General features: G+C 35.3%; 5 protein-coding genes across 6 annotated transcripts; 3 read left to right on the forward strand and 2 right to left on the reverse strand.

Moving 5' to 3' along the window:
* The first annotated feature begins 5666 nt into the window (after positions 1–5666).
* LOC110701975 (callose synthase 7-like) lies at positions 5667–29982 on the forward strand. The gene is made up of 42 exons (XM_021879600.1): positions 5667–6252; positions 7005–7105; positions 7437–7546; positions 7818–7905; positions 8006–8116; positions 8200–8355; positions 10232–10321; positions 10404–10495; positions 10625–10748; positions 11784–11918; positions 12002–12078; positions 12150–12270; positions 14209–14340; positions 14453–14570; positions 15521–15852; positions 15967–16019; positions 16190–16250; positions 17013–17094; positions 17187–17236; positions 17331–17417; positions 17997–18101; positions 18213–18310; positions 18415–18496; positions 18601–18764; positions 18884–19007; positions 19267–19376; positions 19722–19842; positions 19909–20060; positions 21300–21409; positions 22048–22167; positions 22250–22318; positions 22417–22603; positions 22685–22796; positions 23443–23565; positions 25109–25227; positions 25317–25400; positions 26865–26977; positions 27051–27280; positions 27763–28560; positions 28646–28696; positions 29005–29190; positions 29541–29982. The coding sequence occupies exons 1-42, from the start codon at positions 6048–6050 to the stop codon at positions 29805–29807; spliced, it is 5850 nt and encodes a 1949-aa protein (XP_021735292.1). The 5' UTR covers positions 5667–6047; the 3' UTR covers positions 29808–29982.
* A 1686-nt stretch (positions 29983–31668) lies between these two features.
* Positions 31669–34942, reverse strand: LOC110701978. Its single transcript, XM_021879602.1, has 4 exons — positions 33624–34942; positions 32758–33203; positions 32575–32653; positions 31669–32155 (listed from the first exon to the last, which is right to left on the reverse strand). Exons 1-3 carry the CDS (start codon positions 33690–33692, stop codon positions 32614–32616), a joined length of 555 nt encoding a protein of 184 aa, XP_021735294.1. The 5' UTR covers positions 33693–34942; the 3' UTR covers positions 31669–32155; positions 32575–32613.
* A 1495-nt stretch (positions 34943–36437) lies between these two features.
* Positions 36438–41494, reverse strand: LOC110701976 (peroxisome biogenesis protein 7-like). 2 transcript variants are annotated; one of them, XR_002507431.1, is made up of 3 exons: positions 40185–41494; positions 37214–37265; positions 36443–37062 (listed from the first exon to the last, which is right to left on the reverse strand). XR_002507431.1 is itself a non-coding variant. In XM_021879601.1 (2 exons), the coding sequence occupies exon 1, from the start codon at positions 41174–41176 to the stop codon at positions 40217–40219; it is 960 nt and encodes a 319-aa protein (XP_021735293.1). In that variant the 5' UTR covers positions 41177–41494; the 3' UTR covers positions 36438–37265; positions 40185–40216. The 2 variants fall into 2 exon arrangements, 1 of the variants encoding a protein (XP_021735293.1); XM_021879601.1 differs by having other exon boundaries at positions 36438–37265.
* A 1566-nt stretch (positions 41495–43060) lies between these two features.
* Positions 43061–44093, forward strand: LOC110701806. Its single transcript, XM_021879431.1, has 2 exons — positions 43061–43066; positions 43623–44093. The coding sequence occupies exons 1-2, from the start codon at positions 43061–43063 to the stop codon at positions 44091–44093; spliced, it is 477 nt and encodes a 158-aa protein (XP_021735123.1).
* Positions 44094–50263: 6170 nt separating this feature from the next.
* LOC110701846 (serine/threonine-protein phosphatase 7 long form homolog) lies at positions 50264–51415 on the forward strand. Its single transcript, XM_021879460.1, has 2 exons — positions 50264–50686; positions 50766–51415. The coding sequence occupies exons 1-2, from the start codon at positions 50387–50389 to the stop codon at positions 50853–50855; spliced, it is 390 nt and encodes a 129-aa protein (XP_021735152.1). The 5' UTR covers positions 50264–50386; the 3' UTR covers positions 50856–51415.
* Positions 51416–54806: the final 3391 nt, after the last annotated feature.

Consider the following 54806-nt stretch of genomic DNA (forward strand, 5'->3'; position numbering starts at 1 on the left):
GGGATGGGAAATCCCTATCTTTCTCCCACTCTCTCAAATTATTTAGCCCGCTAATCTGTATCAAGTTAACTTTTAAAGAGTTTCGACATGTTAAAACTCTTCTACTTACCTACCAATAACACATTTTTTTTTTTATTATTATTAGTAGGTACATTGAACTCAAAATTAAATTTCCTATATTCTATTGTTAATTTCCAAATGTAGCAATGTAGGGCTTGTTCTCATACGTTTATTTTCAGTTCAGTTCAGTTCAGCTCCTAATTTTCTTCTCTTATAAAATATTTATTCCAGTTCAGTTCAGCTGATTTCAGTCTATTAGAACAGGCCCGTATTATGTAGCATATACTCTAGTCATAGGACAAATAAAATTTTTTGAGGAAATATGATCAAATATCTACTGTAATGAAACTTATAAATTCACAAAACAAAATCAAGAACAAATGAGTATTAAACATTTCTTCTTCTTTTTTCTGACGAGAATATTAAACATTTCGTAATACATCAAATTACTTATTAATTGTTGAAAGGAAAAGAGCAATTTAATTTGTAATGTGTAAATGAGATACTACGTATAAAAAATATAGTGTTTGTTATCAATACCAAATAAAAGTGTGGTCCGTACTAGAAATCGCACATAGTCCAGTTATAATCATTTGTTCCCAAAACATTTTTGGTTGAACAAATTAAAATTAGTGAGAAATTCAAAGCCATTGCAGTTGTTTATTGGTGAATGGTCATGATTTAATGTCCAGCTTTTAGATTTGCAGTATTTAAAAAATTTAAAGGTTTGTTTTAGTAGGTTTAAATACAAAAATTTGTTAATTTGTCTCGTTTAAATATTATGTTAATTTGTTAATTATGAAAATTGTAGTATTATTATACAAATATACAATTTCTTTAATCACAAGGGATTACTTAAAAAAAATAAGTTTGGGTGACTCTGGCAATGGAGGTTACTTTATACTTGTATAATAAACTTCCCACCACACTGCAAAATGTGATAATAATTCTTTCTGAAAAGCATTTCATTTCACCAAGCTAGATCTATACATTTTATAATACGAGTTTTAATTTAAATTAATTTAATTTAATTTAATATTCCTGGCATTTATTATCATATAATTAAAGTATAATTCCTGACATTTAGTCATCCCAGTCAAAAAGCTATTTAAGTCATTCTAATATAGCCGTTGTATTCAATTAATTTCATGGTTTTGGTCAAACATTTAACATTAGCATTTGTTATTCGTATAACTTTTAAGCTATTGAATTCTCATTATCACCAATTATGTACGTAGTTTTTGTTAGTCTAAACAGATATATTTTTATTTTTTATTTAGGAAATATGCTTGATTAGTTGAAAAGGATGAATCAAGTGAATGATAAAAGAAAAAGATACGAAGTATATGCTATTTTATTTTTTGAAGGGAACGGTACGAAGTATATGCTATAAAAAGCTAAAAATGTAAGGAAAAGACAATAAATAAATATATATTATGCCGATTTACTCGTGAATTGTCGATAAATTTCCAACTTAGGCCCTATTCTTTTCACCTTATAAAAATAATATTAAGTAAAAATAATTTCAGTTCAGTAAAAATAAGTTCAGTTCAGTAAAAATCAGTAACTTCTAAGAAGAAATATAACATGAAATCAGTAAAATTAATTTCAGTTCAGTAAAATTAATTTCAGTTCAGTAAAAATAATTTAAGTTCAGCAAAAATAATTTCAGTTCAGTAAAAATAATTTCATTTCAGCAAAAATAAGGTGAAGATAACGGGGTCTTAATACTAAAAAAGGAAGTATATTAAATGTTTATATGCAGCCCTTATGATAAATATAGCCTAAGGATTATGCATAAGATGTCAAAAAAATATTTATAATTTTCATTACGGAAAGATTAATATTAATTACACCGATTTGTGCATAATTTTGTCACGGATTTTCAACTTATATTATTGTTGAAGTAGACTTCCCAAATATCACAAATAAGTGTCCCACATTTAAAAAATTAAAAAAAAGGGGGTTGCTTGGCTTGCTCCTCATAAGACTCCTATTGACATATGAGTTTGTACTTGTGAAGTGGACTCTCTCTCTCTCTTAATTGTAAATGTGACTCGTGCCTGCATTTAACAACTAAACATATCATTAACTACTATTTAGACTTCCTGTACGATGTTATAAAGGATAGATGATATATATAGGGTATAGCTTGCCAAAATAAATTTTAGTTATAAGCATATATATATTGTGCATATCATATTTGGAAATCTAAATATTGTTTTGGGGTTTTTCAGATGTCTCTCGAGAGGCTACTGACTAAGATGCAACACTTGTATGGATGACCACCTACAAAACAATAAAATAATAAATACTCTATCATCGAAATATTCGCATTCGAAGATAAAGTTAGTGATCGAAAGCGGAAGATTTAGAGGGAGAAGTTAGATGTTATGCCTATGTTTTTTGCGTAGTACAAGTATACGAATGAAGATGACCTTATAAGAGGTAATTAACTACGGCCCGATTTGTTAGCTCGGATCCGGCCCAAAAAAACACAGGTTTGGGCAAGCAAAAAAAAAAATTTATTTTACGTAGTAGATAAAATCCGAACCCAATTAAAAAAAAGCCTAAAAACCCACTTTGGCCCAACAAAGCCCCCCACTTTCTATGGGTTTGGCAAGAGATTTTGGGCGGGTTTTGGGCAACATTTTTCTGCCGAAATTGGGTTGAGCCCAGCCCAATGCTCGAGAATGGACAGATTTTTTATGCCTTGGCACATCCCAAACCCAGCCAGCCTGCCCATTTACCAGGTCTATAATATGTACAAGTTTAATTTTGCCTTTATTAATATTAATTGCTTTTTTTTATAAACTATTTAGAATAGTGCACAAACATTTGTACCCCTAAAATATTTGTTTACATAATTTCCCTACTAATGTAATCAACTATTGAAAAAGCTACAGCTAGCTATGTAATCTACAACTGAAATATTTGTTTACATTATTCTTTCAAAGAAAAGAAAAATATGTACAATCAATTACTGAAAAAGCTTCCTGAACATGGCTAGCTATGGCACGTGCATCATGCGCGTTAGCCACCCTAATATTATTATAATTTACGAATGAATGTACCGTCAATATGTATTGACCTTGGTGGTTGAACATTGGCTTCCATACCATTGTTTATTTTTAACATTATCTTTAGCACATCTCTACTTCATGGTGTTACTCTATATTGGGTGTTTCTGCATTAACTAACACCTTTGTGATTTTTTAGTCCGCTAAACCACATATTATCCAAATGCTCAAAGTAAAACATTGAATAATATAACGTGTTTATGTTAGGGGTGTACCACCTACTAGCTGATTAAACACCTGTTCAAGGATTTTAATCTTACTTAGGTAACTTACATTAGGGTGTTACCCAAACTAAGCATGGATGCTAAACAGGGCTGTCTTTGGACATGTTTTTTCTCACACACAGAACAGGGCCCCCAAAATTCAGGGCCCATAATTTAAAAAAATGATGACTCGTTAAAAAAAAATCATAACTTACCTATTCACCTTCTTTCTCGTAAAGGACCAACATTTTCAAAATAAAACCCAAAATTTCATCCTAAATCTTTGATTTTGCCTTTTAATTTCCAAACCAAAATTAAAATGATGAAGATATAACTAAGGATTTTGCTTCAAAGAATGTTAGAATTGAAGGATGACATTTTTTAAATAAAAAGTTTTTATTTGTTTTTTTTTATTGAATTATTATTTAACTTAGTAATATGAATATTTTCCTCTTTAATTTGTATTATTAATACTAAATAAAGTCATTTTAAAATAATTATATTTTTAACGTTTTAAAAATAGTTCAATAAAAGTTTAAGGGCCCAATATTTTAGTTAGAACAGGACCACCGAATTGCCGGAGACGACCCTGATGCTAAATCTCTAATGCCTGTCCATTCACCCATTCCCATTGATTATCTAAGGGTGCAGTGAATCATGATGTCTTTTCCTAACATGTCTATTCTCAAAGGTAGAACAATATATTCTTTCATGGAGTCATGGACCCATGCTTGTTGAGTCTGTGCTTCTTATGATGAATAATGCCTTGTTGTGTTAGTGCATTTTCACGACTTTGGTCATCTCTGAATTTAAATAATTTTGCATATAATCTGGGTTTTGTCCTTAAGATTCAACGTTTTCGAAATGCATGTTAATCTGATGGCGTGTTGTTGAAGTTGGGTTTTTTAAGTTCAGTGATTCGATGGTATGTCATTAAGATTAAAAATGTTTTTGAACCTATAATTGTTGCAAATCCCAAACCTGTTGATATATTTTTAGAGGTGGTGTTTTAAAGCTTTTTATAACCTTTATTTTATGATTATCAAATGGAGTAGTATTGTTCCATTGGTTTCTGTAGTGTAAATGGTGGGCGGCAACCAACAACCACGATGAGTTGCAGGGTGAGATATTCTTAGTCGATTCATTTATGTATATTCATGTACCTTTTTTTTTTTCCCACTTATCCATGTTTATTTTATTAAAAAAAAATAAAATTAAACTTCCTTGAAAGATGATAAAATATGATATGTATACTTTGTAAGTAAAAAAAGGAATATTTATTCACTTTAATTATTCCTATACATATATATAAAACAAGCATAACAATAAAAAGGGAACATAGGAAACATGATGATATTGCATGAATATCTATCCTAATTTATATAATTACACTATGTTATTTATAGCTAATAATGTCTGACACACTTCCTTAGTTGGAGAGTTCACAAACAAGGTGAAGATATCATTGTATTGAAAGATGATGGCATGTGGAAAAAACGAGTATGTCCTAGAACAACTTTTTCACAAACACATTGTATGTCCATTTTCACATGCTTAGCGTGTTGATGATGCACTGGATTATGAGACATATAAATTGCACTATTTACATAATTATGTCTAGCAGATGTAGACAAAATTTGATTGCAAGTTTAAGTGAATAAAGCCACATGTGGACAAACTTTGATTATAGATTATAGTGAATATAAAAATTGTAAATGAAATCAAAGACATGAAGATACACATTAGTGCGATGTTAAGTTGTTAACAACCAAACCATTCAAACGCGTTTCCTAACAATTGTTTTTTTTTTTTTACAATATCCTAACAATTGTTTTAGTGATCAAAGAATAATTGAATTGCTCATGAGCATATTTTATTTTGCTCATTGATGTAGTGACATTTTTACCATTTTTGCTCATCAATTTTGGATGAAAGCTGGGGCCCACGTATTTACTATTCACCTTCAATTTTGCTCATCCTATGAGGGAAAATTCTAACTTGCTCATGAGCATATTTTATTTTGCTCATTGACGTAGTAACCTTTCTACCATTTTTGCTCATCAATTTTGCTCATGAGCAAAAAAAAAAAATGCTCACTGATGTGAGTGCTCTTAAAAATAAGCTAATCAAAGCTATATTTTTTTGAGTAGATTTCAGCAGAGCAACTTTTAACAGCTAAATAGAGTAGATCATAGCAGCTCATAAAAAACGCTTAAGTGTAGGGGTGCGGCAAACATTGAGGGACGGAATAGGACTACAATATGGTCTACATCGCAAATCGCAATAGCTTACCAAGCTAAGAATACTAAAATAGGAGTAGAATAGTGGGATAGTCGTTAGTTGTAAACATCAAGACCCATATTTTCTTCTTTCCCGGCCCAACTTTATCAAGTTCCAAACCATTATAAATAACAAATAATTCAAAAAGAAACCCAGAAAACATCCCCCTTTTTTCCATTAAAGTTGATGGGAGCTCTTAACAATGACAAAAACCAGCAATTCTTTACTTGCTCAAAGAGAAAAGCGATAAAGAAAAAGCACTACTTTGGATTCATTGCCCCACTTCCTACACAAAGTATCTTCATCATCCTCTAAATCATTCATACAATGTTGTTTACCTCTTTATTCGCAATCTTGAACCGAAAGACCAAGAGACTGAAATTGTGGATACTACATACGGTAGCGGTGCCGGTGGTGCTGCGATATGGCGAGTTCCAGTGGGAGCAGAGCCGATTTAGGTTCACGGCCGCCGTCGAGGCGGATGACTCGAGCTCTTACTATGATTGATCCGACTAAAGATGAGATTCCGATTGATAGTGAACTTGTTCCTTCTTCTCTTGCTGTTATTGCTCCTATTCTTAGGGTTGCTAATGAAGTCGAAGTCGAAAACCCTAGGGTTGCTTATTTATGTAATCTCATCTCTTTTTCTCTCTTATTTTTTTGATCAATTTTGGAATTTATTGATTTTTTTTTTATTCATATTTAATTTAATTTAAACTTTGTGTTTCAATTGAATTTAAGGGTATAAGGTTATTTGTTTTTGGTTATTGATTGAGATTTGTGAATTTTATTTTATACATTAAGCTTTACATTTTCCTCCTATTTGATTTTATTTTATAGTAGAATGTTGACACTATGTGATAATGATTTTCGCGAAAATGCTACTTTTGGTAAGTTTTAAGTATATATGAGTAATTAGTATATCACATTATAGGATTGATTATGAATTATGATAGCTCAATACAATATCTGACAAATTTATGACCAAATTTAGTGAGTTTGAGCACCAAAATCAGGTGATATTTTGTTTAATGCCATTGGTATTATTTCGTCTTTTGGAGTTGTGGTATGTGGAGTAATACTGAATCATAAGGAACAGATAGTTTACTATATTGAACATAAAATGGGAATCTGTTCCTACAGTTGAAGCTAATCAGGCATAACCCGTTTGTCCAGTTGCTTATTTTACAGAATATTGCTGCATCAACAGTTTCACTTCTGCTTGTCTTGGTCTTTTTTTATGCAACAATGGTTGCTTTTATCATCAGATTTAGATTCAGAAGTTCTATTGTTGTTCTATTAATTGGAAAAGTGTATCGATATCAATAATTCTTCTCATTGTGGTGTTCCTTTTTCTCAATTGATGCTACTGATCAACTAGGTCGTTTTCATGCATTTGAGAAGGCTCATAAGATGGACCCAACATCAAGCGGGCGAGGTGTTCGTCAATTCAAAACGTATCTACTGCATAGACTTGAAAAGGTAGGATTCTCTCTTTACTATCTGTACTTTAAAACGTATCTATGTATTCTTAATTTTTTAATATTGATGTGGAAAGTGAGCATGAAAAGAAATAACAAAGAAAAGGAGAGTTGACTTGCTTGTCGTTGCTGTTTCATACATGGCACTGGTGCTGTATTCATTAAGCTAAAGCCTGTCGGTCATTTAAGTGGTTTAATGGGGTTATGGGAAGATATACTGTCACTGATTCTTATGTGATTCTCCTAATGATATATAGACAAATTATCACCCTTAATATGTTCAGTAGTGTGGAACGTTTTTGTTAAGAGTTTACTGTGTCCTCTTTTCACAGGAAGAGGTGGAAACTCACCCAAGGACTAAAAGTGATCCAAGAGAAATTCAGGAGTTCTACCAGGACTTTTGTGAGAAGAACATTAGGCAGGGTGCACATACAAAGACACTGTAAGACAACCCTCTTTCCCTCCTCTCTGGCCCTCTCATATCAATGATTGTTATAGTGGGTAACAATCCTCCTAAAACTTTATACAGTGTTTAAGTATTCAAACTAATGTGGGACAGAGGAAGTACTTATAATTGTTAGTTGACCCTATCTAAGGTGAAATAGAGAAGCGTACAAAATGTTATAGGGTGTTATTATGCCCCACTAGTACCCAAAATAAATTTTGTTGCTCATTAGGTTCTGAACTATAACTTTTTTTGTTGCTTTATGAAGGGAAGAAATGGCCAAGGTTTATCAGATAGCGACTGTTCTGTACGATGTTTTAAGGACAGTGGTACCCTATGCAAAAGTTGATGAAAAGGTTTGATTCATGCATTTTGTTTAATGTTTTATTTTAGTATTGATATAACCTTTCATATCAATAGTATCAGGTTAAATCTTGACATTCAAGTTTATTGCAGACAGAAAGTTATGCCAAGGAAGTGGAAAGGAACAGAGAGCAATATGAGCATTATAATATTCTTCCTCTCTTTGATATTGGAGTTAAGCCAGCAATTATGGAACTTCCCGAGGTTACTTACATTCTCCATCTATGCTTTTGCATTGTCCGTAACTGTGTAAATTTAATGACGACATGTTTGTCTGAAACATCCAGATAAAAGCTGCAATTCTGGCTATACGCAATACAGACAATCTTCCCATGCCTCGATTAGCATCTAGTACACAAGGGGATAACATTATTATGCCGGAGTACAAGGACAAGTCTATCAATGATATACTCGACTGGCTAGCATCCATCTTTGGGTTTCAGGTAAACATTGTCGATGAGGGTCTTTTCCATCTCTGCTATGGGCTCGAGGGAGGGTAGGCATATTAATTTAGTTGGTATACAGCTTTAGGCCTTTTTGAGTAGTTTAACCTATTCAATTTTAGCTCTAAAATGTTTTTTCCTCCAACCTTGCGAAGCAAGGCTTTTTCTGACGAGTCTTTGCAAGAGATTAGCTTGTATCTGATCAATTACATTCCTCGAAATCAGTAATCAACATAATATTTTTTTGATATACCCTCAGTCAATTTAGTTTCGTTTACTCAGTGGAAGTCTCAATTTATACTAAGATATCAAATTGGTATCCTGTTTTTTCCCTGAAATTCATCTTTTACTTTTTTATTGTTCCAAATGAAATCATTACTTGGCTGCTTAATTTTTGTGAATCATAAGGTAATTTTGAAACAAGAAACTATGTTTTCTGTATTAGTATCTTTTCCACTTTACCGTAGGTGACAGGATCAGCTTTTTTTTTTTTTTTTTTTCCCCCTCCTTTTCTGATAAAATCTAATAGTCTGAAAGGCAGGATTGATTGATTGAATTTCCAATATTTGTTTCCATTTTTTTGTTTGACAAGAAAAAAGTATAAAAGCTCAGAAAAAGGTATTCAAGCAAAAGAGGGAACACTGTCCTTTAAAATCAAAGCAGGGATTATACCAATTTCTTTGAATCTCACAGTCCTGTGATCCTTGAAATCCCCCATTGTCATAGCCCATAACAGCCCCAGTTTAGTGACTGCCCCATAACGATCTAGTCTAATATCCTGTCATTTGTATTATCCCATTGGTCCTGTTATGAAGAATTATATAGTATCACCATGGAAATGTAACTCTTTGTGTCATACCTTCCAATTCGAAAGAATTAGATTTGGTGACAAATGCGATAAATCAGGGATTGGTCTTGATGATATAAATGAACTAATTGCATCAGTCATACCGTGTGGCTAATCATCTGTCTATTTTAGAAAGGATAGTATTGAGTATATCCTTCATCCTCCTAGTGAAACACAATTTGGAATGTAAGAATTGGTTTGTGTATGTAGTTTTGTACACTGGTTCAGTTAAGAACTAGTTTGGCTACTTTACATTATACCATGTTTGTACTAGAAGATACTGTTGTTGAGGTAACACAGATGGCTTGCTTCTTTGGCCTAATAAGGAACTTCTATATATAGCAGTATCTTGGTTTCCAAAAAAAAAAAAAAAAAAAGAAAAAAAAAATCTTTTGGCTCTGGTAATTTCTGCTCAGTCAATTTTGCTAGGAAGGGTGTCTTTTTGCCTTAAATAGCCGAGATGATACTCCCTCCATTTTTTTTAGAAGTGACCCTTTAGAACTTTTTGCACTATCCACTTTGACCAATGTTTGTGATTTATACATAAGAAAAGAATACACTTGTGGGTACTTGTTGGAATCGTCTCAATGAATAGATTATTAATGTTCACTTGTTATTATTTTTACTAATTGATAATTAAAGATAATATTGATCAAAGTTCTTCATCGTCATATGTGCCACGTCACATGTGGTATTTAAAAAAACGGAGGGAGTAATGGAAAATCAGATTTAATCATGTGCCAGTGGTGTACCATTCATATAGAAAATTCTTTTAAATTTAGATAGCAAGGTGGTTTGATGACTTTGATCATCAGAATATGTGTTTTGTGGTTCTGTCTAAATGCAACCATGCATACATCATTTTTTTTTCTTTTTTCTGTTTATGTGTGTTGAATAACCTATATATTTCATTCAAATGCTTTTATTTATTGAGATTACACAATCTGATAGTTGTCAATATCTGATGTTTCATTTTTTCTTTCTTTCTTTCCTCTTTTTTTTTTTTTTTTCCTTTCTCTGTGGTAAAAGAAAGGAAATGTTGCAAATCAGAGGGAGCACCTAATATTGATACTTGCAAACATGGATGTAAGGGTCAGGAGGCCCGGGGACTATGAAGTGGTAGGTTAACATTTATTATTTTAACTATTTTTAAGGTTTGGATGCATATGATTAATTAGTACTTAATGATTGAGGGATGCAGCTTGATCCTCAAACTGTCCACCAGCTAAAGGATAAGATTTTTAAAAATTATGAAAGATGGTGTGATTATCTTCATTGCAAATCAAATCTCAAGTAAGTTCTCTTGTCCTGTAGAATGGAAGAAATATTGTTTATCTAATGTACAGCCAGAATGTACTACCCATTCTCAAGAATAAGGCATATAGGTCACTTGTTGACTTGGTTTTACGTGGAATTTTCAAGGTTTCCTCCTGATGCTGATCATCAGCAATCGGAACTTTTGTATATTGCACTTTATCTCCTTATCTGGGGTGAAGCTTCAAATGTTCGCTTCATGCCCGAGTGCCTATGCTACATCTTCCATAATGTGAGTAACTGGTGATCACACCTGAAAGTGTTTGGTTTAAATTTCTTTCTTCGGTTGAAATTCTCTATATAATAACAAAACTCCAATAGTGAATTTCCCAGAACCCACCCCCTCCCCCTAAAGCTTATTCATCCTCTATTTTTCATGAGTTCATGTTATTTTCATAAAATTCAAGTGTTCAACTGGTATGGAAGGGAGTATCTCTTGGTGCTTAACAAGTGATTTTCTATTTGTTTGCATGAAAGTACTAAGCAATAATAATGTTTTCAGGTCAATTGAACACTATGGTTTATCTCTAGTTCAGCAAAGATAAAATTATAATAACCTGAGAACACAATCTATATAAATCTTTCTTAAAAAGCTTCCTTAACAGATATTATAAACAGCCATAAACCATGGTCCCCAAAAATATCCCTATTCTCATTTTGTCTCTATGATTGTTTTTCTATATAAGGAAGGTCATGAAAAAGTATGGGAGGTCTTCTCAATTACACACACCACACATTTTCCATGAACATTAACGGAAATTATAACTCCAATATATGACGAAGGGGCATAGAGTGAAAATTCTCAATAATAAAATAGAAGGGTAATATGCATTCCAAAAAATTGTTGTCCACCAAATAGAATTGTCAAAAGTACTAGGGACCAACAAATAGAATTGAGTATGGGAATAACACCTAATAGAACTGTTAAAATATTTGCTGTTGAGGCTGTTTATTGCATATATACCCTGACATGACTTTTTAATCTATAAAGAAAATTCTCTTTAGAACCGTGTTCTGTCACTGGAAGCCCATATATATGATCAACAAAAATGCTATACTGTTGATGCTTGGTCTGGAGGAAAATGTTCCATGCTTGTGTGTTGTGAGATTATATGCTATGTAAACCTTGAAAAGAAATTGAGTGATTTGTGATAATCACATTTTCCATTGAAAATCTTATCAATCTGTGACGCAATTCACGATCAACATTTTTTGGTTACCTCACCTTCTCTAAATTATGTATGTTATGTATTTCTAATGCATGTAGATGGCTAGTGAAATTCATGGAGTTTTGTATAGCAACGTATATCCAATCACGGGAGAGCCTTATCAAACTATGGAGCATAGAGAAAATTTTTTTCTAAAGGAAACTATAACTCCAATATATGACGTTGTTCGTAAGGTATGTTTTTCTCACATGAATGTAATCTGTACTGTCCATATGCAAAATTCGCCCAAACGAATGACAGCCAATTGTTCAAAAAGGAAGCAAGAAGAAACAAAGGAGGCACAGCAAGCCACTCAGCTTGGAGAAATTATGATGATCTGAATGAATATTTTTGGTAAGATTAAAGGGCATATAGCGGTTTTTGTGCTGTATTTGATATTTCTTATAAACGGAGTTCTTTTATAGGTCTAAAAAATGTTTCAAGTTAGGGTGGCCAATGGATCGCACTGCTGACTTTTTTCCGAAAGAGAAAGAGACACATCCTCCAAGGACGGAAACACAGCCTTACAGAATGGAGAAACAGCTGGTAAAATAATGCTTACTAATATTGTTTCAACTCTGTGATTGTGATAATGAATTGCAATGTTATCATCCTGGAACTGTGTTCTTCCAAGTATTTGTCAATGTCCGAGATGGTTGTTATTACATTTATTGTAAGCAAGAGAACATGGTGTGCAACAAGAGTGACAAGCAGATTGTAACATAAGGATTGTTGATAAACAAATTTCCGAATCTCTTTTCTGTCATGTCTTATTTTCTGAATAGTGTTGCTAAAATGATATTAAGTGATAAAAATGAAGTCAGATAAAGCATGGCACTGAAGTCATAGTAAACAACTACTATTCCAAGATTCTAACTTGTAGATTTTGAAGCAACAATTATGTACACCGGTCTTGATGGAATTTTTCTGTTTTTTGTTGTCATGTTGATTTTTTAGTTCACTTCAGAGCATCTGCTATCCTGTTTCAATTGGAAATTTTCTTGTTTCGTTTTAGTTCCCTAGAGTGTGGCTGTGAAAATGAGAACATGATTGTGGAGTACTGGAATTAGCTTATATAAGTATTGGAAGCAATCGTTGGACAACTTCTCTAAGAGGAATCTTATTTTAGGCATTGACGCATTGTCCTTTTTAACAACATTTGATTGGAACATTAGGTTGATATATGAAGATTAAAATTGTTTTGTGGTGACCAAAAGCTTTATGTTGAACACACTGGTTTTTTATTGGTTAAAATTGTTTTATGCTCAAATGAAATTATTGTTCAGATTATTTTTTTGATCTAAGCTGAATTTTTGTTGGAACAACTTTTTGCTTATTTTATTAGTCTTACATAATGATAAATCGATGATAATAGAATTGTTATTGTTACAATTTTATTGTCGTTTTGCTTACAAATTTGAATCATCTTTAATTTTATTGCCAGTATAATCAGCATCATCTTATGGAATATCTGACATTTCTTCTTCTAAATGTTTGCATCTCAACTGTTGATACTACTTACAAATGTCTGTAAGTAAATTGATTTTTAGTGGCTGTTATGTTAACATTATCTATGATTCCGTAAATCCATCCTTTACTGGTCTTCCTACTTCCCTTATTAATTCGTCTTTTTTTTAAGGGTATTGCTATATGCAACCCTTTATATAAGCATTAAATACATTTCTAAAAACATGTGTATATCAATGTACATAAAAAAGTAAATATTTTGCAAAAATAAACATTGTTCACACTGATCTACACATGTTTTTGTCATGAATTTCTAAATTTTCAATATATAGGAAGTGTATTTTAAAAAAAATAATATATAGGAAGTATTTAATGCTTATATAGCACTACCCTTTTTTTAACCAATTTTTTCCAAACTTAAAACCCAATTTTGCATTGCAATATCCGTTTTCCCACTCAAAATCGACCACTTTTCCACTTGCATCCCCCACTCTATGGATGTCTATATTTTCTTTAAATAGTTTTTTTTTAATAAGTCCAAGAGAATAGGCCTTACTTGCCCAAGGAAGAAGGGATTCTTGGAGTTTTTTTTTGTTTGGTGTCTAAAAAGATTTCAGATTTCTCCACTGAAAGCTTCCAGTTTGGATGAAGGCATTTGTAATTTTGTATTGACTTTTATTTTGAGGAAGCTCAATACTTGTGAGGACATATAGGATACACATCATGGTTATGGGTTCATGACACAATAATTGGTTTCATGTAATATAACTTTTCCTGATCTAACTTGTAATTGAGATTTTTCTATGCCTATGTTTGGTATTATATATATATATATATATATATATATATAGGGAGGGGGGGGTGTTATATATTAATGTTACTTATAGGCAGAAATTCCAAATTTTCATGTCGAGACACAAACTATCATGTACAGAGTCTTCTGCTCATGCATTTAATCATGTATTTTATCATGTACAAGATGCAAATTTGTAATGAAATACATGTCTTCTTTTGCAGAGGCATGAGCATGACCATCAGGATGCTATTGGTAAGAGGAAGCCTAAGACAAATTTTGTCGAAATGCGTACTTTTTGGCACCTTTATAGAAGCTTTGACCGCATGTGGATATTCTTCTTACTTGCTTTTCAGGTAGCTTCTGAGTACAGACTTTGTAATTTTTAATATTGAACATTTTTAGTATCTAGTAATCATGTTGAAGATTCTGATAGTATAGTTTTCTATTATTCTAATTTGTTTGCAGACAATGGTTATTGTTGCATGGAGTTCTTCTGGTTCAATTACCTCAATATTTGATCCGGATGTATTCGACACTGTTTTAAGCATATTCATTACTGCTGCTTTCCTCAATTTCATGGGAGGTACTTTAAATGAGCAATTTGTTAATTGAGTCTATATTATCTAAATTGATGATTGATTAATGTGATTATGCTTCAACATCTCTACTCTTTAAATTCTACCTAGGTTCTGATTGGCTGGTCATGTGTTTCTTGCTGGAGATGTAAGTAGCTGTGGGTATGGGATATAAGTCCAAACTGGAAAATGACTTCTATTGTGAGGTTTGGATTATCATGGTAGTGTGTATGTGGATGCATTCTCCCTCGATTTATCTCAATAATCCCTTATACAAGCTTTCCTTCCCTATATATGGTCACAGAAGCTCCTTATAATTCTAACATATCTATGATTTCCTTAAATTTTCTTCCCTGATTTTCTGTATATTTTTTTTGTTAAGCTTTCTCCACTTAACCCTAAGCACTTTCCCTGTATCCATGAGCAGGGGAGTGCTCGAAGGCTGATAATGCTCATTCGCAGAGTCATTTCTAAGTCAATGATAGGATCATAGTGATGGTTATTATCTGCGTTCTTTGTTTAATTGGCATTTTTCTTGATGAATTCTCGATAAATGATGGAAAATTATTGTGCAGAAAGTCTTTCCTTTTCACATGCTGGAGGGTTTTCTTCTAGGATTATTGTATGTTTAATGTCACTCCCTCCGTCCTCGAAAGAACGACCCATTTGGCCTAATTTTAGTCCCAAAAAGAATGACCCATTAGCATTAAAATACCCACCAATTTGCAACAATATTTGTGCAAAATTAGCTTCCCCATATAAAATTTTGTTTTTCCATGTACTTTTATTACTATCTCTCTCTACTTTTTTTATAAACCCCATGTAAATTTATCTTTCCAATGTACTTTTACTTCTTTTTATTTAATTTTATTAATACCCGCGAAATCAACCCAAATGGGTCATTTTTTGAGGGACGGAGGGAGTAATAATTAATGTTCTTTTCACTTCTTATGTGCAGCAACGCTGGATATAGTTCTCAGTTGGAAGGCTTGGGGGAGCTTGAAGTTTTCTCAAATACTGCGATATCTCTTGAAATTTGTTGTTGCAGCTATGTGGGCTATAGTGTTGCCTATAGGCTATACCAGCTATGTGCAGAATCCAGCAGGGCTCGTACACTTCCTCACAAGCTGGGCAGGAGATCTTAGGAGTCCTTTATTTTTCAAAGTTGCCATTGCCTTATACATGGCTCCTAACATTTTGGCTGCTTTGTTATTTTTCTTTCCACCAGTACGAAAATTTGTGGAAAGATCGAATTCACGTATCATTATTCTCATTATGTGGTGGGCTCAGGTAAGCATATTCTGCATCTTTCATTCTTGCATTGTTTATATTTTTTCTGCTAACCTCTTGCAAGCCACTGCTATTTTGCAACATTGTTGAACTTCATTTTTTTTGTTGGTACAGCCAAAATTGTATATCGGAAGAGGCATGCATGAAGACACATTTTCCCTTCTAAAGTAAGGACACTTTGTATTGATGTATTTAGGAGAGATTAAATGACTTCAAATTTTGTTGTTGATCATATCATGCTCCATGATTTCTCTAGTTATTTGTACAATCTATGTTGTGTTGTTAATTATTATGCTCTTGCTTGTGGTACACCATGGAAAATATCAACAATTTTCAGGTATATGCTGTTCTGGATCTTGCTGTTAATGTGCAAGCTGGCATTTAGTTACTATGTGGAGGTAAGTTTGGCTCAGTATGAATGTGCTATTGCATTTTTGCCAATAAAGCATTCTTGGTTGTTTAATGCATGAGGATTCATTGAGCTGTATAGTATTATTTCTCGATTTTCTAAATATTCTCTGCTATTCTGATGTGGAACTTTGTCCCTGTACTAAACTGCATTCCCTTGAATAAGTTTCTTTATCATTGATTATTCAATATCTCTTTACTATAAATATTTATTAACTAGTCTTGTGATCCATGCAACACATAAGCTGTCTCAGTAGAAGAAAGGGACAAAGACAGTGATAACGAGAGAGGGATGGGTAAGGGGAGGAGAAAAATTAACTTTAGCTAAGGGGATGAAATAGGAGAAGGAAATTAATGATCCTCACTACTCATTATATATAAAAAAAAAATTCAAAAATAGTGGGAGAATTTAGTAGGAGATACACATATGACTTTGGGTTTGTGTTTTTATATAATAGGTCTGAGATCTTAATTAAAACTTCTAAATTACATAATATAAAATCTTGGAATCTACTTCAGTCATGTTGCTAATAAATAATGAGTACAAAGAAATCGTGTCTCCTCTACCCTTGAGCCTCCCTCAATCATCCCTTCCAAAAAATTATAAAAATTACTTTCTTGCTATGATAATGTTGTAGGAAGTTTAGATACCCTGGAATTTGTTGAAGGATCGGAAAAAATTATACTTTTATTATGCTCAAATTTTCAAGTAAAGTTCAATTGAGTTCTAATACTTCATAATTGGTGCATAGATCTTGCCATTAGTTGGGCCAACAAAGCTAATATGGGGTATGAGAGTTGATAACTACGAATGGCATGAGTTCTTTCCTAATGGTAAGCTTTTTCTCGATTTTCGTGAATACCATGATTTCTTGTTTAGATGGTTCACTATAAACTGATTTCAATTATGTTTGTTGTACATGCAGCGACACACAATTTTGGTATTATCATTGCTATATGGGCTCCAGTTGTTCTTGTAAGTGGTTCAGAAGTAGATGAAATGTTATACTTTGTTACATTTTGGTAGTTTCTGTGGTAACTTAATATTATACCCTTATTTTCATGTTTAGGTCTATCTTATGGATGCACAAATATGGTATGCTATATTTTCTACTATTGTTGGTGGCATCCTTGGAGCTTTCAGTCACTTGGGCGAGGTTTGTGCTTTTATTGTCAATATTGTAATGCAACATTAAATAGATGTTTTGTCCATGCTCTATATTGGTGAATTTATCTTATGAAAGAGATAAATTAAAGCAGAAATTGCTGTAGTGAAACCTTCGCTTACTAAACTGGTGCCTAGATTTGAACCCATGAGCCCTCAGTTGAAGTACTCCCACCATTTTTTTAAGTTCCCTGGTTTGACTTTTCGCACTATATACATACTCAACTTTGACCAATGTTGCATAAGAAAAAAAAGTAGTCATATGGTCGCTTGTTAGAATCGTCTCATTGTTTAATTTTAAAAAAATTTACTTTTTATAATTTATACTCATTGACAATATAAGATATAATCAGTCAAAGTTCCACATTAGCATAAGTGCCTAGTCAAATTGGGGCATTTAAAATCTAAAAAACAAAAGGAAGTACCTCCATCCTCTGATAAGACCAGCACATGTCAGTTGTTGAGTTGTGATTTGGGTTGTTCTATAGTTCTACTTATTCTATAAAAAATTTGAAGTGAAAACCAAAAAGATGAAATATTTGCTAATTTGACAGTTTGTTCTCCTATATAGATACGCACTCTTGGGATGTTGCGCTCCAGATTTGAATCCGTGCCTATAGCTTTCAGGAAACGCCTTGTACCAAGAATGAAAAGGGAAACTCATCATAGCCCAGAGGTAGTTTCATTTTATCAATGATATCTTAGTTGTTTACTGATGTATAATATAATCCATGTTTAATATCTTTCATCGTTAATATATTTAAGCTAAAATACATATAATGTGTAGGAAGAAGATAGGGAGGCTCGGAAAAATGTTGCAAAATTCTCTCAAGTGTGGAATGAATTTATACATTATTTGCGGCTAGAAGATTTGATCAGCCACAGGTTGGTCATCTTGCTTGAGACCAGATAATTAGCTTAATATGTCGAATCAGCCTAATTTCTTTTCATTTTATTTATTCTTCTACTTAACTTTCTTTTCTACATAGGGAGAGAGATTTGCTTCTTGTACCATACACATCAAGTCAGGTTTCAGTTGTTCAATGGCCTCCTTTCCTTCTTGCTAGCAAGGTGTGTCCTTTCACTAACTATTTGTGACCTTATTATCATATATGTATTTGTTTCGACTTTGATGGTTGTATTGCTATCTTCTCTGTGATTCAAATGTTTAACAGATTCCTATAGCACTAGATATGGCGAAAGATTTTAAGAAAAAGGACGATTCTGAGTTATTCAACAAGATCAAGGATGACGACTACATGTATTCAGCTGTGATTGAATGCTATGAAACCCTTAGAGAAATTCTCTTTGAGCTTTTGGATGACCGAGAGGATAAACTGTAAGCTAGTTGTTTCTATTCTACCATTGGCCTGTGTTTTAACAGAGAGCAGCTTCCTATAGAGTTTTAAAATGTTACAAGAAGTGAACTTGTTTACTAATTCTTTTCATTTGTTTCAGAGCAATTAGACAAATATGTGAAAAAGTAGAAACTAGCATACAGGAGCACAAATTTTTAGCTGATTTTCGTATGGCTGGACTGCCTTTTCTTCATGCCAAGTTGGAGAGGTTTCTGAAATTACTGGTGAGATATTTCATTAAGTTCATCTTCGCCTGACTCTCCCTCCCCTTAGCAGTATTTATTTTAGCATTTCTGTCAATATTTTCATGATGAGTGCCCTGTGTGGAATGGCCCGACAAAAAACTGCTCTCTGCAATTGCAGTTGCAGGAGTTTGGTTGTGAACATCTGAGTCCTTGAGTTTTGTGCATTGAGTTGATGGTGATTTTTGATGTTGGTGATGTATTCTTTATGCTCTTTCTCACAAGATTGCATATTTTACAGCTGAGTGACAGTGATTATACGGATGAAGACCTATACCAGTCTCATATAATAAACGTTCTCCAGGATATTGTGGAGATCATTACACATGATGTCATTTACAATGACCTTGGGTAAGCTCTATGAAGTCCAGTCTCATATAATAAATGTTCTCCAGGATATCGTGGAGATCATTACACATGATGTCATTTACACTTGCCAATGCATAATTTCAACCATTAATGACTGTAATCGTCAACAAGTAAGGTTTAAAAAAAGTTACTATTTTGAATATACATTGAGATGAAACTAACGAGATCTCACATGACTGTATATCTAAGTGTAAATTACCAAAGATTGTGCAAAATTCAAAACGTTGCAACTAAATAAATAAAGAACTACGTTATTAGATCTAGCAGTCAGAAAAACTTTGGATCAATTGGTTAACCGGATTACTTATGTTGTTCTTGATGTTCTAGTATCTTTAAGAAGACTCAAGGCACTCAACAAGACCATCAAATCAATGATGATGGCAAAAGAGAGCAGAGGTTTGAAAGGATAAACATCTCACTCTTACGTAATAAATCGTGGAGGGAAAAGGTATTCACATCTTACTTTTTTAGTACCAGATATATTCAGATATAACCCTTTCTTCCATCCCCCCAGGTTGTTCGGCTACATGTTCTCTTGAGTGAGAAGGAGTCTGCAATAAATGTTCCTACAAATCTGGAAGCACGCCGACGAATGACATTTTTTACTAATTCATTATTCATGACCATGCCATCAGCTCCATATGTTCGCAATATGGTTTCCTTTAGGTGAGACCTTCAAAATAAGCTTGTAGTTCTTTCTGTACTTTAGTTGTTTGATTTTCACTGTTGTTTTTCTTCTTAAAATTTTAAGGCATGAGGGAGAGAATACTATACACTTCTTTCATTTTTACTTGCAATGTTTGGAGTTTCACGCTTGTCAATGCACATTATATATATATATATATATATATATATGTATATTTTATTATATGCTAGTAAAATTTATAAAAGACTTTTTAAAGGAGAGTGTGTAAGTAGTGTCAAATTCCAAATGTTATAATTATATATTTGCAAGTAAGAGTGACTATGTAGAAATAATAAAAGTGTGGATGTACACTGGGAATAAGATTATACAAAGTAGAACAATAACATTACATATATAAATTTTATATTTTACTTTTAAGCCCGTTCAATGCATGGACTTGTGTAATAGACCAGATTTCCGACTCCAAGATTAACACAAAGAACAGTAATTTAAGGCTAAAAGCTTGAGTAATTAATTGCTAATGATTTTGGAATACAAACTAAGAAGGATATCTTTAGCTTTAGGCTATAAATCTCATGAAGAACTCACTGAACTCACTTAATTCTGGATAATTCAACTACTAAGCTTACTACTACATTTATACTCGAACTTCTAAGGAACAATTAACCTTCATGTGCCTACTTAACCAAAAAAGCTAAACCAACCTAAGACCTTGCTACTGCTTGTTGCTTTTTCCCTAACTTCTCTTTAATGAGTTTTGCACTTAGTTCTTGGTGCTTGTTGACTCAAGTCACCCTTTTCTTTGCTTCTGCTGTCCCCTTCTCATCGGTTGCCGCTTCTTGACTGTTGACCTTCGTATGGTGATCCATCACAGCTTGAAAGTTACAAATCCAATATAAGTGTGATGTTGACCTCGAGAAGAAACTGAATCTTTTCTTCCTTAGATTCTTCTTTGTATCTGGGCCTAATTTGCTAATACTTCACCATAAGGCTTGTTTTTGGGTCAGAGTTTTTCTTTTCATCTTTTTAATTTTTTTTTAATTTTTTTATTTATTTTTTTTGCTGGTTGGAGTGGGGTCCTGTGGATGGACTTGTTGGTCTGTTGGACCTCTTCCATATAGCTTAATTTATACAGCCTGTGATAATCAGGCGATGATCCTAAACTGATTTCGATTGTTTCCTTTGTTTTGAAAGTAACGATCCTTATCCATTTTTCTACAAATCAATTAATCATTACTATTTCTTTTCACATATTATAGTGTTTTGACCCCTTATTACAAAGAAGATGTTCTCTATTCATGGGATGAACTTCACGAAGAAAATGAGGATGGAATTTCAACCTTATTCTATCTGCAGAAGATATATCCAGGTTAGTCATAATATTGTCTCCTCTGTGTTTCGTTTTCTATTGGCCTCTCTAACCTTGCCTTGGTTGGTGGAGCTGAGCCTACATATATTTGTTTTGATCCTTCTAACTGTGCCAATGTTGGGAGATTTTGTGGTGAACTCAGATCAAAGTTAATAAATAAGATAATTAATCTGCAGAATTAACAAGCAATTAAGGAAAAGAATTGTTTTCTTTGGTTTAAGAGAATTGCAGTAAAAGGGGTTACAACTGAGCATTCGAGAGGTTCAACTCTCTCCCAAGCAACCAAATAACAACTTCCTGAATGAAATCCTTCTTCATCTTCTCTCTTATTCTTCTTCTTCTTCTTTTTTTTTTTTTTTCTTTTTTTCCCCTCACTATAATGATCTCAACACACATAATTATTTCCTCACACCACTGCCACCTCTTTCTTCTAACAGAATACAGGGTTCTCCCCTATTTGCCCTTATCCCTATTTTCTGCATGTCAGCCTCGCAGTTGCTGCATGCAAGTTCTTGTCTTATTTTATGGTTATTGTTTCTGTTGTTTTATTCTTATATGTTCATATTCGGTCTTCTGTTCCTTCACTAAGTTCTGGCTTATGATTGTATTTCTATGTTGGGAACTTGGGATCACTCCAGATGAATGGAATAACTTCAGGGAAAGAGTAAATGATCCAAAACTCGGATATGCTAGCAAAGACACCAGGGAGTTGGTTCGTCATTGGGTATCTTATAGAGGGCAAACACTAGCTAGAACAGGTGTGCATAACATGCTGATTTTTATTTTTCTCTTTGTATGGGTTGTAGCTGTCTCTCAAGCTTATCTGTTTGTGTGCTCTAGTTAGAGGAATGATGTATTATCGTCTGGCTTTGGAGCTTCAGTGCTTCTTGGAATATGCTGAAGATACGGGTATATTACTCTTTAATTTTTCAATTAATTTTTGGAATTATTAGCACCGAGTATAATGTATAAATTATGACTCAAATCTTTTTTTTTTTACCTGACAGCTATCTTTACTGGCTACCGAACCATTGAGAAAAGTGATACACATAAGAAGATTTTTGAATATTCTCAATCTCTCACTGATTTGAAGTTCACTTATGTTGTCTCTTGTCAAGTCTATGGTAATCAGAAAAAATCTAGTGATGCTCGGGAACGAAGCTGTGCAAATAACATACTAAATCTCATGATTACGTAAGTTTCTTTTACAAGTGAATTGTAGTTTAAATAGGGTATGAACTCCCCACATGTTTTAGTAATGTAGTGAGTTTGTAGGTACCCATCTTTGCGTGTTGCTTACATAGATGAGAGAGAGGAGAAAGTTGCTGAAAACAACGGGAAGGTCTATTACTCTGTTCTGGTCAAAGGCGGTTTCAAGTTGGATGAGGTATGGAGATTTCAAAGATGTTTCTTTGTGTACTAATCAATCTTTTTAGGTTATCTTAGCCCTGTTTCTGCATTTATTATGGCAGAAACAGATTTATGTCACCGGAAGCAAAAGATAAACCTGCACAATATTTCACAAGTTCTTTTTGCAAAGCCATAAATTTCATTTTTATTTTAAGAATTATACAATATTTTACATCCTACTTGCTTGATTATTCGTACTTTTCTTTTAAAAAAGATGAAAACCCTTCTAGTATGTGGCCAGGGTTAAGATAATATTTCCTCATTGTATTTGTATCTTAAATCGCTAGTACAAGGTAATTAAATAGTATGATGATCCTGTCATTACCATGTTTGCTGAATCTTTATTTTAGCATTATTTGTATTGCACAATGCCTTATAGTTCTATGTTTTTATTTGAGCTCTTGGAGTTTTTGTATGCTTGGGAAAGAAATTAGGTATTCTTACAGAGTAACTCAGTTCCCTGAGGGCTCTATATATCTGGCAAGTGGACTGCACTATCTGGTTTGATCCCTGATAGAAATTTTAGTTTTCAAGTGTCCTCTATTTCTGATGCTTCAGTATTGTGTGATTCATTTCCTAGTTTGTGACATAATCGTAATTTGACTAAGTTACATGTGTTTTAGGAAATATATCGGATCAAGCTTCCTGGTCCGCCTACAGAAATCGGTGAAGGAAAGCCTGAGAACCAAAATCATGCCATTATTTTCACACGTGGAGAGGCCCTACAAACAATAGACATGAACCAGGTCAGTCATCATCCATTTATCAGTTGATGTCCCCTTTCTGACCTCTGATAAGGGGCTGAGAGAGGATGGCTGGGTAGGGGGCTTGGGTTTATAGAGTCAAAAGACCCCAAAGTTACTATATAATCTAATGACAAAGGAAGACTTTGAATATATGTTCAATTTTATATGTTATTTTTTGGTATTTGATTGGATGAATTGGAAGCAGGAATTGAAGGGATAGGTTGATGTGAGTGGGTACTGATAGCTACTAGAGTACAGAGGATGGTATAAAGTATAAGCATTGCATTGTATTGAACACAGGAGAATTGCTTATTATGATTAGATAGAATTATAAGCTTATTTTTTTGCTCTTTTAGTTTTCCTCCTTGACCTTATGTAATTAAAAGAGAGTTTTAACTACTTACACACTTGAAACTTGAAAGGATAAAAAAATGCTTTTCAGGAAACTGTCTATGTATCCTATGTGGAGTACAAAATTACTACTGTAACTTCTGCCAGAAGTAATTGTTACCTTAATCATGGTTGTTAGAATTGTGATTTGAATCTTAGAATCTTATTGTTATATGATCCAAAAATATGTGGCTGGTCTCAATTTTAAGTAGGACATTTTATTCCTATCAAGATAAATATTTGAATTGTTAATACAAATTTATGATCCAGTGATACAGTCCCTACAATGACTACTTTGAAATGATAAAATCATTCTTACATGTTATTCACCAATTATTTCTATTAATGATTGTGTTTGTTTTATAATTTTGTTCATCACAACTTTCAAATCTATGAGATTGGGTTAGAGGATAATTTTTTAGTACTTTAGAAATCAAGTACGAATTCCTTATAATTTTTTGAGCAAATATGTACTCCCTCCGTCCCATTATTTCGTGCCTATTTCTTAAAAAACACGGTAATTAAGGAGAATGGTGGAAGTAGTAGAATATTCTATTGGAAAGATAAAAAGTAGAAAATATTGTATGGGAAAGATTAAAAGTAGAGATTATTGTATGAAAAAAAAAAGAAAAAGCAAGTAATGATTTTTTGGGTATATGTGTATTTTGTATGGGAAAGATAAAAAGTAACTAATGATTATGGGTTATTTTTAGAAACAAGCACAAAATTTTGGGACACCCAAAATGGAATACAGGCACGAAATTATGGGACGGAGGGAGGAGAAGCTTACAATTTTATCACTCATTCCTACGATTTGATACTAAGCAGCCCTAACTTGGGGCCATTATATTACGGAATTAGCCTTACATGACAAGTAATTTTGGAAGGGATAGTAAATCCATCAATTTTTTTATTTTTGTGTTTTTTATATATATATATTTTTATGGATGGGATTTAGCTGTGCCTTTTCAATTTACTGTGTTAAAGTATGCTGATTTTTTATAAAAAATAAATAAATAACTATATTCTATATATAGGACACTGACAATGTTGTTGGATTTATTTTATATTTTAATATGTTTAAATACAAGACATGCCAAGACGGTAGTATTTTTTGGGTTTTCATACCTCTCTTTCTATATTTGTGTCACAGGATAATTATTTTGAAGAAGCTTTTAAAATGAGAAATGTTTTGGAAGAGTTTCAAAAGTCACGTCGTAAGCGTCGAAAACCTACAATATTGGGTTTGAGGGAGCATATTTTCACTGGAAGGTAGGCCTTTCATCCTTTCTCTACAACCATTTTATGCAAGAACATTAGATTATAACATGTTTGTGATTCTGTTTGTGTTCATATTTCAGTGTTTCATCTCTAGCGTGGTTCATGTCCAATCAGGAGACTAGCTTTGTTACCATTGGTCAGCGAGTCCTGGCCAACCCTCTGAGGTAGCACTGCTTTTGGTTGAACTCCTTGTGCCAAGTTTGAACTATGTTTTATATATAGCTTTTGGTTGAACTCCTTGTGCCAAGTTTGAACTATATATATATATATATATATACAGGTTCATTATTGTCTGATATGCAATCCTTTGGCTGATGCGTATTGGCTTTTTGATTTTTCCTAAGGCTTTGTTCTCCTCAACTTATTTTCACTTATTTAGATTTAATAAGTTTAGATAAGCACACTTCCACTAAGTGTAACTAGTGCCACGATCTTGACCATAACTGTGTTTATAACCCTGGTTCCCGCTTAAGATTAAGAGCCAATGAATCATTTTATATATGGGCTGAATGAGGTGATCATTCCCTCTTTAAAATCTGTTTAAATGAGATGTCCAGTGCCAATGGAAGCAATGAAATTAAGCTTTGCTTAACTTATATTTGATGAGCTGTAAAGGCCTTTAATATCAGTTGCCACCAAGACAACAATCGATGCTGTCTATGCAAGTTGATACAGGCTGGTACTCTGAAATTAAAATCACTAAAGTATCAACTGTGACCTCTTACATGACAATGCAAAAAAGTAGGCTCTCCGTCAATTGAATGTCTTCTTAGACTTTGTCACTTAAGAGTAATTGTAAGGAATTTAAATTTTGGTAACTTTTTTTTTTTAAAAATTGAGGGACATAGAGTTGGTGGGGGACATGACATGAGATATGAAGGGAGATAGCATGAGAGAGAAATATTCAGTGGAGGAGCCCACATCACCGAGATGGGTGGGGTAAACCGGTAAATTTTCCATGCAAGGCAAGATGACAGTTATTTATGCAATGACCAAAGCAATGTATAGGACAATTATTTGAGGATGGAGTACATATTTCAACATTTGACCTTTTAGGCAATCATGACCTCCCATGATTTAGTTCCCTGAGCTATAAAATGGACCTAATAAAAAATGGCTTAATAGATTAGTATGCTCGTCACTTTTGGTGAAGCTGCAGGCATTCAACACTTTTCAATTGCAGGGTCTTAACTGGAACAGTGTCTTGGTATTTCAAGGGTAAGGCTGAATACATTTAACCCTCCCCTGTGTTTGCAGCAGCCACATGTGAAGCACTTGGGCATTGGTTATTATTTTGATTCATATTTTGATTATGATTCAATATATCCTTAGCAGCCACATGAAAATAAGTGTGTTCAATCTGCAGCTTAGCAGCTCAAATTCTGAAAAAGTATACCATAGGTGGATGCTTATTCAGTTATGAGATTCTGTCACTGACAAATTTCTCTGTTGTGGTTTATTAAATAGTTACCATATCATTGCTTATGTCTCCAACCAAGACCAAACCTTTTGTACTTACCAATTTACTTGCTGGCTCATTTCTCATCAATCATCTGCAATAAAACATAGAAAACATCTTTATGGTTATATAACTTTCTTATGTTTGATTTTCTGTCATTTCTGAACAGGGTACGTTTCCATTATGGCCATCCTGATATATTTGACAGACTATTTCATATAACCAGGGGAGGAATTAGCAAAGCTTCAAAAATCATTAACCTGAGCGAAGATATATTCTCAGGTATGTCCTTTTACATCTCAAAAACAGAGATTTTATATCTGTAGCCTTTGCTAATTTCCTTTAATCTTCTTAGGTTATAATTCAACCTTACGTGGAGGTTTCATTACACACCATGAGTATATTCAGGTGGGAAAAGGCCGTGATGTTGGAATGAATCAAATATCCCTTTTTGAGGCTAAAGTTGCCAATGGCAATGGTGAGCAAACACTTAGCCGTGATGTTTATCGACTTGGCCGCCGATTTGACTTTTACAGGATGCTTTCATTCTACTACACCACAGTGGGCTTCTATTTTAGTAGCATGGTATGGATCCCTGACAATTATTGAAGTGATTAATGGTAACCAATTTGTAAACTTGTGATTTTCTTATCTGAAATTCATATGTTGAATAGTGAGATGGAACCAGTCAACATACTATGGGTATTGTTCTTCAAATGCACTAAGAAATATTAATATCAGGGAAGTCATTTTGAGAGAAAGTAGGTTAGTCTAACGCCAGTGAAGTTAAAATGAAATAATACACATCCTCAAAATCAATTGCTTGTCATTCTTCGCTCAAACTGTATTTTACCCTGATAATGGGCATTTAGCTAGACTTGACAATTTGACATGCTTGTACTTTTCTAGCAGTTTCTGTATTATCTTCCCATTTTGTTTAATTAGTGAAAATTGTTGGAGAAATTGATCTAGGCTGATGGAGTTTAGGAGGGACTTGTTTGATTTGCATTTGAAATTTATTGCTTCGGATATCTCTATAATATATCTCATCTTGTTCCACATTTCAGGTCACTGTTTTGACTGTATACATATTTTTGTATGGACGTCTGTACATGGTATTGAGTGGGCTAGAGAAATCGATCATAGATAGTGCAACAATAAATCAAACCAAGGCCCTTGAAGAGGCTCTAGCACCACAAAGTATGTTTCAAATTGGTGTACTTTTAGTACTTCCAATGATTATGGAAATTGGCTTGGAAAGAGGCTTTCGAACGGCAATAGGTGATTTTGTAATCATGCAACTTCAGCTGGCTTCTGTGTTCTTTACCTTCCAGTTAGGGACAAAAGCACATTACTATGGAAGAACTATCTTACATGGAGGTTCCAAGTATCGAGCGACAGGGCGTGGTTTTGTTGTTTTCCATGCAAAATTTGCAGACAATTATAGGCGGTATTCACGAAGTCACTTTGTGAAAGCTCTGGAACTTTTTATTCTTTTAATTGTTTATGAAGCCTATGGGGACTCATACCGCAGCTCAAATCTCTACCTTTTTGTTACGTGGTCCATGTGGTTTCTTGTCGTCTCTTGGCTGTTTGCTCCGTTCCTCTTTAATCCATCTGGATTTGACTGGCAAAAGACAGTTGATGACTGGACAGACTGGAAAAGGTGGATGGGAAATCGTGGTGGAATAGGTATACAGCCAGATAAAAGCTGGGAATCATGGTGGGATGGAGAACAAGAACACCTGAAGCATACAACTGTGAGGGGACGGTTCTTGGAAATAGTCCTCTCTCTCCGCTTCTTCCTTTACCAATACGGAATCGTGTACCATCTTGATATTGCTCATGGAAGCAGGAGTGTCTTGGTACTATTCTACCCCATGTATTTATTTTCGTTATACATTGCTGCAGGTTACATCTTGACTTTTATCTGTGATTTTATTCTGATAGGTCTATGCACTTTCTTGGGTCGTCATGGCTACTGTTCTTCTTGTCTTGAAGGTAACATAAGCAAGTTATCACCTACTTTCCCTCTTGTGTTATGCCTAGGACATAGTTTCAATTATTTAAAATTTTGCAACTTAAAGCTTAAACGCAATGATTGATAATTAAAAGGTGGTATTATGAGTTTTTTTCTTTAATAATTTCCTTGACCATGGGTTCTGAAGCAAATAACATTCAGTAAAGTACATGATTTCTTCTACAAGCAAATATTTTCTTTTTACATGTATTTCTATTTATTCTGCTTATGAATCTAAATATTATACCGCCTATAGTAATTTTTCAATGGCTATTGCTCTTGGCATCAGATGGTCTCGATGGGAAGGAGGAGATTTGGTACTGATTTTCAGCTAATGTTTAGAATTCTCAAAGGACTCCTGTTCCTTGGCTTTGTATCGGTTATGACTGTACTGTTTGTGGTCTGCAACCTCACCATAAAAGATCTCTTTGCTTCTATCCTTGCTTTCTTGCCCACCGGGTGGGCTATGCTTCTAGTAAGTTATACTATCCTTTTCTTGTCTGTTTCGTTTTCTTGTTCTTATGAATCTATGATACTATTGCATATGTACCACACATACACACTACCAAGAACAATGCAATCCCAAGACAGTGCTGAATTGAATTTCTAAGTGTGACAATCTAAATAACCTCTAGCTGATTGTACCAACTACTATGTCCTCATGCCATCCAGATTGTCTATGCAAGTATTAATGCATGAATTCACGATATCAATCCTTTTTTTAATTCATGCCCATTTGCTTTCTCAGTCCAAGCTTGTCTTTTGACTATGAGTTTCCTACCATAAGCCTAACAATTGTGCCTACTTGTTCTTGCCCTCTTCAAGATTGGGCAAACTTGCAGGGGTTTGTTGAAAGCTTTAAAGTTCTGGGAATCAATTAAGGAGCTCGGCAGAGCCTATGAATATGTGATGGGACTGATAATCTTTATGCCCATCGCTGTATTGTCGTGGTTTCCATTTGTTTCCGAGTTCCAAACAAGGTTGCTGTTCAACCAAGCTTTTAGTAGAGGTCTGCAGATTTCAATGATTATTGCAGGGCGGAAAGATCACTCCACCTCAGATATGCAAGGCTTAAGGGTGGTTGACTTGTAAATTGTAATGATTCTTGTAGTAAACAATTTTTATTTATACTATTGTAATTTCTCCCACTTTCTGTAATGTAGCCATTATTACTAGTTTATGCTCAACATCATCAGTAAGGTTTTGCTCCGCGTTCTCTAACACAGACACACAGTACTTACTAAGATTCATTTGTTCTGGAACCTCATCCATTCTGACCCTGCCCCCTGGTCCTTGGACTCACCAAAGCTCTAGTCTGCCAAATTTTACCTGATACAACTTACAACCAAATATCGTCTTCCCTTTCTTGTGTGAAGATCAAAGATCAAACGATGGGATACATGATGGAATAATGGTAAACATACAGGGCCAAACCTGGTGGAAAAACTTTTGTATACACCCGATTTACACTAATATTAGTGTACACCGAATAGTATAAGGGTATCTTATAACTAATTTTAGGATAAGTTTTTGCCTTTTTTTGGATAACTTTAAATATAATATAATTTTTATATAAATAGACAACAAGAAAAGTTTTATAAAGGTAATTTAATTACATTCAATCACTAATAATTGATTTTTAATCATTTAAAATGTGATTCTTTACTAACAAAGCGTAGTGATTTGTATTGGGTTACTTTTATGTAAATTAACTAACGGGTTTACCAGTAATTTATTTTTGGATTTTTGTAAAAAAAAAATTGAGTTTAAAATATCCATAAGTTCAACTTAAGTGACCTCAATTATGTTAACAACTCCTATAAAGACTCCAACAATCTAATATCAACATAAATCACCAAAGTAATAGGTACTTATTTTAAATTAATTACCTAAATATAGCTACTATATGTTTAAAATTAATTAGCATTTTGTTTCAAAAATAAAAATAATTAGCATTTGAGTGGGAAATCTTTTTATGAAATAACGCCACGTGTACAACATTATATATATATATATATATATATATATATATATATATATATATATATATATATATATATATCAGCGGTTGCTACTTTAGTATTAGTTATAGATAGATGGATGTATCATAATTATTGTACACCCGATTTTTTTAAAAGTTTGTAAACCTGGCTAGCCCAACACTACCGAACATGGCTATCAAAAACGTTGTATAACATACTCTTCAGGGAGATATCATTCAAAAATACATTGTGATCTATGTCTACAACTCTTAATTAATTGATTCTTGTAAATCCAAAATCAATATCAATCCGAGTACCATCAAAAGTGAGGATTTAAATCAAAATCTAATTTTTGTTGTAATGGAATTTGTCATCCATGGATCATTGTGAGCTAAATCAAACTTATTCATATTTATATAACGAACACAAGTGCATATAAATAAAGATATCTCATTATAATAGAATAAACTTTTACAGAAAAAATAATACTAGAACATTTTGTTAATGGTGTGATGGGGGTGGGTTAGGTTGGGATAGAGGAGGGAGGAGGTGATGGTTGTAGTCCAGTTTGCCATTTCTAACATTGTTTGTAAAATATATTATTACAAATATTATGATCAAAGTTGGTACAAAAGATATGATTAAAATAAATTTTAAGTAGTGCAAAACCCAAACTATTTCAACCAAAAAAGCATTTGCCATGACTAATATAAGCTTTTTCTAGTGAAAGATTGTGATAACAGCACTAGAGCATTCAAATCACTCGCATAGAAGATAAAAAAAATATACAACATGAATATCCTCTGATTTGACTCAATATGCATATTACGAAAACAATAATATCGCCTGGGTTGCTCTCACAACTATCAGAGACAACAAAAACCCTGCAAGTACAAAGATTTGAACAATTGTAGACCAGTAACTAAGGAGTAAGGATGCTATCCTTTTTGTTATCAGAAGTCATACAAGAGTGAAGTAAATTAATGCTTAGATATTTGAAAAATGAAGATCCAGACAAAGATGATGAAACAAAGTGGCAAAGTGTAGATACGGAGTTCTGCCCTATAACCATGCTATGTTCAATCCTTAGACAGGTTCATAGTATGAATTAGTACTATAATTGCAGTATGTTCACAACTTCATATATTGAAGCACAATCTGTGAACACGACACTTTCTCTAAGTCAATTTGGTCACAGCAACTTTGAACTGCTTAGCAGCCACTAGGGTGCATGAAGTGGCCTTGCTCTTTTTACCCTACTTAGTACAAGACTTTCTCTTCTTTGATATTCATTTCTGGACTTCGAATTTGATTTGAACCCTATCATGACTTACAGTACTGCTACATGTCTGGCTCCTGGTCCATGAGTTGCTGTAGAGCCATGGATATGATCTCTTTCAAGTTACCCATAAACAAACACTCCCTTTAACAGTCTTTCCATTATTTGTGAAAACCGGCCTGATAAAAGAATGTCGAATTGATGAGAAAAGCTGATGACACAGATACTTCATGCACTACGAACTTAATAATAAGCAGAAGATGGGCAAAAGAAATGGGCACAGCATGATACAGCTTCATACTTCAGTGCATTGAGAGAGAGAGAGAGGGAAAGAGGGGTACATAGGGATGGTAGAAGCCATCACCATGGTAATGTTTGAATGCTCACAACTCAACTTAATTTCACCTTACAGCCCTCTGTTTAAATCCTTAAACCAAAATGTATCTCATTAACGATGGATAAATTGGCTCCATAAGGTATATGCAAGCAAACGGTTGGTACTCTCTAGCCCAAATAAGGGTCTTACTGATTTGAGGATATACCTAAAAGTAGCAAATGTTTTTTTATGCTATATCTTAGAAGGGTAAGTTCCACTAACCTCTTGTGAGGGACATCTCCTCTGGAAACAAGCATGCATCTACCTAGTCGCCGTGATTTCCTTGACATGATTGCGTATCCTGCAAAGACGACAATATAACAGATTTAAGATAATCTATGAACAATGAAGCCTTGAAAGACAAAAGGGAACTATGAGATGAATTCAATAAGAATAAAAAGATACCTCCCTCTAGCACTACGAATGTTTTCAAGAATTTTCAACTGTTGCAATTTAGTGTTATTGGGTATCTCCTCAGTAACTAGTACCAAGGCCAAGTCAATTTCAATATTGTTTAATTGTTGGTCAAGATCCTCCAAAATATCAATAAAAGACGATGGACCTCTGAAGCTACTAAGCATGTTTGCTTCAGTTTCACTGCTGAGGCTTCCGGGAAATTCTTCTGCCTGACTATAAGACAAAATATCTCCTTCCCTGTCAATATCGAGACCAAGTTCTTGTTCTTCACTAAATTCAGATCTGTTGAAGGTGGTATGGCTGTCATTATCTGAAGTCGTCCTGTTATCTTGTGTCGGAGAAACAATATGTACAGGACTTCCAGCATCATCTCCATTAATATCAAGATCTGATGCAACATTTCTGACTAATTGCGCTTCTTTGATAGATATTGCCTAGAAAGCAATAAAACTGTCATTGGTATGGGAACACAGAGGGCTACATTTTTAAAACAAGAAACCAGAAAGAGCCATTAGGATCACGTGAGATAGCCCTAAACAGCTACTAAAGGAGAAAATCCTAAGCAGTAATAAAGTGAAGGAAAGTCATAGACAATTGCGACCAATCAGACAACTTTACTTTGCACTGCTTCTCAAAAGTTGGCCTGCCATAAATGCAGGTGATAAGAACTTTTCAGAACGCAAAAGCAGACATAGAGGCATTATTCCAAATTAGCTCTAGTGGATCCAAGAATATTTTACTTGACTAATGACTACTTAACCAACTTCAACCAAATCATCATAGACTGCAAGTAAGTTTAAAATATTAAGACACCAAAAGACAAACTACATAAGTCACTTGTTCTATTTCCGTACCTCATTAAGTTTTGCTGCAAGCTTGTCAAGCAATTCTACACGACCTTTTGACTTCTCTAAAGCTGACATAATTTTCTTCTTCTGGAAAAGAAGCTCCCTAGCATCATCATCTTTTCCCTTGCGTACACTTACAGCTGCTTGCCGGCATAAGTTTTCAGCTGCTTCTGACAGCCGTAGAAGCCTGAATCTTGCATTATTAGCTGAACAAACTCTAACAGATCCTTGTCACTGTATGTCATGTTTTGTTATTAACTAATTGCACTCCTAGATTCATAAATAACTATGCTGAAACATTTATCAAGAAAAAAAAAAGAGCATTTTCTTATTCTCATTTCATAAAAGCTTTCAACATTTTTTTGAACAGGTTTCGTTATGGCATAAATGCAGTCGTCATTGTTTCATTAAGCTAAAAGCAAAGCCAACATAAAAATGATAATGTTTGATAGAGATCTTTATACAGCAATAAACCCTTAGAATTGCAATACTTAATGGAAAAATGGTCACTATCCCATCAAAAGCATGTAGCATCTCCCACTGTATCCAAAAATTGAAACTAAGATGACATGAATGGATCCAAAACAATCCTTATTTATTCATTCTAGTTCAGTTCAGTTCTAATAAGTTCAGTCAGTTTAGCTCATTTCAGTCAATGAGAACATGCCCTTAATTTCCACTCCGTTAATAGTCATCAAAAGGATCTTGTTATCTCTTGTGCCTGAACATATCATCACTAAAGATTGTGTAAAGAATTTGCAGCAGCAAAGATCAAAAGCTCCTCACTCAACAGTCAACACCGCTGAATGTACTAGACCCACATAATGGGACTCGTGCTATTAAATTCATTTCTTCATTAAATTTCGTTACAATTTCATTCCTAATTCATCTCATTAAAATCAATTTCTAGCAAGTACCTTAGTCAAAGGAATTACCAGTACAAAGCTACAAATATGCCTAAAATCTCTACTAACTAACAAAATCCATCACAAAATTGTTAGCACACCAAAAGAGCTCTCCCAAATACACATTCATTAAAAGCTTAATAATCCATAATCAGCATCTCCCACAAAAATAGAAACTTAAAAAAAAAATACAGTAACAATTAATTATGACAATCATCAAATATAAGATGAAAACCACAAAATTAAGGGTTTAAAGCTGTAAGGAAAAAAAAAAAATGAAATCTCATAAATTGGGTTGCTAACATAGAAATCCAACAAACGATTAAGAGACATGAATCAACAAGAAATGAAAATTGTTCCAAAAACGAAATCGAAGAAGGTATAAATAAAATCGAAAAATGTAAAATTGAGGAAGAAAGGTGCGACCTTTTCTTCGAGTAATGTGAGCTTCGGAGTGAAGTTGATCGAGTTGAGAGCGTAAATGGTCAGTGTTGACGGGTGAAGCTGAGCACATTGCTATCATCATCGCTTCTCTCTCTCTCTAATCTCCTCCCTTCCTCACTTAGGCTTTTTTCAACTACGGATTACAGCCTATGTTTATCATTTACCTTTGATTCCTAGGATTTTCGTTTAATTCATCCGCTGGAGGTGGTGGTGTCGGTGGATAGATTAATGGAAGAAGATAGTGGTGTCGTTTATGATGAAGATGGTGGTAGCCTCAATGGTGGATATAAGTAGCGGCGTTTACAAATCATTTGCCTACATGTCCATGCGCGCAGCTAACTCATCACAATCTAACACCAACTACTGAGTTGGCGAAATAGATTGACAAACTAAAGCAATAAAAAAGATTAACTGGACATCCCCCGCAAAATTATATATATTTGTCATTTGATAAACAACCTGTTATATCAACTCAAGAAATAGGGACGAAGGAGTATATCACTATGGTCTAAGAATGCTCAACTTTGTACTTCTGTTTTTGTATCTTCTTACTTTTGGCTTTAAAATATTCTTTTTATCTTTATGTTTTTGCCTTATCCTTGTAACTAGTTAATAATTAGTGGGAAAAGGCAAAAATGTAAATTTACAAGATAAATAATAACCTATTACTTGGACTCGGGTACTCATGTCATGTCCAAAATGGACACGTGTCCAACCTAGCTATTTTTTAAAATTTTCTCATGATTTTGAACTAAAATGAAGTGTCCAAGTGTCCCTATGTCCGAATGTCGAGGGTCCAAAACGGGTACGTGAGGTGGAACTGTGAAATGAAGAGTCCGAGTAACATAGATAATAACACTCGAATATGATATTTTTCTTTTGCTCATACATTAAGATTTAGAAAAAAAAAAAAAAAAAAAATACACTACTGTTAGATCCAACTTGCAGCCAAGTGTATATAAGTTTTATTTAGCCAAAAGATTCAGCTTCTTGAATTCAGAGCACCCAATAATGTCCCCAGATGCTTCCAGAAAATGGTCATATTAGGATGATCATCGTCTAACTATGAAAATTATGACATTAGTAATCGTTGATCAAGTCTATGGTATTTAACATAATTGAATTTGATGTTTGGTTACTTGTACAGTCGTACGTGTTTTGTACTTGCACACTCAAAGGGGGCTGCAATTTTCAGAATAACTTTGGCAGCAGAATGAAGAGTCCAAGCAGGGAATGAGGAACCCTTGGCTGTATCCATTGAGGTTCAAACCAGAAATTTGATTGGACTCATTTCAATTCAAGAATATCCTCCTGTTTTAACCGAGCTTCAGGTTTATAAACCAGAGGTCACACGACATTTGTTTTAACCCAGCTGCATAGTGCATACCTATGTTTTACTAATCCAAAATGGTTTCTAATATTGCCTTCTATATTAAGCACTGAAAATCTTGCTTAGTATTGTACTCAGAAAACCAGAATAAACAGGAAGATTGGGTTGATAGCACATCAGAACAATGCCAAGTCGAAAACAAGGTATCAGAACAAAATAGAGCAATGACATGAACATGACAGCGGGCATTGGCATAGGCCTTCTATCAACAGGTACACTGCCTTTAAAAAAAATGTATTGCTATGCACGATTGCTGATTGCTCCCCCTCATCTCATACTAATCTATACATCAAGGAGATGCATGAAGATTAAGAATATTTAAAGATTAAGAGGAGATTGGGTGTAGGGATACAGAGGAAATAACACATGTCCTGTATCTGAACAAGCTCTGACAGTTTATTCTTCGACAAGAACAATTTGATCTGGTGACATTCATTCAGTTAAAAATCAGCTCAAAGAAATAGCATACAAATTCTGAAGGCATTGAACCAAACATGGGCTGGAGCTGGCTTGAACAACGGATAGTCACTCGCTAAATAGAAGTTTCCCCAATGGAAGACAGCTCCAGCAAGCAGCTGTTCAACAATGGAGAAGCAACTACTATGAAAACACAACCTTTAGCGAGGAATAAGTTTCTAGTTCTGCCATTCAACGAAAAAAGAGTACTGTGGACCTGTGGTTCTAATGTGGTACCTGTTCAAGTTGACTATCCACCAAATTCAAAGAAAGAAGATAAGAGTGGCTGTGAGTCATCTAGAGATAAGCTTAATGCCAAGAAATTCATAATACCTTAGTTGCATACTTGCATAAGTAGCTAACTAGCTAATAAGATGAACTTCAAAAGTCATGTACATTACCTGAATTAAACAAATTCAATATCCAGAAACTTCTTCCTTTAATTGAAATTACCTGGTAATAAACAACCACAGTACCACATAAACCACTCAGCAAGACCAAGCTAATTATAAATAGATACAAAGTGTGGAGTACTAGTTATACTACTCCTTCCATCCCATTCTTATCTTCAACTTATTAAACTTTCCCACACATATTAGAAAACTATTGAAGACTGGAGAGTAATAATACAGGAGATGCCTCACAAACGAAACCAGAAAAATAAACAAAAGATGATCAGGGTTTACAGTCTTGGTCAAAACCAAGCAAATAAAATCAATATAATACCCAAGAGTTTGAAAAAATAACAAATCAAAACTTGATAACCAAGAATCAGCTGACAAGTCTATCGACCCAGTATGTGTTTGCAAGGATGTATGATAAGTTGAAAGCTAAACTACCCAAGGAGGCTTTCATGTAAGTCAGCAAAGAAACTATTTCACCAATCATAATTTAAGTCAATTAAGCTTACCCATTCTCTTCATAGGTCAAGAAACATACTTGTAGGTTCTTACTTCTTAATATACGAATGAATGATTGAAAACACCAAGTATGATAAATATCAAGCACAGAAACTAGGAGAAGAAAGATGATTGGGACCTAAAGTTGGTTTTAAAATAGAAAATACTGAACATCTTACAAGCTTCATATCCACAATTACATTAAGTTCCTGTCCTCTTTCCTGACAATTAAAAATATACCTTTAAGCTATCTTCCTTTACCTGACAATCTCTCCGATGTCATACACTCACACATGTTACTCTTACAGCTAACTGAAAAACCTTAACTGACCTAAATATAGCAACGCAGCCTAATGGCCCTTTTACAACACCCCTCCTTGTTTTAATTCAAATTGGAAGCCTTTTTGGATTGCCTTTATAATGTGCTGATGAATGCACTTGAAAGAAACTTCAAACTATCATTTTCTAGACCTTTGACTAAGATGGATATTATCAAACTTCTTCTTAAACCTATATTACACCTGACAAAATATACAAATGGCCAGATATGGTAACCGAACTTCAAAGATTAAATTTCATCCTTTTGTAATCAATGCAATAGTGTGGGCCAAATCTATGTGAACTGGACGTCAGAAACCTAGACCAAGGATTAATACCGTGTGATAGTGGTGCTAAAATAGGTCCCTAATAACCAGTCAGCATTTCTTACAGCTTACAAGCATTTAACAGCCTCCAGCAGCCCCTGGTACTCCTTAAGTGGGTTATTTTATTTTAGCTTTTGTTTGGTTCAGGTGGGTTTATTAAAACTGCCATCTCAACTAGGGATAAACTCAACAAAATACAGTGATAAAGCCAAATCCCTAAATCCACTATGTGTGCAAACTCTAAAATTGAGAAAAAATATGGCAGGGATGTAGAATGTCTGTACAAATCCAAAGGTAAGGCAAGTCAAACATATACCTCAGCAACTCTGCCTAACAGTAAAGTTTCCCAACAGTACATCAACAATTAAGAAAACTAGTGGGGACTAGGGAGTAATAAAACAGGTGAAGTCTCACAAAACAAAACCAGGAAAATAAACAAATAAAATGATGATCAGGGCCAACAGTCTCAGTCAAAACCAAGCAAATATAATCAATATAATTCCAGAATTTTGAGGGAAAAAACAGTAACCAAGAACCAGCAAATAAGTTCAACAGCTTAGTATTGCAAGGATGTATGATAAGTTCAAAGCTTAACTTTCCAATGTGTCTTTCATGTAAGTTAGCAAAGGAACTATTTCACTAATCACCATTTTTAAGTTAATTAAGCCACCCAAATTCTACATAGGTTAAGAAACATAATACTCCATAGTAGGCTCTAACTTATAATATATATAAATGAATGAAAATACCTAGTACAATAACATTATAACATCAACTCATCAAGCAAAGAAACTTGGAGAAGAAAGGGGATTGAGACCTCAAATTGGCTTTGAATTAGAAGGCACTGAACAATTTTAAACTCCATATTCACAATTCCATTAAGCTCCTCGTCTCCATCTGATGATTAACAATAAACCTTTAAGATATCTTCCTTTACCTGACAATCACTTTGATGTCATACGTGTTACTCTCACAACTAACCGAAAAGCCTTTCAATTAGCCAACCTGATTATTGCAATGCAGCATCATATATGGCCCTTTCACAACACCCTTCCCCTGCTTTCAATTGAGCTAACAACAGCTACCTTCCTTCCACTTTCCAAATCCACACAATTACATCTCTTCAACCCCAACACAGAAGAAAAAACACACAATGTTACATCCACTGCCCAACTAAGCCTTGAATTCTTCTGTTAGATATGGACAGAAGTACCAGGTTTGCGAGATGAAATGGTCAATATACAATTTACTATTAATGATCCAGCTCTAAGTAATTTGCAATATAATGGATTTCCCATTTTCCTTTAAGAGAGGGGCAAAAGTAAATACAGTGATTCAGCATAACAATATTCTATAAACCCTTGAATCCTTAAATAGGGATATTCCCAACAAAATACAGTGATAAAGCCAAATCCCTGAATCTTAATAATGCACAATGAGTGCACTCTTAAATTGTAGAGAAATATGGCAAGGATGAAGATTGAAGAGTGTCCAAACTAGTTCCTAATGTACAACAAGTCAAACTAATAAAGCTACTCAGCAATTCAGCATAACAATAAAGATTACCAACATCACATAAACAATTACTCATCACTATTAGCAATTTATAAAGCTACCATTATCGGAACAACATGGCTTACTTTTCTATTGGCATCCATATACAAAGCATTAAATGTAAATAAAGGTCATTGGACAACCCAAGAAGGGTGAATGCATAATCAACTCATTCCAATTACATCCAAAAAAAAGCTGTGTTACATCATCTTATTAAACACTAAATATATCAACATTTAGACATAAACAACTCAGCACAAGCAAGTACAACATACCTCCTCTTTCAAAAACCCCCATAAAAACAATGCTAAGTGGCTCTTGGATCAGTTCCATGTTGCCAAACATAAACCATCTCATCCCAACCAGTACTAGCCAACAACCCTTCAACAAGAACACTCATATCAATCCCAACCGCGAATTCAGTATGCTGATCATACTTCCCAATCAAAGCATCTTCCACCATAAAATCCCACATACAAACAGTCATATCATATGAACAACTCATAACCATATTCCGGTGATGCGGCGAACACTTAACCTTCCTTACAGCATACCCATGACCAGCAAGAACAGCAATGGGAGTCCTGTAACTCCTCACATCCCAAACCCGAACCGTCTTATCAACAGACCCAGTAGCCAGCAAACACTCATCATACTTGTTCCAATCACAAGACAAAATCTCATGTTCATGACCAGGAATGATCATAGTAGAACCCGGCTCACGAACATCCCAAACCCGAACCGTGCAATCCCCAGAAGCCGAGGCGAAAACATCGGCATGCCGGGGATTCCAAGCAACGGAGTAAACACAGTAAGCATGTTCTTTAAAGGTGCGGACACTGGTAGGGCGATCGACGGTCCAAAGCTTGATTGTATCATCCCAAGAACCGGAGATGAAGGAATCACGGCGAGTTGGGTTCCAATCGACGGAATGAACTTCACGGGTGTGTTCAGGGAGAGAGCGAGAAGGGTTTTGTTGGGGGGGTAAAGAGAGGTCGTAGAGCTTGAGGGAGCCGTCGGCAACGGCGGCGACGAGGAGGTTGTCGTGGGATTCGGACCAGGCGACGTCGTAGATGCCGTCGGCGGTGTCGAAGAAGGTGAGTTCGGAGATAGGGGTGGGAGATGGGGTGGGGGAGAGGTCGAGGATGTGGAGGCGGCCATTGCCGAGGATGCCGAAGTTTTGGGAGGTTGCGACGGCTAAGCGGTGTTCGTAGAAGGGGCTGAATTTGACGGAGTAGCCATTGAAGGGGGTTTTGAACACCGGCATGATCGGAAGTTGGTGGTTGGGTCTTGTGGATGTGTGGGGTTAATGTTAATCTACTAAAATGGTTGGTTTTGGGGATTAGGATGGTCGTTATTCAACATGAATTGGGATTTACGGAGTTTAATCTAAACCGCACCAAATCGCAAATTAATTGTTTCTTATAGTTTAGTGGGTAGGTTTTATTTATGATTTAATATTACTTTTTTTTTTTTTTTTGAGAAATTAAGGAGCAAAACAAAAATATTGATAAAAATTTTGATAAGTTAGATCAAATTGTATCATTGGCATTATTGAGAAGCTAGTAATACAATTGTATCAAGTCCAAGGAAAATGAATTTGGATTGCTTAAACTTACAATATACTCCCTTCGTTTTTAAACACTTGCTCCACTTTTCTTTTTCAGCCGTTTTGAACACCGACATTGTAATACCCATATATTTTATGATTTAATAAAATTTGTCAAACTATAAAATCCTACTTTTTCGTTGGAATCTTTATATGATAAATTAGATTTTTATATGTATAAATAAATATTTAACTTTATTAAAAAAGGGGGGGGGGGGCTGCCGTTTTATTTTGATTACTATGTGCAAGTTTGATAATGCAAACCCATCTTTATCCTTATTCATATTTGTGTTATGCTTTGATTCATTTTATTCACCCATATTTTTGGAAAACATTTATTTTGCTAATACTTTCAATTTGGTTCACAAAGTTTGGTTGTGCAATCGAGTACTTTGATCTACAAAATAATCACATTAAATTTTAGAGATGTTTGTATTATATTTCGTATTATTGTTATTATGTGTGATATAATTTATTAATGGTACTCCTTGTATATATGATTAATTATTATGATATTGTATGATTTGATTTGAATATCATATTACTTTTGCTGTATATAATTGATTGTATTATTTCTAGGGTTTTAATGTTGTTGTTATAGGGGAGTATTGTTTTATCAAGGTTTTTGGGTTGTTAATGCAGAGTATTATTTTTGGGTGGAGATTTGATTAATTTTGGGTACTAGTATTAGTTCTATAAGAGTTGAGATATTTTATGAACCGAATATGTCATCATATATGAATTGGGAACCTGCGCCAATATTGAGATATTATTTATTATCATGTGAATGGTTATTTGATCGATATATGAGATCAAATGGTTGAGAATTATTGTTTTGTTCTTGTTCGGCGTTATATAATTTAGTACTTGGCTTGTTGGTAAGAGGGTAATAATCATGAGTTAAGAATGAGGTACAATCTTTATTTTTATTTATTTTTCTATGGTCCCCTCCAGTGGGAATTGACCCGTATGTGGTCTGGTTCAAGGTGTTTTCTGGTTATTGGGAGTATTCAAGTTTTTATACATGTTGATTTTATTCAAATTACCCATGTCCAAGGTTAGGTATAGAACAATGAGCATGGCACACTTATGGGATAGAGAGTTGAGTAAAGGTTTGTATCATTATTCGAGGTTTATTTGACAAAGGTTATTTTCAGAGTACAATGTGTAATGTAGTTTCGAACTACATTGTTTAATTGATATATAAATGTTAATTATTATATTATACTCTATATTATGATATGTGGTGATTACTCAGCTTTTGCTGACGTGTGTGTTTGTTTGTTTTGTTGCGCTACTTGTGTTTGCGGCCATGTCTTTTTCTTATGGTGGCCCTGCGACGATCTATTTTGGAATTTGTCCTTAATGGTGAGCAATCAAGTTTGTCTAAACAGGTTGATCAAGTGATCGTAGCTAAAGGAGCTCAAGTGATCGATTAGTATGCTATAACGATTTTATAAAGTTGTATAAATAGCTCACCTAGTTCATTGGGTTGTAATTATTGGGATTTTGTAAGCCTTAACACTTGACAGATTGTCGAGTATGGCGGTAATACCTCCGATTTAGGAGTATGCTTCCGCAATTTTATTAAAGGTTGTCTACTTTTCCTTTATTTATTGTTTATTATTAGTTATTAAATCGGGGGTGTTACATGATCGGAGTTGGTAGTTGGGTTCTTGTGGATGTGTGGGGTTAATATACCAAAATGGTTGGTTTTGGGGATTATGATGGTCGTTATTCAACTAATCATGAATTGTCGCAAACCAATTGTATATTATGGTTTAGCTGGTAGGTTTGGTTTATGATTCAATATTACGGTTTGTTCTGAGAATTTAAGGGGCAAAGCAGAAATATTGATAAGTTTCAATTTTGTTATTTGATGATAGTATATGTGTAGATTTCTGTTAAATCAAATTGTATCTGTTAAATATATAGTATATATTTGTACTTAGTCAATGGAGATAATTTCTCTAAGAATTATCCTCCTAGTTTATTGCTACTGTTACACGGTTTTGATGTAATTAGTTTCCTAGTTTGTATCCTAGGATAGTGCTAATCTCTTGTATATATTTACTGTCTATATGCATCAACCTGTTGGATACAGAGATCGGACTCATCCGGATTATGTTTGTCTCTATGGTCATTCAATTCCGATTCTTGGCTATGTTTGTCTCCGGCCAAGGGCAAGGAGCAACCTCCTTCATCTACGGATGCGGAAAAGGAATTGTGGGCAACCTTGGATGCCACGGTTCTTTCGTGGATTTATTCTACTATTTCTCGTGATTTGTTGAACACCATTATTGAGCCCGACTCTACGGCTATGGAAGCTTGGGATAGGTTGCGTGACATATTCCAAGATAATGAACATTCTCGTGCCGTGTCTTTGGAACAAGAATTATCCACCACTTCTTTGGAGGATTTCCCAAATGTTTCATCTTATTGTCAACGTCTCAAATCCCTTGCGGATCAATTGAAGAATGTTGGGGCTCCGGTGTCCGATAGTAGAATGGTTTTACAATTGGTTGGAGGTCTTACTGCCGTACCGAGGTGTGGGTACGTTGATTCGCCAAAGTAATCCTCTACCTCCTTTTTACAAAGCTCGATCAATGCTCACTTTAGAAGAAGTCGGGTTAGCAAAAGAAGCAGCCACTGAGTCGGCTATGGTGGCCGCGGGTGATGGTGGTCCAAGCCATGGAGATAAACAGGGTCACAATAAAGGCAAGCATAATTCTAGCCGGCGAAACAACACCGGTGGCCGGAAAAATACGGGTACAGGTGGTATCCGGAACTCCGCCGGCAACAAGGGTGGTGGTCGGGACCAGCAGTCCGGCAGCCACGGTGGACAGCAGCACCCGTCACAGTGGCAGCAACAGCAGCCTGCGGGATCAGCTCCATGGGGCTGGTACAATCAAGGCTGGCCCATCCCTCCTTGCTCCTACCCAACGCAAGGATGGGCCAGGCCCCAGCACCACAGCAGCCTCGTCAGGCCGGGTTACTTGGGCCCAGACCTAAGCAGGCCCATTTCCAGCAAGCAGGGGCGTCCAATCCACAGCAGGGGCAACTCGGTTCTTACACACCCACGGATATCGAGGCTGCTATGCACACGATTTCGCTTCAAATGCCCGACCCATCGTGGTACATGGATACCGGTGCTACCTCTCATATGACGTCTTCTACTGGTAAACTCTCGTCTTATTCTAATTTGAGCAATCATCCTAATAATACTATTATTGTCGGTAATGGTCATTCAATTCCGATTCTTGGCTATGGTCACACTAAATTGCCTTCCCCGTGTCAATCTTTGTCTCTTAAAAATGTCCTTCATGCTCCTAAACTGATTAAGAATCTAATTTCTGTTAGAAAATTTACTAAAGATAATTCCGTGTCAGTTGAGTTTGATCTTTTTGGGTTTTCTGTGAAGGAATTTCGGACGGGGAGGCCAATCATGAGATGTGATAGTCATGGCGATCTTTATCCATTTTCACCTTCTTACAACAATCAACCTTCCTCTTTTGCTGCTATTTCACCTCAAATATGGCATGACCGTTTTGGTTATCCGGGAGCACCTATTTTAGACTTGCTTAGGAAAAATAAAGGCATTGATTGTAATAAACACTCTAGTTCAAGTATTTGTAGCTCTTGTGTTTTTGGGAAACAAATTAAGTTGCCATTTATCTCTTCCTCTTCTAGCACTACTATGCCATTTGATATTTTACATAGTGATCTTTGGACATCTCCTGTTTTGAGTTTTGGGGGACATCGATATTATGTTTTGTTTCTTGATGATTTCTCAAAGTATTTATGGACTTTTCCGATAGGTAGAAAATCTGATGTTTATGACATTTTCTTAGCCTTTAAAGCCCATATTTCGACTCAATTTGAACGTAATATAAAAAATGTGCAATGTGATAATGGGGCGTGAATTTGATAACAATTCTTTTTGGGATTTTTGTACAAAACATGGCATGTCATTCCGTTTGTCTTGTCCTCATACTTCTTCTCAAAATGGGAAAGCCGAACGTAAATTCGGTCTATTAACAATGTCACTCGTACTCTCTTAGCTCATGCTTCTCTCCCTCCATCATTTTGGCATCATGCTCTTCAAATGGCGACATATGTTCTTAATGTCCTTCCTAGTAAATTGTTGCACAATAAGTCTCCTCTTGAAGTTCTTTATCAAAGACTTCCCTCTTATGATCATCTCCGGGTTTTTGGGTGTTTGTGTTTCCCTCTTATTCCATCCACCACTATTAATAAATTGCAACCAAGGTCAACTCCGTGTGTGTTTCTTGGGTACCCTACTAACCATCGTGGTTACAAATGTTATGATATGTCTTCTAGGAAAATCATTATTCGTCGTCATGTTTTGTTTGATGAAAATACATTTCCTTTTGCTAGTGTGCATACTCCAACTTCACACACGTATGACTTTCTTGATGATGGATTATCATCATATGTCATCCACCATTTGCAACAATCTACTGCTCCTGTTTCGGTCCAACCCAATTCTCCTACTGGGCTCATTCCACACACGGCCCAGCAGCAAAGCCCCAACTCTTCTCCTTCTCCACGCCATAACCAACCACCACCTGCCACCCAAACTGGCGTCCGGCAGCGTGGTGCTGCACCACCAACTGCCAGCCCCGCCAGGTTACTAGTAGACGCCGGTACGGGGGGTGCCTCGGTGGCTGGGGCAGGCGTGGCAGACCAGCCTGTGTCTCCTTCATCTCCATCTCCTTCTCTCTCTGGGCCTCTACTACACAAAGCCCAGTCTCTTCTTCACCTTCAGCCCAACCACAGCAGGCCCCATTCCCCACAAATTCTCAGCCCATTTCTTCTTCCCAGCCTAGAGTTATCACACGTAGTCAACATGGGATTTTTAAACCCAATCCGAAATATGCAAACTTGCATACTACGGTTGACCGGTCTCCTTTACCTCGAAATCCCATTGATGCACTTCGTGATCCGAATTGGAAAATGGCCATGGATGATGAATTCGATGCTCTTATTAAAAATAAGACGTGGGAGTTGGTACCCCGTCCACCTAATGTGAATGTTTTTCGTTCTATGTGGATTTTTACTCATAAAGTCAAGGCTAATGGTGATTTTGAGAGGCATAAAGCCCGTCTTGTAGGTGATGGTAAAACTCAATAGGTTGACATTGATTGTGGCGAGACATTTTGTAATCCCCCCGTATTTTTAAATATTTTATAAATGAAAATTTATTTTATTTATAATATTTATTTGTTATTTTTCATAATTTAATTTCAAAAGTTTTAAATTATTAATCTGGGTCGAAATTTATTTGAACAAATTATTTTATGCACCTTTATTTTTACTTAATCGACCCATTATTTTTATGAGGCTCAATCTTGTTATTTACCCTACAATTCTCTCCTATAAATACCCCATGAATCCCCAAAAAATTTCCCACACAAAAAGGTTAGTCTTATTTTCTTTCTCCATAGTTTTATTAATTTGTGTAATTATAATTATTGATTTATGGGTTTTGATTTTATTGTTTGAAATTAATTTAATTAGTATCAAATTGTATTTTGATGATTAAACTTTATAATTTTATATTTTATAAGTGTCATAATTTTCATATTTTGTAAATTTTATAACCTAGGGTTTATAATTATTGAAAATCATGATTTTAGGGTTTTTATGAACAATTGATTTAGGGTTTTTTATAGTAATGATGTTTTGAAATTTTGGTGATTATAAGTACTAATTAGTTTAACTTAATTCTAGATTGTTTTGAACACTTAAATTCGTGTTTTAATTTTAAGATTTTCGTTCATTAATATTAATCCCGTTTTAATCCCGATCAGGTTCTAAACTCATCCGATTTTGACAAAAAAGTAGTGTTTTCCATGTGGAAACAATGTTTTAAGAAAGACTCTGTAGTGAGAACCACCCTCTCGTGGCCAAATTCAGCCTCTAAATATGATTTTCGGGCATTTATTTATTTTAACGAAGTTTTTTTATACTTAAAATATTATCCTTGAGTTTGATTAATAAAATTAATTATGTTTAAAGTTAATTAAGCATAAATATTTTTTTTATTGAAGTTTTAAGTGCTGGAAATAGTTCCTAAGTACTACTTTTGATGTTTATAAAGAGGGTTTAATCACCCATTAAAAAGGAGATTATTAGAGGTTTTTAAATAATTTTAAGATTTTTATTAAACTTTAAACTTGTTGTAATTTCATGTATAAGAGTATATTTTAAGGTTTTTATGAAGAAAATTTAAAAAACTATATATAAGCCTTTAATTTTAACTAAAGGGAGGGTTTTAAAGTGTTGTTTGATTTGGATTTTGAAGGTTTTAAAGTAAGTTAGTGTTGCTGTAAATTTGATTGATTGGGTATTGATTGAGATGTTATTGTTTGGTTTAGGAGAGGAGTTTAATGAAGGTGATTTCTAGTTTTTAAGTGGCCAACCGAATTGTTTACACGAGGTACGCACATGTCTACTTCGTTGTAAGTAGTATCATGTTTAGGTACCAAAGAAAAGAACTTAGTTTCATGATTAGAGAACACTTGGATAAAAATTGTTTGGTTATACATTTAATTAATTCATGTGCTTATGTTTATGAGACATATTTTGGTGAATTGATTATGTTTGTATGGAATTATGGATGCAAACATGTTGAATCATATTAGATTAATTGTTTGTATGGAATGTTGATACAAGCATAATTTTTATTGGATTGGTTTGTTAACCACATTTGGATTATTAAAGGATTGGAATTGAATGGTTTAAGTGGAATGAATTTATTAATTATTCCACAATGTTGTTATTTATTGTATTTATTAATAAAGCATGACTTGTTAGTATGTTGAGTTAAAGTGGATTAAGCCGAAATGGCTAGGTGGGTTGACTATGTTCAACAATTTGGGTAATTTGGAAGTTTAATGAAATTAAAGGTCAATTTGTGATGTGATCACCATTGTCCTAAATAAGATTAAAAGTAAATTGATGTATGATTTTTATATATGGTCTGTTTGATTGAGTCGGCTATTAATTAAAATTGTAATCACGTAAAGTGAATCATGGATGAGAAATAAAACTCTAGAAAGCGTGCACTTCTAGAGTATTGACAATTATGGGTTGGGGTACACGGTGGTAGCCCGTGGCTTTCCGAGGCTTGTTTGATCAACATGTCCTCTTCTCTTTTGGTATTTACATTTTTAGTGTCACTGAAGTGTTATCTACAGATCATGCACACTTGGATTCATCCATAATTTCCGATTTTGTGAAGTCTTTTGTGCAGAAAGATCCATGCTTGAAAGTTGAATTTATACAGGAACTCATATCCAAGCATTTCCAGTTCGACGTTACTTATCGAAGAGCATGGTATGCTAGGGAGAAAGCCATAGCTGAAGTATTTGGAGATTGGGAGAGTTCTTATGGCCGACTTCCGCACTTCATGGAAGCACTCAAACAGTCAAACCCGGGAACCGTTGTTGTATGGAAACACAAAGATTTGGTAGACGGTGTTTATTACAGCAACATGGAAGTGTTTGAACGAGTATTTTGGGCCTTCGGCCCTTGTGTTGAAGGTTTTAAACATTGTATGTCTGTCATCTGTATCGATGGGACATATTTGTACGGGAAATTTAAAGGAACATTGTTGGTTGCTACAAGTGTGGATGCAAACTTCCAAGTATTTCCGCTTGCATTTGCGTTAGTCGAAGGGGAAAACATTTCCAACTGGTCTTGGTTTCTGGGCTGCATTCGGGTTCATGTCACTCAACGGGATGGCCTCTGTGTTATATCAGAGAGGTCGACCCAGCGCTTGTTACTGCGCTTGTGGAGAGATGGAGGCAGGAGACGCACTCCTTCCATCAACCTGTTGGGGAGGTGACCGTGACGTTGTGAGATGTGGCGATACTCACACGGCTTCCCATTCATGGGAGTCCGGTGTCTGGATCTGCGTTGGCCGATCCCCCCGGTTATGTAGCTCAGGTTCTCGGGGTTCAGCCAGGACCAGACGATATCAGGGGCGGCGGATTGAGGACCGGCTGGATACGCGACACTTTTCGTGTGTTGCTTGATGGTGCTGATGAGGCCACTATTGCGAGACATGCTCGAGCGTACCTTTTTCTGCTCATCTCGGGTGTGTTGTTCGGTGGCAAGAGTGGCAGCCATTTACAGATCATTTACTTGCAGCTGGTAGACCACGACTGGGAGCATATTCGTGGCTACAGCTGGGGCAGTGCTTGTCTGGCGATGTTGTATCGCCATCTGTGTAGAGCATCCCGCCGGGGTTCTCGTGAGATCAGCGAACCGTTATTTTTGCTTCAGGTAACCTACCTATCTGTTAACAATTTAATTCGGAAAGTTCTCACTTAGTTTACAATTAACCTAGTTTTGTGTGTTTGATGTCCAGTATTGGTCTTGGGAGCACATCCATGTAGGCAGGCCAGGTAGGCCTGCTATACATCGTCAGGGGCAGCAGGATCAGGACCAGCAGTATGAGCGGTACATTCCTCCACCACGGCCTTCCGCTGACGAGGCGTACGCTTGCAGATGGGCGGTCCCCAAGCTGACATATGCGCATGCGGCGAGGGGCCTGCCGTACTACCGAGACGCCCTTGATCGACTGACCGAGGATCAGGTGAAATCTTTAATTTGTTTATGAAATTGTTATTTATTATATATACTCTTAACATATTTAATATGCACTAACCTGTTTATTATGTTACTTTTTATGTGTTATCGTAGATGACATGGGACCCGTATGAAGCTGATTTAGTTGCTGCCATGCCTCCACATCTGCTAGATCATCAGGCGCAGTGGCGTTCTAGGGTCCCCCTGATCTGTTTTGAGGTCGTCGAGGGTCACCTACCATATTGAGTCATGCGACAGTTTGGACTACGACAGACTGTCCCCCAGCAGTGTGACACTAGTGCCCGGCTGCACCGCATTGACCGTCGGGGAAAGAGCGACAGGAACTGGCGGACAGAACATGCCCAGTACATTGACTTGTGGCATCGACGGTTGGAGTTCGTCGTCACTGGTGACCCCATCCACGGCGTTATGGATCCATACGATCCATACATGGAGTGGTACATGCGGATTACACGGCGTTTCATCAACCCCAGCTACACACCGCCATCCGCACATTACCATCCATCCTTTGACGTGATCAGGGGATATGTAAGTGTATTTGATGAACTTATTTTTATCAATTTTAAATTTGTATATCATTCAACTAACAAATCCTTAATTACTGCAGGCGTTGGATATGACGGCGATGGTTGACGCACTGTCGGACGTCCTTCCAGGCATACCTGAGCCGCCCAGAGCACAGGTCGAGCGGGTGTGAGATATGGGCATGGCTACCTTGCAGAGATATGGTCACGCCTATCTCGTCCACCCCCGGGACGATCATGGCGGCCACTCTAGTCACTCACAGTTCGAGGCTGGCCAGAGTAGCTGTGGGGGTGATCCTTCGTCATTCACGGGCGCAGAGGAGTACGACATTCGCAGTTCCGCGCCCCTACGTCATCCTGATGACCCATCTTCCAGCCAGCTGACTCCGCTAGTACGCCCGAACCCATTTACCGCGGTCCGTCACTACAGCCGTCGTCAAAGGCCGAGAGTGGACATACAGGATAGAGAGCCGTTACACCAAATTGATGAGTCAGAATAGGATAGAATTATCTGATTTATTTGATGTAATGACCTTCTCTAGTTTGTTGTACATAACACTTACATTACATTATTATTTGAATAATTATTTGAATGAATTTATGTCTTGTTTGAATTTCAAATTCCTTATTTGTCCACGTTTGACTCATTTCGTTCAAAATAAATTGTGGATGTGGAGGTGGTGGATGTGGAGGAGGATGGGTGGTGGATGTGGAGGAGGAGGGTGGTGGAGGTGTTGGAGGATGTGGAGGAGGAGGGTGATGGTGGTGGTGGATGTGGAGGAGGAGGGTGGTGGTGGTGGTGGTGGATGTGGAGGAGGAGGGTGGTGGTGGTGGTGGTGGTGGATGTGGAGGAGGAGGGTGATGGTGTTGGTGGATGTGGAGGAGGAGGGTGGTGGAGGATGTGGAGGAGGAGGGTGGTGGTGTTGGTGGATGTGGAGAGGGTGGTGGATGTGGAAGGGGGCTGCACTGGCTGCTGTTGGGGGCCTGCTGTTGCTGCCTTCAGCCAGCAGATAAAACGCTGACTGAGGCAGTGTTTTATGCTTAGGTGTAAAACGCTGACTCAGTCAGCCTTTTTCTCTGTTATGGATACAAGAAAAACGCTGACTGAGTCAGCGTTTTACTGTATTTCCAATTTTTTTTTTTTAAATTTGTATTTCACATAATACGAAATTTTATAAAAAAAATAATAACCAAAGGTAAAACGCTGACCGAGGCAGCGTTTTATGTCAGAAGCTCAGTTTCGTAAATAGTTTGGCCACGCGTCTAGATTGGTAAATTGTTTGCCAATTAAGCTTACTTTCGTAAAAAATCCTTATTAGTTCATCAATCGTCATTTGAATAATTTTGTAAAATACTAAGGGGCCTTTTGGTTGGGGGTAATCAGGAAAGGGAATGGGAATCAACTGGCCCGATTCCCTTTGTTGATGTTTGTTTACCACTTTCTTTCATTCCCTTTCCTCTCTTCATTACTCCAAATCCCTCTAAGTTCATTCCCCACCCCCCTAGACTTTTCCATTCCATTCCCTAGCCACCACCACACCACCACATCACCACCTTCCTACCTCCACACACCACCGAGAAACCCAATCGCCGCACCACCCATTGCTCCGCCGCCTCTCCGACGACGTTCGCTACGTCTTCGACGACCTTCGCCGCGTCTCCCCTTCCCCGTAAAACTCTCTTCTCCTCACGCAAACACTAACCCAGCCCCTAGAAATCCCTCCCTCTCCCCGCAAAACCGCCGTCCGACCCTCCCCCACCCTCGAAACCCTAGCGCAGTGCTGCGCGTGTGCGGTGGAGGTCGGCGAATGTGCGGCGGAGGGCGGCGAAGGTGCGGCTGGTGGTTTGGTGGACGGATGGTGGCTATAAAAGGTGGAAAGTGAATGAATTAGGTGGTTGTGTGGTGGTTGTGGGGTGGTTGTGTGGTGGTGGGTTGATGGGATTGTTTCCCTTTGTTTCTAAAACAAACAACATAGAGAATATTGGGTATTTTCATTCCATTCACTTCCATTCCCTTTGTTCATTCCATTCCGTTTACCCCGGGTGAACCAAACGGCCACTAAGTCTAAACTTAGAGGAAAGAAAAAAATGATTGTAAATTTGCTCTTTTTTCCCCCCTCCTCTGACACCTTTACTCGCGTCGTATTGATACTTTGTATACTTCGTATGTTAAATTAATCAATATAAATTTCGAGCTTTTTTTTAACATTATTAATTAAATGGCGTTAAGTTTCACAGTAAATTTCTGGTGAATACCATAAAAATCAATTATAACATATAAAATTAGTAAATTAAAATCTAGATGTAAGCCCTCTTCATTTCAACTTGTAAAAAATGTTAATGGATCAATTCAACTAAAAGCTTGAGGCATAGGAAAACCCATGAGCTTTGTTTCACGTTGACTCTACAAATCTCTGATACTTAAACATTTAGTTAAGTTGGTCCTCTAACAAATAATACTGCGTAGTAACGGTCCTCTAACAAATAATACTGCGTAGTAACAATGTAAAAATCAATTTTCAACAGTCCCTAGTATCAGTATGTACATGGTATAAAATTCAGTTTTAAATTTTTAATCAGCATAACTTATTTCAAACAATAAAATTGATTCAGTTTTAATCTTTCAATAACAACAATGTCAGTTGAATATAAATTTAGTGTAGTGAAAACAAAATTGTTTACACTTAAGCCTTGTGGCCCAATCGTCGGCATCAAAATGTGGTTGTTGGATGAATGTAATACACATTTGGAAGAACTATCTTATTCCAAAATAAACTAGTTATTAACCAAAATTGTTTCAAAACTTTATTGTATAAATTTATTGATTTAGACTATAGATGCATACTGTCAAGTACTTGTTACTATAAATGCATGCTTATTAAATTCATGATCGTCATTGATTATTTTGTTCATTGGTTTGGGATAGCAATGCTCATCTGGCAAATTGGCAATGCAATGTCGAGTAAGAGATCTAATGAATGTATACAACTGTGGTAGTACGACATTATTAATTGGAGTAATTGTTGCATATATGGAATCCAAGGTTTGGGTCGGGTTCTTTCCTAGTAAGCACTAAAGGTGTTAATTCGGGTGTTCAAGTTGGGTTCGATGAGGTTAGATTGGGTCGTGTCTATTATTCAATTTGAGTCATGAAAAATTATTTATTGTATCTACACTATTCAAAATCTTAATCGATTAATTAATAATTTATTAATTATGGAGTAGTAAGTCATATAATTAGCCTTGCACTTATTCATACTAGCTATTAGGGGTGAGCATGGTCTGGTTTGGTGCGGTTTGAGTCCAAACCAAAACAAAATTAAAACCAAACCAAACCATATTAGTATTGAAACCAAACCGTAATAATACGGTTTGGTGCGGTTTAGTTTGCGCTTTATAATGAGACGACAACTTTTCCTGAAAATTGTCAAATAATTCTTAATAAATTTATACTCCCTCCGTTTCATAATAATGAGCTCAAAGGGATTAAGTTGTACTGCAAAGTTATAATATGACTATTAACTAATCAAGTGCTAACACGGTATCACTTATAAAAGTAGTTTTCTTTTGATTTTTTTATGTTTTGTTTGTTTTTATATTTATTTTTTTTAGCTATTTTATAATATATAATAATTATTTTTAATTTATTTAAAAATTATATTATTATTAAAATACGATTTACTGGTTTACGATTTGATTCTTAGTTTTTTAAAACCAAACCAAACCATAAACCGTATTTACAAAAAAAAATTGAAACCAAACCGTATTTTTACAAACCGTAAACCAAACCAAATCGCTATAATACGATTTGGTCTATCTGGTTTGGTTATGGTCCAGACCAAATTGTGTACAACCCTACTAGTGGATGTACATAAAATGCGGGTTTATATAACTTGTGAATATAGAGTGCTAACTATTAGCAAAGTTTTCACTTGTATGAACTTATTTGATCTACTAAATAAATCTAAATTTTTTTTTTTTTTAATTTGAACTTATCTTATTGAAACTTATTAACCCTTACTTAAATTTAATTTTTAGAAAGGCCATGAACAAGAACTAACACAAGTCATAATAAGAAATAGTGAGGTAAGATACTAAGATGTGTAGGTAGTAAAAGAAATTCT

Source organism: Chenopodium quinoa, unplaced genomic scaffold (genome assembly GCF_001683475.1).
Source record: "Chenopodium quinoa cultivar QQ74 unplaced genomic scaffold, ASM168347v1, whole genome shotgun sequence".
Classification (NCBI taxonomy): domain Eukaryota; kingdom Viridiplantae; phylum Streptophyta; class Magnoliopsida; order Caryophyllales; family Amaranthaceae; genus Chenopodium; species Chenopodium quinoa.

Excerpts from the sequence above, each read along its gene's own strand:
- LOC110701975 (XM_021879600.1), top strand. The coding sequence starts at position 6,048 with ATGGCGAGTTCCAGTGGGAGCAGAGCCGATTTAGGTTCACGGCCGCCG. Across the intron at positions 19,377-19,721 it reads GTCATTTACAATGACCTTGG|TATCTTTAAGAAGACTCAAG; the intron begins GTAAGCTCTATG and ends TTGATGTTCTAG. Across the intron at positions 22,797-23,442 it reads GCGGTTTCAAGTTGGATGAG|GAAATATATCGGATCAAGCT; the intron begins GTATGGAGATTT and ends CATGTGTTTTAG.
- LOC110701978 (XM_021879602.1), bottom strand. The coding sequence starts at position 33,692 with ATGTCAGCTTTAGAGAAGTCAAAAGGTCGTGTAGAATTGCTTGACAAG. Across the intron at positions 33,204-33,623 it reads TTGCAGCAAAACTTAATGAG|GCAATATCTATCAAAGAAGC; the intron begins GTACGGAAATAG and ends ATTGCTTTCTAG. Across the intron at positions 32,654-32,757 it reads ATTCGTAGTGCTAGAGGGAG|GATACGCAATCATGTCAAGG; the intron begins GTATCTTTTTAT and ends TCGTCTTTGCAG.
- LOC110701976 (XM_021879601.1), bottom strand. The coding sequence starts at position 41,176 with ATGCCGGTGTTCAAAACCCCCTTCAATGGCTACTCCGTCAAATTCAGC.
- LOC110701846 (XM_021879460.1), top strand. The coding sequence starts at position 50,387 with ATGCGACAGTTTGGACTACGACAGACTGTCCCCCAGCAGTGTGACACT. Across the intron at positions 50,687-50,765 it reads TTGACGTGATCAGGGGATAT|GCGTTGGATATGACGGCGAT; the intron begins GTAAGTGTATTT and ends TAATTACTGCAG.